Below are 72,089 nucleotides of genomic sequence, written 5' to 3'. Positions count from 1 at the left end.
ATTCTCAGGTACTAATTAAGTCTTCCGCTGTGCATTTGCTCATTTTAAGGACATTACTTGGAGTCGATCATCGCAATGGGACCAAATGTTGATGACTTCGTCCAGATGGATTAGGACGGGTCATTACAGGTGGTATCAGAGCGTTGGTCCTAGTGAACCAGGTCTTGCATTAGTGTGTCTAACTGATAGTTGTTAGGATGCATTAGCAAGTCTGGACTTCGACCTTAGTTGCATATTATAAGTATTGTTTATCATTCCTAGTGGAAAAATTTCCTTCTTAGCATTCCTAAGTTTAGACACGTCTTACTGCCTTTATTGCATAGATAATGTATAGACAGATTCATATCTTAGCGTATCTGCTAATTCATATCTTAGCGTATCTGTTACTGTAGACTTTATCTGACACGTTTCCTTAAATCCCTTCGTAAACTATGGGATCTTCTGTACTATGTGTAGGTATTCTATATAATTAGAATATCATCCGATAGTCGAAAATCATTTCATATCGAGAAATCCTTCATTCAATCGAACGAAATGGAAATCGCCACTAGTTCAAGTTCTTCGAAACCCGACAGCTATTCCGACATGGATGTTCACCTAAGCTCCGAAAGCAGCGTCACCAGAATGAGTTAACCAATCAGCCATCCCCAATTCATCTGATGGGTTCGTAGTCGACTTAACCAATGGAGACAAGAAGAAGGCGATCTTTTCCACCCACCAACCTGCACTCTCGGCGAAGAACCTGAAGCACTTACCGGTGAACCTATCCGAAACACCATTTTTAGCCTCATCTCCAGGGTAACTCATCACGATTATCTTCTATCTAAAATTCTAAACCTTATTCATCCGCTCGTTTCGACCGACAATCATCCCGGAATAATAGAAGAAGTCAACGAGCTTCGCGCACGAGTAGTGGCTTTGGAGAATATGGTGCAAAACTTAACAGCTCCATCAACATCACCGGCACCAATAGTACCACCCACATCGACACCAGTACCACCAGCAACCCAAGTTTCAACATCACATGCCTCAACATCTCATTCTGTACCTCGAGCGTAATCATCGTTCTACGTATCGTTCTATCTACTTTATCTTCGTTCTACATGGCGATTATGTAATTTCTAAAGTTTTAGAGATTATGTAATCTAGTATTATCGATAAATCAAATGAGATTAAAGTCATATTAACTCATTAAATCCATGATTACATCTGAAGAAAATATATATGTATATATGTTTTCATAAAGATTGTAATTAAAAATTCTTTCGTACAAACTATTAATGATGAAAATATTTTAACGGGTAGGTAATACCCGAGGAATATTTGGGTTTCACATTAATAAGTTACACTGTACATTCTTCAAATCCGATTCAACAGTCATTTACTATCCTACTTACATCCACCGATATACGTATCCGTTCATCGCATAATAACCCTTTTCATTCAATTTCATATTTGAATTTTGACTTATCAAAATCTAACAAGTGGCATAATGAAGAAAACATTGGACAAAATAAAATTTGTTAGAAACAAACGAATTAACTAATTGAAATTTTGTTAAGAATCCACGCTAACTGTTCCAGCTAACTGTTCCTAGCTAACTGATTACATTTTATTTATCGCAATTTAATTATCGCAATTTTATTTATCGTCATTTAATTTCTGTTATTTACTTTACGTATTTACTTTATCATCATTTAATTTCTGTTATTTACTTTACGCACTTTAAATAACGGGACACGTATACAAGGTTTCGACCTATCATATCGACCCATCTATATATATATTTCGGAACAACCATAGACACTCTATATGTGAATGTTGGAGTTGGCTATACAGGGTTGAGGTTGATTGCAAAATATATATATGGTTTGAGTTGTGATCAATACTAAGACCGGTACACGGGTCACGATACGTAATAAATAATTCGAATATTATATATTAAACTATATATGAACTATTGGACTATTGGACTCTGGGACTATCAACATTGGACAATTAAAAATGAATTAAAATATTGATTATAACATATGAAACTAAACAATTCTTCAAGTTTGCCACTTGATTTCATCTTAAACCTCATTTGTATCTTGACAATTATATTCTGCGTTCAAATCCTTCAAAATTCTTGAAACACCTCGAATTGATAACCAACGATTCAGTTATGATAACTTTGAATGCTGATGAAGCAGCAAAACTTTAGATGGTCTTAATGGCCAAAGGTTTGATGATAAAGAATGGAGTGTTGGAAACGCTCAATAGAAAATTTAGTACCGAAAAGAGGATTATGCAAAACTATGAAGGAGGCTGTGGATAAATCAACAGAACTAAAACCTGTACTTAATGAATCTAGATGATTCTGTATCTGATGAACTCTTTAGCGAATACCTTGCTCCTACTTATTCTAAACCCTTACGGACAAATTTCTTCATCATCGTCTGATCTTAAATAGTTTAAATCCTAAGATATCATCGTATCTTTCGTTATAAATATCTTCGATATTCCTGAGGATACCTTCACAGCTATTCTTGTCCGAAATTATTTATCTCTTCATGCTATCTATATTACATCATAAAAGAAACTGTTTTAGTTTCTATATTCTGTAAAAATCGAGTTTAAATTATGAATGATTTCCTAGAGAAGTGTTGGGAATTGAAGCATTAGTTAGTATAATATAATGACGTCAGGCCAACGTGGTTATATTACAGTAAGTCATGCTAAATTTCTAATGTAACGTAATGATGATTCACAGACCTTACCCTCATTATGTGCCATGTTACACGACTCTTTCATTCTACTTAATTTCTAAGCATAGCACGAAAATATTTCCTTGATATTTCTGTTCTTCCATAATTCCAACAGTTTGCTAACAAATCGTGCTATTTCATTTTCTTCCTGATTAGAAGATTTCTTTAAATTCCTTAAATTCCGAGAATCAACTGTGACTACGTCAAAAGTCAAGACGAATCTTTATTTCTCATCTTACTCTTTTGTGATAGTTTCATTCGTACTTTTTGCATGATCGAATTATCTTATCTATATTACGCAACGGTGATAAAATTCTATTTTATCAATTCATATTCGTCATGAAAACATTTTTAATGTTAGCCATGATGACCTCGATCAAATTTCGGGACGAAATTTCTTTAACGGGTAGGTACTGTCACATCCCGGAAAATTCCGGCTAATTTTGAACCAAACTCAATATACGATTTCATAATTCTGACATGATAAGTAAAGTCTATAATATTGAGTCACGAATTTTTTGAACTGTTTACATGGTCTCAGATAACCTTTGACTATTCCCGACAATTCACGAACAATTGTGTGTACATGATTATGTAAATATATATATATATATATATATATATATATATATATATATATATATATATATATATATATATATATATATATATATATATATATATATATATATATATATATATATATATATATATGAAATTAGATAAGTATAAAAGATTATATTATTATTATTGATAATATTATTATTATCAGTAAAATTAATGTTATTATAACTAATAATATTATTAGTACCATTAATAATAAAAATATTTCCTTTTTTATCATTATTAAAGTCAATGTTAGATATATTATTAATATAAATAGAAAATACATAAATATGAAAGTTGATATATATAAATTGATATATTATTATTATCATTAATATTATTGATATTATTAATAATATTAGCATAATTAGTATTATTGTTATAAATAATATTAGTGTTATATATTTCATAATAATTATTATCATTATCATTAGTAATATTATTAGTATTATTATTATATTTACATTTATTAATAAGACTAAATTATAATCTATACATATAATTATATAACAATAAGAGATATACAATTAGGAATATATATACAAATATATAAACACTGATATATACAGATTATATATATATATATATATATATATATATATATATATATATATATATATATATATATATATATATATATATATATATATATATATATATATATATATATATATATATATATATATATACGATTAAAAACATAAATGTTGTTTCAAATCACTTTCATCCCTTTAAATGATTTGTTTTCTGTCTCCAATCTAGTACAACTCATAATTCATATTGATCCAAATGCTGTTAGCCATCATTGTCCAATTTCAATATTTTCTTCTTTGATTAGAGATTATGTTGACCCTTTAAGTTTTGTTTGATTCTTCTAAACCCCACTTTTGTATTTTCTTTTTGGATTTGGAATCATGCAAACTGCATTCTATAATCTTTGATTATATATCTACTTATACATACATAGATGCAGGAATATAGATAATCACACATCTCTCTCTTTCTCTTCACACATCTCTCTTTCTCTTCGATAAATCATCACCTCTGTTCTTGAGTGAATTTTATCAAAACCACCATCGTAAATCATACACCACCCTCACCATCTCTATCTCAACCGCCAAACAAACATAACTTCTGTTAGTGTTCGACTTCTATTGTGGCTCGAATCAAACCCAATTACCTTCGAACTTTATAACCATCCTACCATTTATATTGTTGCTGTTGAGTTGATCGAAGTAACCCACCACTTTCCTCGATCCACCTCATTCACGATCACCACCCAACCACCATAACCGCCATCACCTTCTCCCTTGCTACCTCTCTCCCTCTCATCATCGCTCTCTATCACTCTCCATCCTTAAAACCAAACCCATTAAATCACCTTGCTCGACTTATTTTGTTTCTGTTTTAATCACCTCACTTGTTTCTATTATTAAACCGTGAACAACACACCACAAGCCACCAAGGAACTTCATCACCACCCATTTCAAATCGTTGAACCACCATGAGTCACCGTCGGTTGACATCACAACCACAACCAAACCACCCACAAGGCTTGCAAGTCTGCTACAACTGCAGCTACTGTGTATCCGTTTCGGTTGAAGACAAACTCAACTAAACCACCATGGTTTACTGCAAACCGAAAATAAAAGTAGAAATCACGTTATGATTTTTATTTTAAGAAAACAATATATATAAAGATGATGATGATGATGATAAAGTAAGGAAACATGAATAAAGCAAACTAGAATGTTTAATTAATTGTTATCGTACTCAAAGAAAAAGAAAGTGGAGGGATCGATACTGGAGAAAATGATGCCCTCGAAATCTAAATTGCTGCCGCCCTCGTTCAATTAATTTAACCTATACAAATATTGAATTGGGCCGTGACCCTATAATTGATTTTCTAGTGGGCCATGATTTTGGAGTTATTGGACCGAGACCCACTAATTTCCAGTTGGGCCGTATTATATTAGGCCTAAACCCAAATATAATCAGTGGATAGGAGGATGAATTGTGACATTATAATGATATCTGATGATATTGTTAAATAAATGATGATGATTAATGATGATTGTGATAAAGAAAGTAATACATGAAATGATAAAATGATGATGTTTGTGGAAGAAGTTAATTGGCGAGTTAAAAAGATTAAACACACGAAATAAAACAGAAAGAAAAGGATGGTGTTGAGGTTAAGGGTGTTGTTGTTTAGCGAGAGGTCGCGGGTTCAAGCCCCGTCTATGGCATTTATTTTTGGGAAAACCCTTTAAGGTAGTCTTCTTGATTTTAATTATTATTATTATTATTATTATTATTATTATTATTATTATTATTATTATTATTATTATTATTATTATTATTATTATTATTATTATTATTATTAATATCATATTATTATCATTATCATTATTAATATGTATTAAGTATTATTAACAAAAATATTATTTTCATTATCATTATTATTAAACTTTTCGTTATTATCATTATTATTATTATCATTATGAGTATTACTATTATTAATATTATCATTATTAAAATTTATGATTATTATTATCATTTCTATTAGATGTGTCATTATAACTAAAATTTTCAAAGTTACCATTTTATCAAAACTATCACTTTTATCAAAACTTAACATTATTAGTAAAGATATTATCTTATCCTTTATTAAAATTAACATTTTATATAAATATTATCATTAATAAAATGATTAGTAACATCATTATTATTACTACAAATAAATATTACAGATGTATTAATATAAAGTTTTAATACATAATATGATATTTCTAAACTTCATTATAGGGTATTTATAATAAATGATATATCATATACTTCAAATTTTAATATATACATAAATTGTTAAGTATCTAAAGTATATAAATGAATATAGTAAATAAATTATTAATATAAAAAGTATATTAATAATATAAATGTAAGAACTGGTTAATTGTCATCATGAGTTTTAATAGAAATACAATTGTTATAGGTTCGTGAATCCGAGACCAACCCTGCATTTGTTCAATATCGTAATATGTATTTTTACTACAAAATACAATATGGTGAGTTTCATTTGCTCCCTTTTTAATTGCTTTTGCAATATATATTTTTGGGCTGAGAACACTTGCGCTGCTTTTATAAATGTTTACAAAATAAACACAAGTACTTAAAAATATATTCTAAGTTGAGTTGTACCACTGGCATATTTCCCTGTAGCTTGGTAACTACTATTTACATGGGTATTGTAAACGCGAATCCTGTTGATAGATCTATCGGGCCTGATAACCCCAACCGGACTGGACGACCAGTATTCAACGGTTGCACAGTACTTCGTTTCGTTACTACACTTGGTACAGTGTAGGGAGATTTCATAATAAAGGGAATATGTGACGTTGATTAAATGTTAAGTATGGTTACCAAGTGCTCAACAACTTAGAATATTTTTATTGAAATGTTTATGAATATGAAATCTTGTGGTCTATTAATATATTGAAATGATTGTTATGATAAACCTATGAACTCACCAACCTTTTGGTTGACACTTTTAAGCATGTTTATTCTCAGGTACTAATTAAGTCTTCCGCTGTGCATTTGCTCATTTTAAGGACATTACTTGGAGTCGATCATCGCAATGGGATCAAATGTTGATGACTTCGTCCAGATGGATTAGGACGGGTCATTACATATCGTAATAATCATTTTCCTTTTTCAACTTCCACCGGAGGAATCTGTTTTCTTCTACTTCGCCCTTGGGGTTATAGTGTTTTTAATTCTCCCGTGTCTTTATGTTACGATAAGCATTGATATACACGGTTTGAAATTTTTGTGTGGTTATCGGGCTTTATATTCTCCCTTATATTTTGGAGTCCTTGCTTCCATCTTCTATAATCATTGTCATTCACAGTTAATGCTCTCCCTTATTTGCTGCGATTTATACCCCCTTTCTATTTTGGAGCTTCATGCTTTTGTTTTCTTTTTGCAAATAATGGTCCAGAATTCGTAGGTATGGAGTTTCGAATTATCATAATATACAAGGTAGAAAGAAAAGGTAGTAGTACGATTTTGATTGGTCAATTTACCAGAATCACTGAGAATAGAACTATCAAGAATATATTTTCTTGATATGTTCAGAAGTTAAGTAGAATGAAAGAGTTATGTAACATGGCACATGATGACGTTATGATCTGTGAATCATCACGTTCCATTAGAAACTCAGCATGACTTACTGTAATATAATCACGTTGATCAAGTGTCATTATATTATACTAACTCATGCATCAGTTCTCAACATTACTTCAATAACATTCATATTTTAAGCTCGAAAGTTTACAGAATATAGAAACTAATAGTTTCTATATGATGTAACACCGATAGCACGAAGAGATTAATGATTTCAGATAAGAATAATTATGAAAATATCTTCAGAATTATGGAGGATATTTATAATGAAAGATATGATGATATCTTGGAATTTCTAAGTTTGATGGTTGATGAAGGAAAATTTTCCGCAAGATTTTAACATGACTTCGGAGCAAGATATTCTCTAAAGATTTCAACGGATCCAGAATTACCTGGATTCTTTGAATATAGGGTATGGTCCTTGTATTTGTCCTTGGTCTCCTTCATGGTTAGCTAAATCTGTTTTCCAGTTCCAACTTTTCTGAGCTTTTCCAACATACTATTCTTTGTCATCAAACTTCTAATGATTAAGGTCATTTACGGTTGTCTACGGTTTCTGCTGCTTCATTCAGCTTTTTCAACATTCAGAGTATTGATTTGTAGACTGGGTGCTTTTCAGAATTTCAGAATGGAAGATCATAGTTATAAGAGATAAATGTTATATGGATACATATAACTGTTGATGTGGAAACATTGCGAGACTCAAAATACAGATTTACTGATTTCCGATAATTGGTATGGCAATTCTTGTTACAAGATGAGGATGAGTACATGATGAGACTTCAATAGATAAATATAGTGATTTGTCGGAGGGATTTAAACCAAGGAGCGACGAGGTTGCTGGTACATCTGCTGGTAATATGATGGAATATAAAAGGTTCTCTGGTAACAATAAAAGAGCATGCATATAAATCAAGATGATAATAAGGTTGTTTCGAATGAAAAGTCAAAGTTGACTTGCTGGAGCTGTGACAAAATTTGCTACTTTAAAAGGAATTACCAAGTTATTTTTGGTAATAAAAATACTAAAGGAATTAGCACAGATACGTGTTAAACGTTTACTCAGGTTCTAAGAGTTTTCAAGTGCATAACTATATGTATCAATCTTTTCTTACGTAGATGAAGTGTGGTTGGTTCATCCTCTCGATTGAGGTGTTTTCAAGAATTATGAAAGGTTTGAACGCATATTGTAATCGTCAAGATACAAATGAGGTTTAAGATGAAATCAAGTGGCAAACTTGAAGAAATGTTTAGTTTCATATGTTATATTCAATATTTTAATTCATTTTAATTATCCAAAGTTATTAGTCCACAGTCGATATTTTACAGTTGACAGTCCAATAATTCATATATAATTTAATATATAATATTCGAATTAATTAATACGTATCGTGACCCGTTTACATGTCTCAGACTCGATCACAACTCAAACTATATATATTATTGTAGAATCAACCTCAACCCTGTATAGAGAACTCGATCATTACTGCATATAGAGTGTCTATGGTTATTCCAAATAAAATATATAGATGTGTCGATATGATATGTCAAAACCTTGTATACGTGTCCCGATATTTAAAGTGCGTAAAAATAAATAACAGAATTTAAATGACGATAAATAAAATTGCGAGAATATAAATTGCGATAAATAAATTGCGATAAATAAAATGTAATCAGTTAGCTAGGATCAGTTAGCTAGAATTTTGTTAGCGTGAATTCTTAACAAAATTCCTCATAGTTAATTTGTTTGTTTCTAACAAATTTTATTTTGTCAAATATTTTCTTCATTATGCCACTTGTTGGATTCTGATAGGTCAAAATCCAAATATGAAATTGAATGAAAATGGTTATGCTGCGGTGAACGGATACGTATATCTGTAGATGTAAGTAGGATAGTAAATGACTGTTGAATCAAATTCAAAGAACATACAATGTAACTTATTAATGTGAAATCTGAATATTCCTCGGGTATTACCTACCCGTTAAAATATTTTCACCATTAACAATTTGTACAAAAGAATTTTTAATTGCAATCTTTATGAAAATATACTTACATATATATTTTCTTCATATGTAATATAGATTTAATGAGTTAATATTAAACTCATTTGATTTACGGTTGCAACTAGAATTGCATAATCTCTAAAAACATTAGAAATTACCTCACTTTTACGGAGTATTTCTTCAATAATATTATGAATTTATACTTTAAGTGATGTTGGTGTTCGTGGAATTCTTGTGAACTTCGCAAGATACGAATGATGTTATCTGAAAAGTTTCGAGTACATCAATGATGAAAGTGTAAAATCAAACATATATTTGAATAATAAGCTTGATTATTATGAAATGGAATTCATTAAGAGATTGTAGTTAACAATGGTTAAGTCATTGTCGAAGGATGTACATTATAGCATATTAGTAGTATGAATTAACCGAGTAGTTAAGATTCACACATAATAGCTTAGTACGGAAAGATTTATTATCGTTTAAAAATTTATATATACAAGAAATACATATAAATTCTTCAGTGGCAATGAGTTAAATATTCATAACTCGTTGATACAAGATATGTGTTATTGATTCGTAATGGTGTCCACGGAGATTCTTGAACTGGCGGAGCTTTTGATGTTATAGGTGTTGCTGATTCTGACGATGCTGATGGCACTGAATGTGCTGGTGATGTTAAAGGTACTGTTGATGCTGCTGGTAAAACAAGTGTAGCTTGTGAATCACGCATCATTCTTGTCAGGGTTTCTACCCTTCCTTCTATCATTTTGGTTCACTCATCTGATTTCTAGTTAGGGTTAGAATAGATAATCTCTAAGACTTTAGAGATTACATAATCGCTGCAGAAGGTTTCTTTAATGAATTTATGAATCAATACTTCATCGTTTGTTGTTATTAGTATTCCTTGATATCTACAGAGCGTATGACATGGGTGCTCGTGGGATAGATTGTAAAGTTGAGGTTTACAACGCGGTTGTGGTTGGAGGGGTAATGGTACTGTTGGCATTGATGATGATGGTACTGGTTATGCTGCTGGTGCTACTGCTGGTGTTTGTAATCTTTGCACCATATTCTCCAAAGCCACTACCCTAGCGCGAAGCTCGTTGACTTCTTCTATTACACCGGGGTGATTGTCGGTTCGGACGAGCGGATAAATAAAATCTAGAATTTGATGTAGTATATAATCGTGACGAGATACTATGGAAATGAGAGAGAAAATGATGTTTCGGACAGGTTCGCCGGTAAGTGCTTCAGGTTCTTCGTCAAGAGGGCAATGTGGTGGATGGAAAGGATCGCCTTCTTCTTATCTCCAATGATTGAGGAGGCTACGAACCCATCAGATGAATTGGGATTGGCTGATTGGTTGATTCATTCCGGTAACACTGCTTTCGGAGCTTGAGTGAAACTCTATGTCGGAATAGCTGTTGGAATAACTATCGGAATAGTTATCGGAATCTAAGGGACTCGAACTGGTTGAGGGACTCATCTCGTACGATTAGATGAAGGATTTTCGATAAGGAATAGATTATAGGATGTAGATTAGTACCATGCAATACATAATTTACATATGAATATATAATACTAAAATCCCATAAGTTACAGAGGAATCTACGGAAGCTGTCAGGCAAAGGTAACAATAACAGATACGCTAAGATATGAATTTATCTATACACTGTCTATGCAATAGAGGCAGTAAGACGTGTCTAGACTTTAAGGATGATAAGAAAATAATTTTCGACACTAATGATAAGCAAAACTTTTGACATGCAGACACGGTCGAAGTCCAGACTCACTAATGCATCCCAACGACTTATCAGTTAGACACACTAATGCAAGACCTGGTTCGCTAAGACCACCGCTCTGATACCAACTTTCATGACCCATCCTAATTCATCCGGACGAAGTCCATATCGATTATAAACGATTCACAACAGTTGATTACATCGCGAGGTACTTGACCTGTATATGATACATTTTACAAACATTGCATTCGTTCTTGAAAAGACAATCTTTCATTACATCGAAAGTTGACGGCATGCATACCATTTCATAATATATCTAACTATAATTGACTTAATAACAATCTTGATGAACTCAACGACTCGAATGCAACGTCTTTTAAAATATGTCATGAATGACTCCAAGTAATATCTTTAAGATGAGCAAATGCTCAGTGGAAGATTTCTTTCATACCTGAGAATAAACATGCTTTAAAGTGTCAACTAAAAGGTTGGTGAGTTCATTAGTTTAACATAAATAATCATTTCCATCATTTTAATAGACCACAAGATTTTCATTTTCATTTCTCATAAATAAACGTCCCATGCATAGAGACAAAAATATCATTCATATGGATTGAACACCTGGTAACCGACATTAACAAGATGCATATAAGAATATCCCCTATCATTCTGAGAAATCCTTCGGACATGATATAAACGAATTCGAAGTACTAAAGCATCCGGTACTTTGGTTGGGGTTCGTTAGGCCCAATAGATCTATCTTTAGGATTCGCGTCAATTAGTAGATCGGTTTACTAATTCTTAGGTTACCAAGCAAAAGGGGCATATTCGGCTTCGATCATTTAACCATATAATGTAGTTTCGATTACTTGTGTCTATTTCGTAAAACATTTAAAAAAGCGCATGTATTCTCAGTCCCAAAAATATATATAGCAAAAGCATTTAAAAAGGGAGTAATGAAACTCACCATACTGTATTTTGTAGTAAAAATACATATAACGACATTGAACAAAAGTAGGGTTGGCCTTGGATTCACGAACCTATATCATTTGTATAAATATTAATACACATAATGGAATCACATGATTTCCTTTATTAGAATGTATTAATTTTTATATTTTTAGTTATATAGGATTTATACTAAACTCCATTAAAACAAATACTTATATTATATTTTAAATTATAGGTTATATGTTTTTATGTTGTATATATATTTAAAATGATTAATATCTATATATTTAGTTATATTAATATATCTATACATATCTACTTAGTATTATATTTAAAAATCATTTGTTTGTTATATATAAGTACTTATATACGTAATGTTAATATGCTTGATATATAGGTTTATAAACTATTAATATCTTTACATTATAATTATATTTTAGATACAAAATATTTATCTGAATTGAATATAATGATAGTATTGAAAATAATAATTTACTAATAATAATAACTTTCTTGGTATTGATAATACTAATAATTATAAAAATAATGTTAATACTAATATAATAATAACTTGTATTATTCTTATATCAACAATACTAATAGTATTCCTAAATATAATCATAATATCATAGTACTAAAATGATAAATTAGTAATCATAATAATCGTAATACTTATAATAAATGATAGCTAATTCTTTTATTAGTAATAATAATATTAACTATAATATTAGTCATAATAACAATTTTTTAAATATAATAATGATAATAACAATAATAGTAATAATCATAATGGAAATGATAATAATAATAATAATAATAATAATAATAATAATAATAATAATAATAATAATAATAATAATAATAATAATAATAATAATAATTAATAATAATAATAATAATAAAAGCAATAATCATAAAAGGGCTACCTTTAAAAATAAGCTTCCTAAAAAAAACAGCCGTCCCTCGGGCTCGAACCCCCGACCTCTCGCATAACCGAATCACCCCTTAACCATTCAGGCTATCGCCTATTTTCTAATTTATAATACGTCCTAAATATACTTAATCTGTATATATCGCAGAAATATATATATATATATATATATATATATATATATATATATATATATATATATATATATATATATATATATATATATATATATATATATATATATTTATTATATACGACTATTGTTCGTGAATCGTCGGGAATAGTTAATGTCAAATGATTTCATGAAACAATTCAAAAGTTTTAAGATTCAATGTTACAGACTTTGCTTATCGTATCGAAATCATATAAAGATTAAGTTTAAATTTGGTCGGAAATCTCCGGGTCGTCACAGAAAACGCGAGAAGTTAAACCCGCGATACATTGGTCCTTTTGAAATCTTGGAATGTGTTGGACCCGTTGCCTACTGTTTGGATCTTCTGACTCAATTGAGCTCAGTTTATCCTACTTTTCACGTATCGAATTTGAAGAAGTGTCTTGCTGAACCAGAACATGTCATTCCACTAGAGAAACTTACAATTGATGACAAACTCCACTTCGTGGAAGAACCTGTAGAAATTATGGACCGTGAGGTCAAAACTTTGAAATACAACAAGATTCCGATCATCCGAGTACGATGGAATGCCAAACGAGGACCTGAGTTTACCTGGGAACGAGAGGATCAAATGATGCAGAAGTATCCTCACCTTTTCCCGACTCCTCCATCTACCTCAGCTTAAAATTTCGGGATGAAATTTTCTTTAATAGGTGGGTAATGTAACGACCCTGGATTTTCCAACGTTTTATTATTAATAATTTATTATTAATGCTTGCATTTTGATAAACATGTTCTTATACGTGTTACTTGTTACCGTATTTAACTTTTCATGGCCCGAATTGTCTTTGTGACGCACGTACTTTTCGCGAATAATATTTTAGAATATTATTTACATTCATGATTAATTTTTATTAATCATTTTAATTAACTAAGGTTACTAGTTAATTACTTGGACTTTTATTTAGATTATTGCTTAATTGGACTTGGGCTTGTGTTAATGGACTTAGAAACCCACCCTACTTATCCTAATGGATTAATTAAGAGCCCAACATTAGGTAAATGACTTATTAAACTTAATCAAGGATTAATTAGTGAAAGAATCTAGTTACTTGTATCTTTACACCTTGTTCCCATAACCATTTAACTTTATTACTACATCTAGCTAACACCTTCTCCCCATGCAAGAAAACAAGGCACTTGACTTTCCCTTTGTGGCCAATGAAACCGTCGGCCAACTTGGGTATTAGGGGGATTCAAATCTTTTTTTTTTTTGTGATACATATCTACTAGTATTCTCTTGTATACTTCATTCACTTCACACACACACAAAATACTTCCATTTTCTCTCAAGTTTTCTTTCTAATTTGTGAGTTTCTTTCAAGACTTTTCTTCTTCTTTTCTTGTCTTAAAACTGAAATATATACATATACATCATCATCATTTGCTTGTTTTGATTACTTGTTCTTTGTTGTTAATTACTTATTTGTTGTTTATCTTTGTTAAAGATCAAGTTCTATAACTTGTATCTTCATCTAATCTTGGTTACTTTCATCCTTTGTTTGTAAAGAACCAAGAACAAGAACCTAAACTTTCTAGTTTATGGTTTAACATTTAATGTTTTAAAAGATTTAAAGTCCAAGAGTTTTAATATCATACTTGTATTCATGTTTGTAAACTTAAGGTTTACTTTCTTAAAGATCAAAGCCTTGGCTTGAATCTTTAAAGTATGAACAACCATGAACTTGTTACATGTAGATTTAATTTATTTCTTCATTTTATGTACTTTAAAGTTGTGATGTTGTTAATTTGGTCAAGTATTACTAGTTAATCTTGATCTCATATTTCATGAAACTAAAAGTTAACTTTATAAGTTCAAGAACATGGAAGTATAACTTTCTAGTTATAACTTCACATACTTATGTTGGATCTAAGTTTATATAACTTATGGTCTTCTAATTTTGTTGTAAATAAGAGCTTACAAGCTTACATACATTTTTCAAGTTGAAAATCTAAGTTTCATAACTTATGGTTTCACTAAAGTGTAGATCCAAGTTTTGTAACTTAGGATCTAACTTAAGAATACTAGATCTAGACTTTCTAGTCTAGGATCTTTATTATCTAGCTAAGATCTAAGTTCTACAACTTAGGATCTTGATTATTTAGTTTACTTTTAAGTTTGTAGCTTAATATTACTTTTGTAACTCATGTTTGTGTCGGATCTAAGATCTTGATGCAACTTTGGTTCATCAAACTATATACAACTCTTAAGTGAGTTGTGCAACTTATCTTAGACTTACACTAGTGTTATGATGGTCAAACCTTGGTTAAGATGATGCAAACCCATCAACGAGTTGTACACTTGAAGCTATACGCATCAAGGATGAGAACCGTGATGAGCATCAAGCACCAAGAACCCACCAGAACACCTTTAGCTACAGTTTCTGGAACTGATCAGACTATCTGGATATTATAAAGTTGATTTTCAGTTATTTTGGTTTGAGTAGATGATTTTCCGTTTAGAACTTGTCTTAATCCGAGTTACGGTTTAGGATCTATGGCCCTCCGAACGTCACTATGTCCTTTTAACGTTGTGCTGAAAATTCTGACCTACTCGCACTTAGACCGTCTCCACGGTCAAATGAAGACGAGTTTGATTCTGGAATTTTTACAGCAACTAAAGGACTTATATGTGGAGCCATGGCCACTGGTATCACCTTATTTCAGTTTGTATAGAGGCTGTGGCGACTGATCGAAATCAGCCTTTGATTTAAACTCTTTTCTAGAATGAAACTTACTTTACACTTTTTGTTTGATGATGAATGATGATGATACTTAAGACCTAATTTACATACTTATAAACCTGTTGGGACGATTTACTGACTTATTAACTTTTGACTTAGGTTGAGGACTTTTCGGACCTACATACTTGCTTACTTTCCCGAACCAACTTTACTACTGCTTTACCACTGTGAGTTATAGCATCCCTTTTTACTTTAACTATTTTATGAACTGAGAATACATGCGCATTTTACATTTTACATACTAGGCACGAGTACTTAAACTTTATATATGTGTGGGTTATACAATGGCATAAACTTTCCCCTTAGCTCGGTAACGTTTAGTCATTAGTCTTTGAACCGGTGAACGCGAATCTTAGAAATGGATCTATAGGGTTTGACATCCCCACTCGGGCTAGTAGCGCTAGCATTTAACGGGTGTTTAATACTTCGTAAACATACGCACTCGCCAAGTGTACTATTAAGGGGTGATAAACGTTAAGTTAGTTACCAAGTGCCCACAGTTATACATATACTTTTCATACTGTTTTGAAACACTGTTAAAGCACTGAAATCTCATGGCCTACCTTACATACTGTTATACTTAAACTATAGCTCACCAACCTTTGTGTTGTAATGTTTAAGCATGTTTTTCTCAGGTGCTTAAGGTTTGCTTGCTTCCGCTGTTGTACTAGTCATGCCTTGTAGACACCCGCTGCGCTTGTTAGAGTTGTCACCGCATGAAACGTTTTATTTGCATTCAAACTATGTTACCTTTTGAAACAATGATTTGTAACGACCATTGGGTCACGTACTATTTCTAATTGCTTCTGTTCATTGAAGCATACTTTTGTTGTAAGATATTTGATGTTGGTTAAGACATCACCTTTATTCATGAATGCAAACTTCTTTGAAACCGCATATAGTATTTGACCTTGTAATGATCCTGTTGTTGATGATTCGTACACGATGGTTTTGTACGGGGCATCACAGGAGGAACCGGAAGAAGAAGAGGTTTTGGAGGAAGAAATATTGATACCTACTGTAAATTGATTAAATAAAATAAAATCCTCAACCAATGGACCAAAGTCAATAATGGTCAATGGTGTTTTCGCCAAGGAAGCAAAATATTGGGAAGATTACCAATTTTCTGATGAATCGGATCCCGATGAGGATTCCGATGATGCTATAGAAATTACCTCGACCCAATTTAATAAAGCAAAATAAAATAATAAGGGAAAAGGTATAAAAATAGAGAAACCTGATTCCAACCCCGATGAACTTTATATGTATCGGCAACGTCCGTATTTCCTAAATTATGACAATAACCCGGGAACCTCTAAACCACCAGGTTTTTCTAAACCATTGTGGAAAACGACGGCTCGTATTAGAGGAACACCATATATCCCTAGAAAATTAGGAAAACGAACCAAGTCCGAAGAAGAAGAAACCAGTGATTCAGATTAGAGGATTGTAATCATGTTGTGTATTATATGTATTGTAGTGTACTTGTACTTTTATGTTCTATGTAAAAATTGCTTGTATTATTTAGTAATTATCTTTTACGAATCTAATCCTTGTCTATTTTACAGTATAGAAACAAAATGGATGTTAAGGGTAGACAACCGAATATTTTAGAAGACCTACCAGAGGATATGATTGAGGAAATCTTATCTAGAGTCGGTCAGAATTCATCAGCACATTTAGTTATGGCAAAATTAACTTGTCAAACATTTGAAAGACTTTCCAGAAATGCCTTAGTTTATAAAAGGCTTTCCTTTGATAGGTGGGGTATATCACATTGGTGAGACCGTAAGTTACGCTGTGTTTTCTTTAAAGCGTTAAATGTGGGGAACCCAAATGCAATTTTACGCTACGGGTTAATAACCTATTTTAACTCAACATATCCCAACATAGGATTTCGTGAGTTAGAAAGAGCTTCTAACATGCAATATAAAGAAGCATGTTATACTTACGGGTTAGTGATGTTCGCTTTTTACCAAAGTGAGAAAAAGAATATCGGATTACAACTTTTAAATAAAACCTTCCCACAAGTGACGGATTCAGTTGTTGGGGTGAGAAATAAGGTTTTTAGATAATTACGGGGCTGTTGGACATTACGAAACCCTCGTCCTTTTGACGACATTACAACATGCTGCCTAGCCAATGGTCATAACGGTTACCTTCCATAAGATCAAGGATGGGAAGTCGTCTTAGTAAAACCTGAATGCATGACTTGTTTCTGGACTTATGAATTACGTTTCTTTATTTCTTTTGCTGAACAACTTGCGTATTAACTAGAATTGCCTTCATAGCTGCCGAGTAGCAAATTTATTATGTGCTATATTTCATCCTATATGTATAATAGTGGTATTGTAAATTTGTAAAATATTGTATAAAGTTTGAACTCGAAATATTATTGTAATAAGTTTTTCATATAGAATCGTAGTAGTTGAATTGTATAATAGCTGCTAAGTATGAACTTAACGGGTAGGTACTACCCGAATTAAAAGTATAAAATGCTAATATGAAGAAAAAGATTTTATAAATAAGTTCATATTATGCTATGAAATGAAAGGACCCGTTCATATACATTATAAACGATTCACAATAGTTGATTTCGTTGCGAGGTACTTGACCTCTATATAATACATTTTACAAACATTGCATTCGTTTTTAAAAGACAAACTTTCTTCACATCAAAAGATGACATGCATGCATATCATTTCATAATATATCCAACTATAATTGACTTAATAATAATCTTGATGAACTCAACGACTCGAATGCAACGTCTTTTGAAATATGTCATGAATGACTCCAAGTAGTATCTCTAAAATGAGCAAATGCACAGCGGAAGATTTCTTTCGTACCTGAGAATAAACATGCTTTAATGTAACAACCCAAACCAAACCACGAACAACCTGCGTAAATGATAAGGCTAAAAAGGAACATATATTTCATAGCAATATCCCTCCTAAATAATAGGTTTTCATATGTAATTGTATTATATTTTCATTGTAATTGTTTAAATAAATAAGTGCGAAGACAAAAGGCGAAAACGAAGATTTGGAGACGCAAACGTCCAAAAAGCTCAAATGTACAAGATACAATCCAAGTGGTTCAAATTATTGATGAGAAACGTCTAAAAATGACAAGAGTACAAGTTACAAAAAGCAAAGTACAAGATATTAAATTGTACGCAAGGACGTTCGAAAATTCGGAACCGAGACATGAACCAACTTTCAACGCTCGACGCAACGGAGCTAAAATTACAAGTTAACTATGCTCAAGAATATAATATAATATTTAAATAATTCATAATAAGAATAATAATAAATAATAAAAAGTTGTTAATTGAGCATAGTTAAGGGGTCATAAGTGAAAATTTCAAATCACCAATTGTCTATAAAATGAAATTCACGGTGTAATGAAAAGAACACCTTTCTTCATATTTCTTTCTCTCTTCTGTAATATGTAATATATATTTATATTATAATTTTAATATAAGTTAATTTTAATAATAAAGTTATGGTTTAGTTGGGTTATTTTAAGAAATGTTTTACGGGTTTTAAGTCGAAATTCTGTCCGTGTAACGCTACACGATTAATAATCACTGTAAGTTATGTTCTTCCTTTTTAAATTAATGTCTCGCAACTAAGTTATTATTATGCTTATTTAAGCCGAAGTAATCGTGATGTTTGACTAAATATTAAGACGGGGTTATTGGATTTTGTACCATAATTAAGGTTTGGGCAAAAGACCGACACTTGTGGAAATTGGACTATTGACTATTAATAGATGGGGGGTATTGTCTAATTGAGTAACAACTCATTGGAGTCTGTCGAACCTATCTTCAAATTAATTATCCTAATAATTAATAATGATTATGGTTGTCCTATTTAGTGACGTTCATATGGAATCTATTATAATCATTTAATTAATTATTCGGGTTGGGTAATTGATTATTCAAACTGATCAAGTGGGTAAATTAATATTCATATCTAATCAAAACAGGGGTGGATTACATACAGTGATAACTGGTGTAATTGTTGACATAAGTGATAACTGCGTCACAGTTTAAATCCTTAATTAGTTGGAATATTTGACTTCGGGTATAAGGGTAATTTGACGAGGACACTCGCACTTTATATTTATGACCGATGGACTATTATGGACAAAAACCAGATAGGTATCAAATAAACCATGACAAAGGACAATTAACCCGAGTAACAATTAATTAAAATCAAAACGTTAAACATCATGATTACGGAAGTTTAAATAAGCATAATCCTTTTATTTCATATTCTATCGCAATTTTATTTATCGTCATTTTATTTATCGTCATTTATATATTTTACGCACTTTAATTATTGTCATTTATCTTTACGCTTAAAAATATAAAATCGACAAACCGGTCATTAAACGGTAAAAAACCCCCTTTTATAATAATATTACTACTTATATATATATATATATATATATATATATATATATATATATATATATATATATATATATATATATATATATATATATATATATATATAGTTTTATAAAAATATAGTACGTAATCACTAGCTCCCTGTGGAACGAACCGGACTTACTAAAAACTACACTACTCTACGATTAGGTACACTGCCTATAGTGTTGTAGCAAGGTTTAGGTATATCCCATCCGTAAATTAATAAAACTTGTGTCATATTTTGTAGTATTTTGTATTAAAAATAATACTATTTCGTACCCTCACGCTACATCATCAAGTTTTTGGCGCCGCTGCCGGGGAGCGCTAAAACGCTATATTTTTAATTTATATCTGTAAAAATATAGTTATAAAAAAAAAGTAATTTCGGGGACACTTTTTGTGTTTTCACGGGGTATTTAAGTTTTTTTTTTTAGTTTTTGATTGATTAAAAATATATTAATTTAAATATAATAATTTAATAAATATAATAATATTGAAATAAAATATAATAATATAATAATATTTTAGAATCAAATTTGATACGTAAAAGTTTTAAAAGTTTTAAAAAGTCGTATTTATTAAATATTTCAGGGGTATATTATGTAACTTGCAATTAATAATTTATATCATGTCGCTTTTATGTGAATAGTAAATTAATTAATTTTTTTTCATTTACTATTCATGAATAGTAAATGAGTTAAAAAAAGTTTTGAAAAAAAATAATAATAATAAAAAATTATTAATTCCTTTAAAAAAAATTTGTGTAAAAAAAAATAGTTTTTTTAAAGAAAAAAATTCGTTTTAAAAAAAAAATGTAAAAAAAATCGTTTTTTTTAAAGAAAAAAATTTTAAAAAAAAAGTTTTAAAAAAAATATATAAAAAAAAAAATTTTTTTTTTAAATTTTTAAAATCCTTAAAAACGAAATATAAAAAAAAATTAAAAAAAAAGTTTTTTTTATTACCTTTAGAATTTTAGACTCTAGTTACAATTTTTAGTATTAAGTTTAGTTTTGCCATAGTTATTTTTATTTCTAGAATTTTTAGGTTTGCCGTAAAATCCCTTAAGTGCTTATTCCTTAGACTAAGATTTATGTGCTTTAGAATTTCGCGATGCCGTTTTTCGCGCTACTTTCTTATTTTTATTTTTCGACGCCTATTTTTCGACATTTTATTTTTCGACCTTTTTCGACGCGCAATCTTTTTCTTTCTTATTTCTCGCTATTCTAGTTTTAGGACATAGATTTTTATTCTACTTCTTATCTAAATTTCTTAAAATTACGAAAATTTATTTTAAGTGGTTAAATTGATAGACATCAAAATTTTCTGGTTCGTAGTAATAGTTGAATTGTACGTGGACCGGGTTATTGGAGCCAAACAGTCCTCAATTATATTGAGACCAAATGAATCATGCCCCTCTGCTGCATCTTTTGGCTATTCGAAACGTGGACAAAATCAGAAAAGTCTATTAATTGGACAACTTATATAAGTTTTTCTATTTTTATAACTAATAGGATATTCTGTGAATGCACCGAGCAAAACGTTCACCACCTTTCATACATTCACTACCTGTAACTCGATCAAGACATCTAGCCAATATTATCGCCGTTGATTTTTCTTTAGAATCATCATCTAGACGACCAAGTACTCCAACTCAAATTTTCGATAATCCAATTTTTAAACCCTAAATATAAAGGCTCTCACAACCAAGAACCCGGAGGATATTCAAGGACAATTCCAAGATCCTGAACCACTAATCATTCCTCCTGAACCACAAACCGTTAAATCAGAATCTTCTAGTGATTCGTATTCAACAAATTCAATTATGGAAGTAACGGAACCTCTAAGTATGGAAGATCGAATGAGAGCCACACGCACGGGCCAAGGTCACGCCATTATTAAGCCAGAAATTAATGCGCCAGATTATGAAATCAAAGGACAAATCCTACACATGGTAAATAATCAGTGCCAATATAGTGGTGCGCCGAAGGAAGATCCAAACGAACATCTTCGTACGTTTAATAGGATCTTTACACTATTCAAAATCCGAGAAGTTGAGGATGAACAGATCTATCTCATGTTGTTTCCCTGGACTTTAAAGGGAGAAGCCAAAGATTGGTTAGAATCGTTACCTGAAGGGGCGATTGACACATGGGATGTTTTAGTTGAGAAATTTCTTAAAAGATTCTTTCCGGCATCTAAATCCGTGAGACTTCAAGGAGAAATTGTTACGTTCACACAAAAGTCAAATGAAACTCTATATGAGGCGTGGACAAGATTTGGAAAGTTGTTGAGAGGATGTCCTCAACACGGTTTAGACACTTATCAAATAGTACAAATATTCTACCAAGGTGTCAACGTTGCTACACGAAAAGACATCGACATAACAGCTGGTGGTTCCATTATGAAGAAAACCGCAACTGAAGCTTACAAAATTATTGATAACACAGCCTCCCACTCTCATGAGTGGCACCAAGAGAAAGATATATATCGTTCATCTAAAGCGGCTAGAGCCGATTCTAGCCATAACTTTGATTCCGTTTTCGCAAAAATAGATGCTTTCGAGAGACGAATGGAAAAGATGAATAACGATATTCACGCAATACGAATCAGTTGTGAGCAATGCGGTGGACCACACTTAATGAAAGACTGTCACATTGAACAAACGATGGAACAACGTGAGAATGTTGTCTACATGAACCAAAGGCTGGAAAATAGTTATCAGAATAATTATCAACCGCCAAGGCCAAACTTCAATCGAAATCAAAACATTCTTTACAATCCAAAAGGACCCGACAATAACTCGTATAACCAACAAGGTCCGAATAACCAACCAACTCAAAACAACACTTTCAATCAACAAAGACCTGGCTTGTATAAACCACAACAACAAACCGAAGAGAAAAAGTCAAATCTGGAAGAAGTGGTATTTAAGCTAGTTGAATCTCAAACACAATTTATTGAAACTCAAACTCAAACGAATGAGAGGTTTGATCAGTCATTTAGAACTCAACAAGCTTCTATTTTGAATCTAGAAAAACAAGTAGGTACTCTTGTTAGATTGATGAGTGAAAGGAAACAAGGAAAGCTACCGAGTAATACTGAAGTAAATCCTCGGAATGAAAATGTTAATATGGTTTCAACAAATTCTGAAAAACCAGCATCAGAAGATGGGGAGGTTTTAGATGTAAGTAACAATGAAGAAGTTACACCACCACCACCACCCGAGTATGTAAAGCCAGTGGTGGCACCATACAGACCACCCATTCCGTTTCCAAGAAAAGGAGTTGAGTATGAGCAAGTAATAGGTAATAAAGTTTGTGATACCTCTGGAAAGAAGAAGAAGAAGAATAAAAAAGTGCAAGAAACAAAAACAGTAGAAGTAAACCCGGTGAAGACAGTTCCACCAAATCATCCACCTAGGGTAGGTGATCCGGGTGAATTTATTGTTCCTTGTCTACATAGTGATTGTGTCATGTATGATGCACTAGCAGATTTAGGTGCGAGTGTAAGTATTATGCCTCTTTCATTATATAAGAGATTAGGTGTAGGTGAGTTAACTCCAACGGATATGAATGTTCGACTCCTTGATCAAACCATTAAGCACCCAGTTGGAATTGCTGACAACCTACCCGTTCAAGTAGGTAATTTAACCTTTCTAGTCGAATTCATTGTCATTGACATAGAAGAGGACTCAAACGTTCCTCTAATTTTAGGTCGACCATTCTTAGCGTCCACCGGGGCGTTATTTGATGTAAGAAAGGATAGAATGACACTTAGTAATGATGAGAAATCGATCACCTTTATGATTCGAAAGTCTAAATATCCACAAACCAAAACAGTTGAACCGACAAAAACGATTGGTAAGAACCATGTTGTTTTACCAACTCCAACGGTAATGCTTAACAATAATAGAACGCCTAAGTGTGGGGAAAATGAAGTAACACCTAATGATGACTTGATAATAAAGAACCCCATAGTTGATACGAAATTAAATGACCCCGTTATTAACAGTTCAATGAAGAAACTTTTTAAACGGGTTATTGATGCTAAAAGTAAGGGGAACTTTAAGTTATATAACCGGTTAGTATCCAATCTATCGCCTAAAGAAAAGGCGAAGCTAGTTGAATTTGTGGATATTACGGAAAAAGCTGGTCACTGGCTTAAAGCAAAAGTCACAGATATGCAAGTTGATTATGGTCCAAGAGAAATTGACGATGAAGTTAATCACAATTTCGACACCACATCTACCTAAGTGTGAGGAGATTCAAATATTCTAAAAAGAAAATGCTGTTTGGAGTTAGTTGTTCTGTTCTCGTGTAGTTCCGAGAATGGAATCTGATTGGTCTTTTCCACTAGCAGACACTAAACAACTAGTTTTCTCCCCCCATTCTGAATTTTTTTGTTTTTTAGGTTTTATATGAAATTAATATGTTTTCTTTTTAAGTTTTGTGTGAATTTAAAAACAAAAATTTACTTTATTTCATTAAGTTGAAAAAAAATGATTTCTAAAATTCGTCGTGAGTTGAAGACTAGGTCGTTGAGCCGAAATTACTTTACCCGAGGGCGGGGCGAAAAATTTTGTCATCATTATTTTTAATTTTATTGATTTAAAGTATGCAAAAAAAAAATTTTGATTTTATAAATATTTGAACGTGGGGTAATATACCCAACTTTAAAAATATGTATATATGTTTGTATTTTATCATGTAAACAACAGGGTAAAACAACGCACTTTCAAAGACTAACATTAAGTTCAGCAAAAGCTACTGATTTTGACGACAAGATGCAAAACAACAAATGTGATATAATAAATGAAGGAATGAACGATGAGGCGCGCCATCTATCATTCGACGAGCTTTGTAATTACAAACTGGGTATTTTTAATCACTTTCCTACACTAATCACCCTCATGAATTTATAATTATAGTCTGATTTCATGCAAATGAGGGCATTGCATGATCTCAAGTGTGGGGAAGGGTTATAAATTCTCTCGGGTTTATACTTGGCTTATTTTCTAAATATTATGAAAATTTTAAAATTTTTTAACTAAATGAATTCAAAATCATGTTTATACATATTTATGAATGATAAAACTAGGTGTTAATGCCGAAATTATTGTTACCTCGGAAAGGACATAAATTGAGAAACAACTAAAACGCTTGAATTTATTTATTAAGATATAAAAAGACGCATGAAAAAAGCCAAGTGTGAGGAGAATGTACCAAGTTATTCAATTAAAAACTATCTATCACATGTTTTTGTAAAGTTATTGCAGGTGCTTTTACTTTGGACTAAATTAACTGGTTTACCCGATTTACTGTAAGAAAGATGGATCTACACGATGAATCAATTCCATCATTAAAAGGAAGTAAAGTCTTCCGAAAAAGAAACGCGCTTCTTGATTTAGGTCATGAAGTTGTCGTCCAGACCAGCTGTAGGTTGACAACAAATCTAGAAAAGTCATCTCTAAAATCAGCAGGAAATCCACGGACCTCAGCATCAAACAGGGTCACTATGTGGTCAGATTTATCCTAACCATGAGAAGGATTTATCTCGCACAATGGGGGGCACCGTGCAAATTAGCTTGATAAGACTAATGAATCAAATCCCCAGAAAGGATAATCTCATTAAAGATCAAAAATCAGCTTTTAAGACTGATATTACTCAATCCTAGAGATTGACCTTAAAGATTGAGAATTACAAACTCATGGAATTCAATGATATCTAAACTCGAGCTTGAACGAGAAAATATTTTGATCAAAAATAAAACCGATTTGTTTTCTGAAAACCTATTTTCAATGCGTTCATTACCATTGAACGTAAAATCCTGAGAATTCATCAGAATTCATTAGGTCACCTGAACCAAATCGGGTGTCAACCTTAAAAAACGGTGGTTGCATAGCATGGTCGGAGACAGGACCTTGTGCCAGACCGAAAAATCATAGGATGATCTTTACTATTGCTCCTACAAAGGATAGTACTAGCATCTGACACGTTTTAAGACCATAATCATATGCATGTCATTAGACATTGCCTTAAAAGTTTCTTGTTCATCGCTTTCCTTTACAACCGGAAGGTAGTTTACCGAAAGGTAATATACGGAACAAGTAAACTGGACGTGTTGCTTTCCCAATACAAGGTTAGCAAGTGAGTAACAAAAAACCACAAGTGTTGAGCTAAAATTTTCAATTCTGAAACCCACACAACCCACAAAAATATTTTGCAAACACCGGTGAAGGGTTATTCCGGAAAACTTATCTAGGGTAAAAGCTAGATTAAATTTTCAAAAAGATCAAATGTTTTCATAAAGATCCAATTTCCTTAAGGATCTACATTTTCATAGTCATGTGGGACTGTAAACCACCTTTCAAATGTGCACTTTGCTTTGGAAACCGAAAGTAAATCGGCTATTTGATTGCAAGTGTCGTTGACCTAAACCCGAGGCAACTGTGGATGACACACCCACCTTTAGCCATGGTTCTATCGTTACTATCATTGTTTATACCACCATATCAAAATCACTGTTGTACAAAGTGTGATGAATAAAAAAGTGATTCATGTATGTTTTTATTTCAAGTTCTGTATTGCTTGAGGACAAGCAACGCTCAAGTGTGGGGATATTTGATAAGGCTAAAAAGGAACATATATTTCATAGCAATATCCCTCCTAAATAATAGGTTTTCATATGTAATTGTATTATATTTTCATTGTAATTGTTTAAATAAATAAGTGCGAAGACAAAAGGCGAAAACGAAGATTTGGAGACGCAAACGTCCAAAAAGCTCAAATGTACAAGATACAATCCAAGTGGTTCAAATTATTGATGAGAAACGTCTAAAAATGACAAGAGTACAAGTTACAAAACACAAAGTACAAGATATTAAATTGTACGCAAGGACGTTCGAAAATTCAGAACCGAGACATGAACCAACTTTCAACGCTCGACGCAACGGAGCTAAAATTACAAGTTAACTATGCTCAAGAATATAATATAATATTTAAATAATTCATAATAAGAATAATAATAAATAATAAAAATTTGTTAATTGAGCATAGTTAAGGGGTCATAAGTGAAAATTTCAAATCACCAATTGTCTATAAAATGAAATTCACGGTGTAATGAAAAGAACACCTTTCTTCATATTTCTTTCTCTCTTCTGTAATATGTAATATATATTTATATTATAATTTTAATATAAGTTAATTTTAATAATAAAGTTATGGTTTAGTTGGGTTATTGTAAGAAATGTTTTACGGGTTTTAAGTCGAAATTCTGTCCGTGTAACGCTACACGATTAATAATCACTGTAAGTTATGTTCTTCCTTTTTAAATTAATGTCTCGTAACTAAGTTATTATTATGCTTATTTAAGCCGAAGTAATCGTGATGTTTGACTAAATATTAAGACGGGGTTATTGGATTTTGTACCATAATTAAGGTTTGGGCAAAAGACCGACACTTGTGGAAATTGGACTATTGACTATTAATAGATGGGGGGTATTGTCTATTTGAGTGACAACTCATTGGAGTCTGTCGAACCTATCTTCAAATTAATTATCCTAATAATTAATAATGATTATGGTTGTCCTATTTAGTGACGTTCATATGGAATCTATTATAATCATTTAATTAATTATTCGGGTTGGGTAATTGATTATTCAAACTGATCAAGTGGGTAAATTAATATTCATATCTAATCAAAACAGGGGTGGATTACATACAGTGATAACTGGTGTAATTGTTGACAGAAGTGATAACTGCGTCACAGTTTAAATCCTTAATTAGTTGGAATATTTGACTTCGGGTATAAGGGTAATTTGACGAGGACACTCGCACTTTATATTTATGACCGATGGACTATTATGGACAAAAACCAGATAGGTATCAAATAAACCATGACAAAGGACAATTAACCCGAGTAACAATTAATTAAAATCAAAACGTTAAACATCATGATTATGAAAGTTTAAATAAGCATAATTCTTTTATTTCATATTCTATCGCAATTTTATTTATTGTTATTTTATTTATCGTCATTTATATATTTTACGCACTTTAATTATTGTCATTTATCTTTACGCTTAAAAATATAAAATCGACAAACCGGTCATTAAACGGTAAAAAACCCCCTTTTATAATAATATTACTACTTATATATATATATATATATATATATATATATATATATATATATATATATATATATATATATATATATATATATATATATATATATATATATATAGTTTTATAAAAATATAGTACGTAATCACTAGCTCCCTGTGGAACGAACCGGACTTACCAAAAACTACACTACTCTACGATTAGGTACACTGCCTATAGTGTTGTAGCAAGGTTTAGGTATATCCCATCCGTAAATTAATAAAACTTGTGTCATATTTTGTAGTATTTTGTATTAAAAATAATACTATTTCGTACCCTCACGCTACATCATCAGTAAAAATATCAAATAATTTTTTTTTTGCTGGAACAGCATATGGCGCGACGCGCCATATGGCCGCGCGGCGCGCCAAACTGGTCTGTCCAAAAAGTCATGAAACGCGAAAAAGATCGGCCACTTCCCGACATAGTTAGACAAAACGCTTTTAACAACATATTAAATCATGTAAAACTAACACAATTCAAACATAAAATAAGTTTTACAAAGCGGGGCCCACTTCGGGCGTTTTACGAGTTTAATACCAAATATGAGTTTCGACCATCAAAAGTTTAAGTACCAAACTACACTACGAGCATGGTGTTTGGGATTAAACTACCCAAGTCTCGGTCAAACTCCAAAAGCTAAATCCCAAAAGCGTTCTCTAACAACGACGGGATCTTTAATCCGAGATGATGCCCTTACCCTTGTCCACAACCGAACCTATAAAAACGTAAACAACGAGAGGGTAAGCTAACGCTTAGTGAATGCAATAATTATACACATACATATATAATATACCTACTTGCAAATCACTTACTCAAACACCGCATACATGCTAGCAATACAATTAGCTTATAATCTCGAATACAAGCTAGAAATCTCTAATACCGCAAGCTAGCATAGCAACGCATATAATATAATTCAAATAATATATTATGCTTACACTTACAACACAAGTAACCATGGTTAACCAATCGTACAAGGGAATGGCGCTCGCGAAAACGCCATCGGTGTTCATAACATCCGTTAGGGTACTTAACACCTCGTATCACTAACCCCTAGGGTGGCACCTTAACATCTCGGCACTTCACCCCGAGTGGCATCTTAACACCTCGATGCTTCACTCATTATTTTACGGAGTGGTGTCTTAACACCTCGACAATACACCCCTAGGTGGCATCTTAACACCTCGATGCTTCACCCCGAGTGGAATCTTAACACCTCGATGCTTCACTCATCACGTGAAACGTGGTGTCTTAGCACCTCGACACTTCACATCTCACGCTACAACAAATAGATACATTATATACCTACACATATAATTATTCCACTCACCTCAAAATCTCTTGTGAAAAGATACCCGAGCTTGCAAAACCTCAATGTAACGTACCTATCACATTATACATATTATCAATCACAAACTCAAGTTGGTCAACCAATTCTTTCACCATTCTAAAGCCATTTTGACCCAAAGTGCAATTTCAACCCATTTGCACCCTTAACCCTAATTTTGGGTCAACTCATACCAAAACCCTAACAATAGCCAAGATAGGTTTAAAACATATTTCAAAACAAGATTTAGGCATTAATCACAAACATTAACTAACTTAGGTCCACTTTGACCCATTTGACCAATTTAAGGTCTACACACCCATTTCGGGTCATCCACTAACCCACTTAACACCCCTTTTCATATATATATAAGTGTGCTAGTAATTCGACTAATCAATTTAAGCTCATAAACATAAATTAATACTTTGAAAACCCTAGTTAGTCAACTTTGAGTCTACATGACCCAATTTCACCCAAAACCCCTAATTCACTAACAAATGGGTTTTATGTGCAACACTACCCAAACCCTAACCCTTAATACAATTAAAGTAAGAAATTAGGTTTTATAACTTACCAACACAATCACTACATAGCTAGCGACTAGATGAATGACTTTAGAACTCTCACTAAGACCCATTTCAACCTCCTTCTTCCTTTAATGGACCTCTCTCACTCTAGAACTTCTTCTCTCTCTAGGATTTAATGGAAAGTGATAAGGTAGATGGAAATGGAGTAAATGAGGCTCCAACAACTGATCCCAAGCCTTAAAGTCGGGTCCCATGTGAATTTACCAAAAAGCCCTTAAAATATCTAATTTAAAAGCAAGTGGTGGGCTGTCAGCCCGTAATGGCGCGGCGCGACATAATTCTGCGCGGTGCGCAGATAGCCTGGGCAGAATCCTTTTCTCTTTTTAAAATATACAAAGAAACCCCACAATTCATTCAACCTAATTACACATATGTACAATGAAATATTTGGGTCTTACAACTCTCCCCCACTTATTTGGAGCCCGTCCTCGCGATCCAAGCGCATGACAAGAAGGAAGATAAACCAACACGAACTCTTCGGGCTCCCAAGTAAGCTCGGAACCTTTACTCCGATGCCATTGAACTTTAAAAGTCCTCACTTCTTTATTTCTCAACCTTTTGACCTTCTCATCGAGTATGGCAATCGGCTCCTCAATATATTCTAACTTGTTGTTTAGCTCAATTTCGTCTAATGGTACCCAAGATGAATCATCCGCAAGACACTTACGGAGATGGGAGACGTGGAAAGTATTATGAATCCCCGCAAGCTCTTCAGGTAATTCCAAACAATACGCGACTTCACCAACACGAGCTAAAACCTTAAATGGCCCAATAAACCGAGGAGCTAACTTTCCCTGTTTTCGTAATCGAATAATACCTTTCCATGGCGAGACCTTAAGCATCACCATGTCACCTTCTTGAAATTCGATCGTTCGTCTATGTTTATCGGCATACGACTTTTGTCTATCTTGAGCCTTCTTCAAGTGATCCCGAATAATATCAATCTTGTTATTCATCTCCAAAACCAAATCGGTACTCCCGATCTCTCTTTGACCAATTTCACCCCAACAAATCGGAGTTCGGCATCTCCGCCCATAAAGCATCTCGTAAGGTGGCATCCCGATACTAGTATGATAACTATTATTGTACGAGAATTCCACCAAAGGTAAGTGCTCATCCCAACTACCACTGAAATCAATAATACACACCCGTAACATATCCTCCAAAGTTTGATTCGTACGTTCAGTTTGACCGTCCATTTGAGGATGATACGCCGTGCTCAATTTCAATTGTGTACCCATATCTTCGTGAAACTTTTCCCAAAACCGAGATGTAAAACGGGTATCTCGATCCGAAATAATAGATATAGGAACACCGTGTCGAGAGACGACTTCCTTGATGAACAACTTAGCCAAAGTCTCCGACGATATCGCTTCCTTAATGGGAAGAAACAAAGCACTTTTCGTCAATCGATCAACTATCACCCAAATTGAATCAAATTGGGTCCTCGCCGTTTTAGGTAACTTTGTGATGAAATCCATGGTAACGTGCTCCCATTTCCATTTCGGGATTTCTAACGGTTGTAACTTACCATACGGCTTTTGGTACTCGGCCTTAACTTGCAAACACGTGACGCATTGCTCAACATACTTCACAACATCACATTTCATGCCCGGCCACCAATAATCATTTCTTAAATCTAGATACATTTTCGTCGCGCCCGGATGAATGGAATACTTTGACTTATGTGCTTCATCAAGTAGCACTTGTCGATAATCACCCATCTTAGACACCCACACTCTTCCTTGAAAAGACAACAAACCATGCGAACCCATAGTAATGAATTCCGATTGCCCCACAATTCGTTCCGCATGCTTGTTGTGAACGTAAGCCTCTATTTGAGTCACACCAAGTTTTTCAAGAAAATTGTTTGTAATAATCATACGTAACAATCCCAATCGTATAGCCGGGTGATGACTCTTTCGACTTAACGCATCCGCGACCACATTCGCCTTGCCCGGATGATAAAGTATTTCACAATCATAATCTTTCACCACGTCCATCCACCTACGTTGACGATAATTTAAATCTCGTTGATTAAAGAGATATTTCAAACTCTTATGATCCGAATAAATCGTACACTTGACAACATACAAGTAATGGCGCTAAATTTTCAACGCATGCACAACCGCCGCCAACTCAAGATCATGAGTCGGATATCTCGTTTCGTGTTCCTTTAGTTGTCGAGAGGCATAAGCGATGACTTTACCTCTTTGCATTAGAACACACCCGAGCCCATTTAACGAAGCATCACAATAAACTGTCATGTCTTCCACTCCTTCCGGCAACACTAACACCGGAGCTTGACACAACTTCTCTTTTAACAATTGAAAAGCAATTTCTTGCTCGTTCTCCCAAGTAAATCTCGCGTTCTTCCTCGTCAATTTCGTCAATGAAGAAGCAATCTTAGAAAAGTCTTGGATAAACCGACGATAATAACCGGACAATCCGAGAAAACTTCGGACTTCCGTAGGCGTAGTCGGTTGTCTCCAACTCTTCACCGTCTCTAACTTCCCCGGATCTACTTGAATGCCGTCTTTGTTCACAATGTGGCCAAAGAATTGAACCTCCCTTAGCCAAAATTCACATTTGGAGAACTTAGCATACAACTTCTCCTTTCGTAACGTCTTCAATACTTCACGCAAATGACGTTCATGTTCGTTCATACTCTTCGAATAAACAAGCATATCGTCGATGAACACAATTACCGACTTGTCCAACATAGGTTGGCACACTCAGTGCATAAGGTCCATGAATGCCGCCGGTGCATTCGTAAGACCAAAAGGCATAACTACGAATTCAAAATGCCCATAACGCGTTCGAAAAGCAGTTTTCTCGATGTCTTCCTCACGGACCCGCATTTGGTGATAGCCGAATCGTAGGTCGATTTTAGAGAAATACGTTGCACCTTGGAGTTGGTCAAACAAATCATCAATCCGAGGTAATGGATAACGATTCTTGATCGTCACTTTATTTAACTCCCGATAATCGATGCACATCCGCATACTACCATCCTTCTTATTTACGAATAAAATCGGAGCGCCCCATGGCGAAGCACTCGGTCGAATAAAACCCTTCTCAAGTAACTCTTGGGTTTGATTTAACAACTCTTGCATTTTCGTCGGCGCTAAACGATAAGGAGTTTTAGCAATGGGAGTAGTTCCCGGAACCAACTCAATGCGAAATTCAACTTGTCTTTCCGCCGGAACACCTGGTAACTCGTCCGGAAAAGCGTCTTCGAATTCACTAACCACCGGAATTTCACGAATATGTGGTGACTCATCACGAGTATCAACAACATGGGCAAGAAAGGCCATGCCACCACTATCGAGGAGACGACGTGCCCGTGCAAAAGTGCATATCGGCACAAGTCTTCTACGCTTATCACCGTGAATAATTAACTCTCCCTCACTTGGGGTCTTCATACGAATAAATTTTTTATGGCATGCAATATCGGCTCTATTATGATCGAGTCAATCCATACCCACAACAATATCAAAATCGCCCAAGGTCATCGGAATGAGATCTATCTTAAAGTTTTCGGCACCAAACACAACATCACAATTTTTACACACATCAAATACTAGCACCGTCTTGCCGTCCGCTATTTCGACTTCTACCGCGACTTAACTTAGCTAATGGTCTATTAAGTTTAGGCACAAATTCAGGAGACACAAACGACAAATTTGAACCACTATCGAAAAGAATCCTTGCCGGATTAGAATTAACCATGAAAGTACCTGAGACAACTTCGTTCGATTGTTTGGCTTCATCATTGGTCATCAAATAGTTGCGACCCCTAGCCGTACTTGCCGCCTTCTCTAATCGCTTCACATTATCGTTTTGCAAATCGGGACACTCCGGCTTCTTATGCCCTTCTTTTCCGCAATTAAAACAAGTGACCTTGTTTCCGAAAGATGGTTTAGGACATTCACGAGCCATATGACCCGGTTGCCCACAATTGTAGCACGCATAAGAAAAAACCCCGGAAGCGCCCTTCTTCACGCTATTAACACTCTCGGAACCCTTCTTGTTCTTGTTCTTCTTGTTTGAAAAGTTAGAATGACTAGAACCTTCAAACTTTCTTTTGAAAAACGTGAAATAGCTTTTTCTTGGAACATCCGGCTCAAAACCCCGGGCCAATTCAAATAACTCATCAAAAGACTTAGCCATACCCCAACTAGTCTTGCCCTTGAACTCATCATTCAAGGTACGGTAGAAATCTTTCATTAGCTTGTGATCATCACCCACATATTCCGAACAAAAACGAGTTTTTGCCAAAAAGGTAGACTTGAGTGTGACCAAGCCCATTGAACCTTGTTGCAAATGGTGCAACTCATCCCGGATTCTATCAAGATCGGAAGAAGTTTGGTATTCTTTGAAGAATTCCTTCTTAAACTCCTCCCATGTCAAGTTCATGCATTGCTCTTCACCATATAAGTTGATTTTGTCGTCCCACCACAATTTGGCTTCTTCCCTCAACATACTAGAACCATACCTCGCCTTCCTTTCGGGAGGACACTCCGTGGTAAGAAAAGCCCCCTCGATATCGGAAATCCAATACGTGCTTTTCAACGGATCTCGCACCCCATTAAACATCGGAGGTTGAGTATCCTTGAAATTTTTGTAGTGGAAGTCCCGCCTTCCACCCCCACCATTACCTTCACCCCATTCGCCTCGAGGATAAATGTTTCTAGCCTCTAAAGCCTCCTCTATTGCGGCTTTCATTCGATCATTGATCATTTCGGTCACTTGTCCATCGACCGACTCTTAGAAGACCTTTCAAACGTCGTTAAGAAAATCCCTATTTAGCCTTTTAAAGATGGCCTCAACCTTAGCCTGAGTTCAACGTCCTCACTCGTACCTCCGTCATTGGTGTCGTGTCCATTTCTCATCTTCATTCTATAAAACGAAGTAAATTAAGCAACAAAATGAAAGGACTTAACCCATATGTATATACATATACACCACACTACCCCATCTTGCTCAACAATCGTCGTACATCGCTTGTTTGACACGATTTTAACCCGTAACAATGGTAGCTAATCATTGTTACGCGAGCACATAGCATTAACTCACTAGTACCACGTGTATCTCGCTTGACGATTTCAAATACCACACAAAACAATAGCGCATGATTAGTTCACATAAACCTATGTACTAACCAAAACCCGATCCAACCCAAAGTCCTACAAGTCCCGCATAACGCGCATACAAAAAGTCTATGTCTAGGCGCCTATCTCAAGTCACCTAAATCCCTTAGACCATGCTCTGATACCACTTGTAACAACCCAAACCAAACCACGAACAACCTGCGTAAAAATATCAAATAATTTTTTTTTACTGGAACAGCATATGGCGCGGCGCGCCATATGGCCGCGCGGCGCGCCAAACTGGCCTGTCCAAAAAGTCATGAAACGTGAAAAAGATCGGCCACTTCCCGACATAGTTAGACAAGACGCTTTTAACAACATATTAAATCATGTAAAACTAACACAATTCAAACATAAAATAAGTTTTACAAAGCGGGGCCTACTTCGGCCGTTTTACAAGTTTAATACCAAATATGAGTTTCGACCATCAAAAGTTTAAGTACCAAACTACACTACGAGCATGGTGTTTGGGATTAAACTACCCAAGTCTCGGTCAAACTCCAAAAGCTAAATCCCAAAAGCGTTCTCTAACAACGACGGGATCTTTAATCCGAGATGATGCCCTTACCCTTGTCCACAACCGAACCTATAAAAAGCTAAACAACAAGAGGGTAAGCTAACGCTTAGTGAATGCAATAATTATACACATACATATATAATATACCTACTTGCAAATCACTTACTCAAACACCGCATATATGCTAGCAACACAATTAGCTTATAATCTCGAATACAAGCTAGAAATCTCCAATACCACAAGCTAGCATAGCAACGCATATAATATAATTCGAATAATATATTATGCTTACACTTACAACACAAATCACCATGGTTAACCAATCGTACAAGGGAATGACGCTCGCGAAAACGCCATCGGTGTTCATAACATCCGTTAGGGTACTTAACACCTCGTATCACTAACCCCTAGGGTGGCACCTTAACACCTCGGCACTTCACCCCGAGTGGCATCTTAACACCTCGATGCTTCACTCATTATTTTACGGAGTGGTGTCTTAACACCTCGACACTACACCCCTAGGTGGCATCTTAACACCTCGATGCTTCACCCCGAGTGGCATCTTAACACCTCGATGATTCACTCATCACGTGAAACGTGGTGTCTAGTACCTCGACACTTCACATCTCACACTACAACAAATAGATACATTATATACCTACACATATAATTATTCCACTCACCTCAAAATCTCTTGTGAAAAGATACCCGAGCTTGCAAAACCTCAATGTAACGTACCTATCACATTATACATATTATTAATCACAAAATCAAGTTGGTCAACCAATTCTTTCACCATTCTAAAGCCATTTTGACCCAAAGTGCAATTTCAACCCATTTGCACCCTTAACCCTAATTTTGGGTCAACTCATACCAAAACCCTAACATTAGCCAAGATAGGTTTAAAACACATTTCAAAACAAGATTTAGGCATTAATCACAAACATTAACTAACTTAGGTCCACTTTGACCCATTTGACCAATTTAAGGTCTACACACCCATTTCGGGTTATCCACTAACCCACTTAACACCCATTTTCATATATATATATATAAGTGTGCTAGTAATTCGACTAATCAATTTAAGCTCATAAACATAAATTAATACTTTGAAAACCCTAGTTAGTCAACTTTGAGTCTACATGACCCAATTTCACCCAAAACCCCTAATTCACTAACAAATGGGTTTTATGTGCAACACTACCCAAACCCTAACCCTTAATACAATTAAAGTAATAAATTAGGTTTTATAACTAACCAACACAATCACCACGTAGCTAGCGACTAGATGAACGACTTTAGAACTCGCACTAAGACCCGATTCAACCTCCTTCTTCCTTTAATGGAGCTCTCTCACTCTAGAACTTCCTCTCTCTCTAGGATTTAATGGAAAGTGATAAGGTAGATGGAAATGGAGTAAATGAGACTCCAACAACTGATCCCAAGTCTTAAAGTCGGGTCCCATGTAAATTTACCAAAAAGCCCTTAAAATATCTAATTTAAAAGCAAGTGGTGGGCTGTCAGCCCGTAATGGCGCGGCACGCCATAATTCTGCGCGGCACGCAGATAGCCTGGGCATAATCCTTTTCTCTTTTTAAAATATACAAAGAAACCCCACAATTCATTCAACCTAATTACACATATGTACAATGAAATATTTGGGTCTTACATTTAAAGTGTCAACTAAAAGGTTGGTGAGTTCATTAGTTTATCATAATCGATCATTTCCATAATTTTAATAGACCACAAGAATTTCATTTCCAGTTCTCATAAATATACGTCCCATGCATAGAGACAAAAATATCATTCATATGGTGAACACCTGGTAACCGACATTAACAAGATGCATATAAGAATATCCCCTATCATTCCGGGAAATCCTTCGGACATGATAAAAACGAATTAGAAGTACTAAAGCATCCGGTACTTTGGATGGGGTTCGTTAGGCCCAATAGATCTATCTTTAGGATTCGTGTCAATTAGTAGATCGGTTTACTAATTCTTAGGCTACCAAACAAAAGGGGCATATTCGGCTTCGATCATTCACCCATATAATGTAGTTTCAATTACTTGTGTCTATTTCGTAAAACATTTATAAAAGCGGCACATGTATTCTCAGTCCCAAAAATATATATTGCAAAAGCATTTAAAAAGGGAGTAATGAAACTCACCTAATGTATTTTGTAGTAAAAATACATATATGACTATATTGAACAATGCAGGGTTGGCCTCGGATTCACGAACCTATATTCAATTATGTATATTAATACATATAATAGAAATCGAACAAATTTATATCTTATTAGTGATTTCAATTGTTATTTTAATTCATGAGTTTTATTAATAACTTAATTAATTATATTTATTAATATTTATCATGTAAATATTACTATAGTTATGTTACATGTAACAATTATATTTTATATAAATAATATTTGTTGTAATAATAAATGATAATACCAATGGTAATATTAGTAATACAAACGATGATAATAATAATAATAATAATAATGTTAAAAATAATAATTTTAATGTTAAAATAATATTGATTTTAATAATAATAATAATAATAATAATAATAATAATAATAATAATAATAATAATAATAATAATAATAATAATAATAATAATAATAATAATAATAATAATAATAATAATAATGGTAAAAGTATTACTACCTCAAAGGAGTAGCCCTTATAAATAATCCCCAAGTCCGGGTTTGAACCCGCGACGTCCCGATAACCTCCTAGTCATTTGATCCGTTTTGTTCCTCTGTTTTATTACCGAAATATGACCTTATATCCCATATCATTATCATATAAGCCCATGACTATTCTGACCCAACAGATAAATGGAATTCTCTCGGCCCAATACCTAAACTAAAAGTAATTCGGCCCACGTGATTTGTAAGCCCAATGGAAAATCAAAAGGTCTCGGCTATCTTGTATCATAATCATCATCGTGATTATCCGTATCAATGAACATTGTCATCATTCAGTTATCCTTTAACGTCATCTATTACCATAATTCGTTTATCGTGAACATCTTCAACATAAAATCATAGTGTCACGATTAAAAGATTATCTTAATTACTATTCCTCGTCATCATCTTATCGTCATAAACGTAATCATATTTGTAATCTCAATTACAATCATAATCATATCAAAATCATCATCATCAAAACATCAACGATTAATCATCATTATCCTAATTATTGTACTCGCTATTGTAACTTGATCATCTACTTCGCTTAACAACATCTTAATATCATAAGAACGACATCAACAAAATGATGATCGTATCATCATTATTACTTCTGATGCAATATTGGGACAGTGCAATATCGGTACAACAATTGTCCAAAACTGAGATATGGGCCAAGATAGAATTTAAACTATAACCGTCCAATAATGAGTAATCCATAATGCCATCTCATTTACAAGATGTTGCCTGAACCACGATCGTTCTTCCTCTATCCCTAGCCGTGTCAAAAATAGATATACCCTCCCAATAAAGTAGGCGATGGTTTGATTATTAACAATCAGCATCCCAGCAACCATCCTGTACCCATTTTAAATTCGTTGTACATACTATCCTATTGCCATCCCTAATAACTTTACAGCATAAAAATGCTACCTTCAATCTCAACTACTCTTATTGTCGACCACCACAAAGATATAAAACAAGCAAAAGTTGCCCACTAAAATTCTAAGTGTTCGATCAAATCCATTATGTGGCCCCAAACAAAAAATAATACGGTCTAATTATCATTCCCATCCTAGTCACTATACCCCTAACATTATTATATAAAAATCTCCATCATGTATCATTGTTATTGATTAAAAACCGAATAATGAGGAGCATGCGTGATTAAAATAACCTATATAGGCTGTTGGTCTCAAACAAAGAAAAAGTACTCAATAGGATATATTGGTTAATAGTTGGGTTGTGTTTGCAAGGGTATAGAAAAAGAAAAACAAACGCAGCTAAGTATTTGTGGTTTCGAGTTGTTAAAACAGAAACAGTAGCCTACAAGCACTTTAAAAGGTTCAATTGTTTTATGAGTTGTGGAGTTTTATGGCGATTGTCATTTGATTAGAAACAAGAACAAGTTATTGCTCAGTAGCAATATAATAATCTTGTTCGAAACAAAGAAGAAACTGGACCGTAGTAGTTCGCGTATGGTTTTGTGATGATTGCAAATAGGAACCCGTTGGAGTAGTTTGATTATGGTTTTCGCAGGAGAAGCACACAGATATAGAAACAGGCAACGAAAAATTTGGAGGGTGGTGATTAAATGATGGCTCACAATTGTTTACCGCTGAGGTCATGATCAAACAAAGAGATGAAGTAATGGTTGTGTTAACGGTTGTGTTGATTTGGTCAATCAAAACAGAAACATGTAGTAATCGATGAGTCTTCCATGTGGCTTGTGGTTACGAACTGTAACAATAAATAGACTGGTTAGAGTAGCAACGACTAGTAGGTTTGTTTTGATGATGTGTTGGTGGGTCAATGATGAGAATCAAAGATAATACAAGATGTCTCATTCTTGCTTGATGATGAACAGAAAAATAGACAAAAACGATGGTGGTTTGGTGACTTACAATGAATGATGAGATTCAAGAGGTTCCATGGTTGTGGTTGTAGAAACATAAAATATTTAGTGAAAAAGAGAATGAGAGAGTGTGAATGAGTGAGGTGGTTCTCTAATTCTCAATCAGACAAATTAGAACAGAAATTTGATAAAGATACAAATATAATCAAATCAATTTGTTATCTGATTTGTACTGGTTTTTGTTTGTTCCTGATTAATCGAATTTCGGTCGTACCAATTGTAGACATCCAAACAAAATGAGATACTGTTTGATAGTTATGTGTAACTAATTTGAATCCAAAAGAATCGTAATAGTAGTTTATATAATTATTATTAATAATTAATAATTATAATTATGTTAATAATAACCTAAATACAATTAATAATAATAATAATAATAATAAGAACACTAATCATAAAAATGATAATAACAATTAAATTGTGTTATTTTTTTTTAATAGTTGTAATAATGATAATAATGGTAATTTATAATAATAATAATTCTTAATAATATTAGTAGTAATATTCTTATAACAATTTAAATGTATTAAATTTCATATCTATATATTATGTATAGTAATATTAATAATACTAATATTAATGTTATTATTAATATTAATATTTATAATGAAAGTAATAATATAATAATTATATTTTAAATTTGTAATTTAATATTTTAATAATACATCTATTTATGCAATATTTAATAATATGTGTAAAATACACATAGTATTTATATCTCTTATATATATATATATATATATATATATATATATATATATATATATATATATATATCAGTATCATAATACTTCTTTATAGGGATCATACATTTATATATAGCTTTAATCATATTATTATCTTTTATATTACCTTATACTCTTAATTCCAATAATTAAATTTTATTATTTCCATTTATTATATATATACTTACTTCTATAATATATATATATATATATATATATATATATATATATATATATATATATATATATATATATATATATATATAACAAATAATGGTTCGTAAATCGTCGAGAATAGTCATAGGTCAATTTGAATATATGAAAATAGTTCAAAAAAATTTGAAACTTGACATTACAGACTTTGCTTATCGTGTCGAAATCATACAAAGATTAAGTTTAAATTTGGTCGAAAATTTCCGGGTCGTCACAGAACCTACCCGTTAAAGAAATTTCATCCCGAAATTTGATTGAGATGGTCATTGCTAACAAGAAATATGTTTTTATGACGCATATGAGTTGGAAGTTAGAGTTTTCTCACCATTGAGTAATAAGGATAAAATAATTCGATTATTCGAAGACTACGAGTGTAGCTATCACAAAAGAGTGTAATGAATAAATGTAGATTCGTCTTTACCTGTGATATAGTCACGGTTGATTTTCGGAATCCCAAGGATTTAGAGAAAATTCTTGTAATAAGACTTGGTTCTTCGATAATTAAGAAAATTTAGGATCCTCTTTGGTTATATGCGATAATCTGTCTCGATTGTTCTGTCTGATATTTCACTATAAATCCTCCCTCTTCATTTCCTTTTTATTTTGGAGTTCCATCCTTTTGTTTTCTCTCTGTAAGTAATGGTCCAGAATTCATAGGTATTGAGTTTCGAATGAACATGAATAATGTTCTAAGAAAGAAATTGTAACAGCACGATCTTGATTTGTCAAATTACCAGAATCACTGAGAATAGAACTATCAAAAATATACTTTCTTGATATGTTCAGAAATTAAGCAGAATGAAAGAGTTATGTAACATGGCACACGATGACGTTATGATCTGTGAATCATCACGTTCCATTAGAAACTCAGCATGACTTACTGTAATATAATCATGTTGATCAAGTGTCATTATATTATACTAACTCATGCTTCAGCCCCCAACACTACTTCAAACCATTCATTTTTTTTAAATTCGAAGATTTACAGAATATAGAAGCCAAAACAGTTTGCTTTTATGAGATAACACAGATAGCGCGAAGAGATAATTAATATCGGACGAGAATATTTATGAAGATATCTTCAGAAATATTGAGGATATTAATAAAGAAAGATTCGATGATATCTTAATATTTCATAATCAAATTGTGATGAAGAAATTCATTCACGATGATTTAGAGCGGTTAAGGAGTAAGGTATTCGCTAGAGATTTCATCAGAAATATAATCATTTGGATTCTTTGAAGGCAGGCTTAGTCATTGTGATTTGTCCACAGCCTCCTTCATGGTTTGCTTAATCCGTTTTTTTTTTCAGTTCTAACTTTTCTGAGCTTTGCCAACCCACTTATTCTTTATCTTTATACCTTCGACTATTTAGGTCGTGTACATTTTTTGCTGCTGTATTCAGCTTTTTCAGAATTTGAAGTATTGATTTGTAGACTGGGTGCTTTTCAGAAAATACAGAATGGAAGATCATAATTCTAAGAGATAAATGTTATATGTATACATATAACTATTGATGTAGAAACGCTGTGAGATTCAAAATACTGATTGCTGACTTTTCCCGGTACTTGGTATAGTAATTCTCATTACAAGATGTTGATGAGCACATGATAGGGTTTCAATAAAGATAATGATTTTTCGGAAAGTCCAAGATTAATGAAGTTGCTGGTAAGTTTATTGTTAATGTGGTTGGATATAAACTATTCTTCAGTAACAATGACGAAGGGAAAACTTATATATCGAGGTTATAATAAGGCTAATTCGAATGAAAAGTCGAAATTAACTTGCTGGAGCTGTGACAAAATTAGCTACTTTAGAAAGAGATTGCAAAGTTATTTCTGGTAATAACAACGCCAAGGAGCTAGCACAGATACGTGTTAAACGATTTACTCAGGTTCTGAGTGTTTTCAGGTGCATAACTATATGCATCAATCTTTTCTTCCGTAGATGAAGTGTGGTTGGCTCATCCTCTCGATTGAGGTGTTTTCAAGAATCATGAAAGGTTTGAATGCAGATTGTAATCGTCAAGATACAAGTGAGGTTTAAGATGAAATCAAGTGGCAAACTTGAAGAATTGTTTAGTTTCATATGTTATAATCAATATTTTAATTCATTTTAATTGTCTAATGTTGGTAGTCCTCAGTTGATAGTCCACAGTTAGCAATATATAATATTCGAATTAATTAATATGTATCGTGACCCGTGTACATGTCTCAGACTCGATCACAACTCAAACTATATATATTATTGTAGAATCAACCTCAACCCTGTATAGCTAACTCCAGCATTACTGCATATAGAGTGTCTATGGTTATTCCAAATAATATATATAGATGCGTCGATATGATATGTCAAAACCTTGTATACATGTCCTGATATTTAAAGTGCGTAAAATAAATAACAGAAATTAAATGACGATAAATAAAATTGCAAGAATTAAAATTGCGATAAATAAAATGCGATAAATAAATTGCGATAAATAAAAAGTAATACGGAATTAACAGTTAGCTAGGAACAGTTAGCTAGGATTTTGTTAGCGTGGATTCTTAACAAAATTTCGTATAGTTAATTTGTTTGTTTCTAACAAATTTTATTTTGTCAAATGTTTTCTTCATTATGCCACTTGGTGGATTCTAATAAGTCAAAATCCAATTATGAAATTGAATGAAAATGGTTACCCTGTGATGAACGGATTCGTATAGCTGTGGGTGTAAGTAGGATAGTAAATGACTATTGAATCAGATTCAAAGAATGTACAGTGTAACTTACTAATGTGAAAACTAAATATTCCTCGGGTATTACCTACCCGTTAAAATATTTTCACCATTAACAGTTTGTACGAAAGAATTTTTAATTACAATCTTTATGAAAATATATATACATATATATTTTCTTCAGACGTAGTCATGGATTTAATGAGTTAATATGATATTAAACTCATTTGATTTACCGTTAGAACAAGAATATATAATCTCTAGAACATTAGAGATTACATAATCGTCATGTCGAACGAAGATAAATGATGTAGAACATCACGTAAAACGATGATTATACTTCGAGGTATAGAATGAGATGTTGAGGCATGGATTGTTGATGGTACTGGTGATGTTACTGATGATACTGTTGGTGTCGGTGATGTTGCTGAAGCTGGTAAATTTTGCACCATATTCTCCAAATTGATTAATCGAGCGCGAAGTTTGTTGACTTATTACTCCGGGATGATTGTCTGTAAGAACGGGTGAATGAATAAAGTTTAGAATCTGATTTATGATATAGTCGTGGTGAGATATTCGGGAAATGAGGGTGAAAATGGTGTTACGGACAGGTTCGCCGGTAAGTGCTTCAGGTTCTTCATCAAGAGGTGAATTCGGTTAGTGGAAGGGATCACCTTCTTCTTGTCTTTATTAATTAAGTCGCCTACGAACTCAGCCCCTAATTCATCCAGAAGTGATGATGGCTGATTGGTTGATCCATTCCGGTCACACTGCTTTCGGAGCTCGAGTGAATATCCATGTCGGAATAGCTATCGGAATCTGAGGGACTCGAACTGGTTGAGGGATTCATCTCGTACGATCAGATGAAGGATTTTCGATAAGAAATAGATTATAGGATGTAGATTAGTACCCTGAAATACATAATTTACATATGCATATATAATGCTAAAATCCCATAAATTACGGAGGAATCTACGGAAGCTGTCAGGCAAAGGTAACAATAACAGATACGCTAAGATATGAATTTATCTATACACTGTCTATGCAATAGAGGCAGTAAGACGTGTCTAGACTTTAAGGATGATAAGCAAATAATTTTTGACACTAAATGATAAGCAAAACTTTTGACATGCAGACACGGTCGAAGTCCAGACTCCTTAATGCATCCTAATAACTACTAGTTAGACACACTAATGCAAGACCTGGTTGGTTAAGACCACCGCTCTGATACCAACTGAAAGGACTCGTTCATATACATTATAAACGATTCATAATAGTTGATTTCGTTGCGAGGTACTTGACCTCTATATGATACATTTTACAAACATTGCATTCGTTTTTAAAAGACAAACTTTCTTCACATCAAAAGTTGATAGGCATGCATATCATTTCATAATATATCCAACTATAATTGACTTAATAATAATCTTGATGAACTCAACGACTCGAATGCAACATCTTTTGAAATATGTCATGAATGACTTCAAGTAGTATCTCTAAAATGAGCAAATGCACAGCGGAAGATTTCTTTCGTACCTGAGAATAAACATGCTTTAAAGTGTCAACCAAAAGGTTGGTGAGTTCATTAGTTTATCATAATCGATCATTTCCATAATTTTAATAGACCACAAGAATTTCATTTCCAGTTCTCATAAATATACGTCCCATGCATAGAGACAAAAATATCATTCATATGGTGAACACCTGGTAACCGACATTAACAAGATGCACATAAGAATATCCCCTATCATTCCAGGAAATCCTTCAGACATAATAAAAACGAATTCGAAGTACTAAAGCATCCGGTACTTTGGATGGGGTTCGTTAGGCCCAATAGATCTATCTTTAGGATTCGCGTCAGTTAGTAGATCGGTTTACTAATTCTTAGGCTACCAAGCAAAAGGGGCATATTCGGATTCGATCATTCACCCATATAATGTAGTTTCAATTACTTGTGTCTATTTCGTAAAACATTTATAAAAGCATCGCATGTATTCTCAGTCCCAAAAATATATATTGCAAAAGCATTTAAAAAGGGAGTAATGAAACTCACCTAATGTATTTTGCAATAAAAATACATATATGACTATATTGAACAATGTAGGGTTGGCCTCAGATTCACGAACCTATATTCAATTATGTATATTAATACATATAATGGAAATCGAACAAATTTATATCTTATTAGTGATTTCAATTGTTATTTTAATTCATGAGTTTTATTAATAACTTAATTAATTATATTTATTAATATTTATCATGTAAATATTACTATAGTTATGTTACATGTAACAATTATATTTTATATAAATAATATTTGTTGTAATAATAAATGATAATACCAATGGTAATATTAGTAATACAAATGATGATAATAATAATAATGTTAAAAATCATAATTTTAATGTTAAAATAATATTGATTTTAATAATAATAATAATAATAATAATAATAATAATAATAATAATAATAATAATAATAATAATAATAATAATAATAATAATAATAATAATAATAATAATAATAATAATAATAATAATAATAATAATAATAATAATAATAATAATGGTAAAAGTATTACTACCTCAAAGGAGTAGCGCTTATAAATAATGCCCAAGTCTGGGTTTGAACCCGCGACGTCCCGCTAACCCGATAACCTCCTAGTCATTTGATCCGTTTTGTTCCTCTGTTTTATTACCGAAATATGACCTTATATCCCATATCATTATCATATAAGCCCATGACTATTCTGACCCAACAGATAAATGGAATTCTCTCGGCCCAATACCTAAACTAAAAGTAATTCGGCCCACGTGATTTGTAAGCCCAATGGAAAATCAAAAGGTCTCGGCTATCTTGTATCATAATCATCATCGTGATTATCCGTATCAATGAACATTGTCATCATTCAGTTATCCTTTAACATCATCTATTACCATAATTCGTTTATCGTGAACATCTTCAACATAAAATCATAGTGTCACGATTAAAAGATTATCTTAATTACTATTCCTCGTCATCATCTTATCGTCATAAATGTAATCATATTTGTAATCTCAATTACAATCATAATCATATCAAAATCATCATCATCAAAACATCAACGGTTAATCATCATTATCCTAATTATTGTACTCGCTATTGTAACTTGATCATCTACTTCGCTTAACAACATCTTAATATCATAAGAACGACATCAACAAAATGATGATCGTATCATCATTATTACTTCTGATGCAATATTGGGACAGTGCAATATCGGTACAACAATTGTCCAAAACTGAGATATGGGCCAAGATAGAATTTAAACTATAACCGTCCAATAATGAGTAATCCATAATGCCATCTCATTTACAAGATGTTGCCTGAACCACGATCGTTCTTCCTCTATCCCTAGCCGTGTCAAAAATAGATATACCCTCCCAATAAAGTTGGCGATGGTTTGATTATTAACAATCAGTATCCCAGCAACCATCCTGTACCCGTTTTAAATTCGTTGTACATACTATCCTATCGCCATCCCTAATAACTTTACAGCATAAAAATGCAACCTTCAATCTCAACTACTCTTATTGTCGACCACCACAAAGATATAAAACAAGCAAAAGTTGCCCACTAAAATTCTAAGTGTTCGATCAAATCCATTAAGTGGCCCCAAACAAAAAATAATACGATCTAATTATCATTCCTATCCTAGTCACTATACCACTAACATTATTATATAACAATCTCCATCATGTATCATTGTTATTGATTAAAAGCCGAATAATGAGGAGCATGCGTGATTAAAATAACCTATATAGGCTGTTGGTCTCAAACAAAGAAAAAGTACTCAATAGGATATATTGGTTAATAGTTGGGTTGTGTTTGCAAGGGTATAGAAAAAGAACAACAAACGCAGGTAAGTATTTGTGGTTTCGAGTTGTTAAAACAGAAACAGTTGCCTACAAGCACTTTAAAAGGTTTGATTGTTTAATGAGTTGTGGAGTTTTATGGCTATTGTCATTTGATTAGAAACAAGAACAAGTTATTACTCATCAGCAATATGATAATCTTGTTCGAAACAAAGAAGAAACTGGACCATAGTAGTTCACGTATGGTTTTGTGATGATTGCAAATAGGAACCCATTGGAGTAGTTTGATTATGGTTTTCGCAGGAGAAGCACACAGATATAGCAACATGCAACGAAAAATTTGGAGGGTGGTGATTAAATGATGGCTCACAATTGTTTACCGCTGAGGTCACGATCAAACAAAGAGATGAAGTAATGGTTGTGTTAACGGTTGTGTTGATTTGGTCAATCGAAACAGAAACATGTAGTAATCGATGAGTCTTCCATGTGGCTTGTGGTTACGAACTGTAACAATAAATAGATTGGTTAGAGTAGTAACGACCAGTAGGTTTGTTTTGATGATGTGTTGGTGGGTCTATGATGAGAATCAAAGATAATACAAGGTGTCTCATTCTTGCTTGATGATGAACAGAAAAACAGACAAAAACGATGGTGGTTTGGTGACTTACAATGAATGATGAGATACAAGAGGTTCCATGGTAGTGGTTGTAGAAACATAAAATATTTAGTGAAAAAGAGAATGAGAGAGTGTGAATGAGTGAGGTGGTTCTCTAATTCTCAATCAGACAAATTAGAACAGAAATTTGATAAAGATACAAATATAATCGAATCAATTTGTTATCTGATTTGTACTGGTTTTTGTTTGTTCCTGATTAATCGAATTTCGGTCGTACCAATTGTAGACATCCAAACAAAATGAGATACTGTTTGATAGTTATGTGTAACTAATTTGAATCCAAAAGAATCGTAATAGTAGTTTATATAATTATTATTAATAATTAATAATTATAATTATGTTAATAATAACCTAAATACAATTAATAATAATAATAATAATAATAATAATAATAATAATAATAATAATAAGAACACTAATCATAAAAATGATAATAACAATTAAATTGTGTTATTTTTTTTTTAATAGTTGTAATAATGATAATAATGGTAATTTATAATAATAATAATTCTTAATAATATTAGTAGTGATATTCTTATAACAATTTAAATGTATTAAATTTCATATCTATATATTATGTATAGTAATATTAATAATACTAATATTAATGTTAATATTAATATTAATATTTATAATGAAAGTAATAATATAATAATTATATTTTAAATTTGTAATTTAATATTTTAATAATACATCTAATTATGCAATATCTAATAATATGTGTAAAATACACATAGTATTTATATCTCTTGTATATATATATATATATATATATATATATATATATATATATATATATATAAGTATCATAATACTTCTTTATAGGGATCATACATTTATATATAGCTTTAATCATATTATTATCTTGTATATTACCTTATACTCTTAATTCCAATAATTAAATTTTATTATTTCCATTTATTATATATATACTTACTTCTATAATATATATATATATATATATATATATATATATATATATATATATATATATATATATATATATATATATATATATATATATATATATATATATATATATATATATATATATATATATATATTAACAAATAATGGTTCGTGAATCATCGAGAATAGTCATATGTCAATTTGAATATATGAAAATAGTTCAAAAAAATTTGAAACTCGACATTACAGACTTTGCTTATCGTATCGAAATCATACAAACATTAAGTTTAAATTTGGTCAGAAATTTCCAGTTTGTCACATGAAATACTATTGACTGCTCTTAAATTCTATATGATTAACTCAATTCTTTTGGCTATTTTTGAAGGAAATGACACCGGCGACTCGTCAGAACTTGAACATGAGTGAGGAAGACTTCCATGTTTTCCTTGCTGTGGACATAGCCGCAGTGCAGGCTGCGATGCAAAATAACAATAACTCTGGATCTAACAGTGGAACTAATTCCGCAAGAAATCGTGTAGGATGCTCCTACAAAGAATTCACTGCCTGCAAACCTTTAGAATTTAATGGAACCGAGGGTCCAATCGGATTGAAACGGTGGACCGAGAAGGTTGAATCAGTGTTTGCCATAAGTGAGTGTACTGAAGAGGACAAAGTTAAGTACGCTACGCATACCTTCACAGGTACGGCGTTAACATGGTGGAATACCTATCTCGAGCAGGTAGGACAAGATGCTGCTTACGCACTACCATGGTCAGCATTCAAGCAATTGATGAACGAGCAGTATCGTCCCAGAAACGAGGTCAATAAGCTCAAGGTAGAGCTTAGAGGATTACGAACGCAAGGTTTCGATATCACCACGTACGAACGACGATTCATAGAATTGTGCCTATTGTGTCCCAGAACATTCGAAGACGAAGAAGAGAAGATCGACGCATTTGTAAAAGGGTTACCGGAAAGAATTCAAGAAGATGTGAGTTCACACGAGCCCACCTCCATACAAAAGGCAAGTCGAATGGCTCAAAAATTAGTGAACCAGATCGAAGGAAGGATTAAAGAGCAGACGACCGAAGAGGCTAACATGAAACAAGTCAAGAGAAAGTGGGAAGAAACCAATGACAAGAGTCACCAACACAACAACAACAATCACAACCACAATCGCAATAACTATCCCAATAACCGCAACATCAATCGTAACAACAACTTCAACAAACGTCCCAACAATAACTACAATAACTGTCCCAACAACAATAACAACAACAACAATAATAGCAACAATAACAATCCCAACAACAATCTCAATAACAGCAATGGCAACAAAAACCAAAAACAGTCATGCCAAAGATGTGAAGAGCATCACCTGGGGTTCTGCACGACATTTTGCAACAGGTGTAAAAGAAATGTTCATAGCGCGAAGAAGTACGAAATTTACGGACCAATGCATAACAGAACTAAAGGAACAAATAATGTCAGAACCAATAACACCGCCATAGTTTGTTTTGGATGTGGAAAATCGGGCCACTTTAGTAGAAATTTCCCGAATCAGGGGAATACTAATGGACAGGGCCACGGAAGATTTTTCAATATTAATACGGCAGAAGCGCAGGAAGACCCGGAGCTTGTTACGGGTACTTTTCTCATTGACAATAAATCTGCTTATGTTTTATTTGATTCGGGTGCGGATAGAAGCTATATGAGTGAGATTTTTATACTAAACTAACTTGTTCACCGATGCCCTTGGATAATAAATTTTTACTCGAATTAGCAAATGGTAAATTAATTACAACAGATAATATATGTCGGAATCGAGAAATTAAACTGGTTAGCGAAACATTTAAGATTGAATTGATACCAGTAGAGTTAGAGAGTTTTGATGTAATAATCGGTATGGACTGGTTGAAAGAAGTAACAGCAGAGATCATTTGTTACAAAAATGCAATTCGCATTATACGAGAAAAAGGAAAACCCTTAATGGTGTACGGAGAAAAGAGCAACGCGAAGTTAAATCTTATTAGTAACCTGAAGGCACAAAAACTAATAAGAAAAGGTTGCTATGCTGTGCTAGCACACGTCGAGAAAGTCAATTCCGAAGAAAAAAACATCAATGATGTTCCCGTCGCAAAAGAATTTCTCAATGTATTTCCGAAAGAATTACCGGGACTACCTCCACACCGATCCGTTGAATTTCAAATAGATCTTGTACCGGGAGCTGCACCAATAGCTCGTGCTCCATACAGACTCCCACCTAGCGAAATGAAGGAACTTCAGAGCGAATTACAAGAACTTTTAGAGCGTGGTTTCATTCGACCAAGCACATCACCGTGGGGAACTCCTGTTTTATTTGTCAAGAAGAAGGATGGTACATTTAGGTTTTGTATCGACTACCGAGAGTTGAACAAACTTACCATCAAGAACCGCTACCCACTACCGAGAATCGACGACTTATTTGATCAACTACAAGGCTCGTCGGTTTATTCGAAGATTGATTTACGTTCTAGGTATCATCAAATGCGGGTGAAGGAGGATGATATTCCAAAGACTGCTTTTAGGACTCATTACGGTCATTACGAGTTTATGGTTATGCCATTTGGGTTGACTAACGCACCAGCTGTGTTCATGGACCTCATAAACCGAGTGTGTGGACCATACCTTGACAAGTTTGTCATTGTTTTCATCGATGACATACTTATTTACTCAAAGAATGACCAAGAGCACGAAGAACATTTGAGAAAAGTGCTAGAGTTGTTAAGGAAAGAAAAAATGTACGGTAAGTTTTCCAAAGTGTGCATTTTAGTTGGAAGAAGTTCAATTCCTCGGTCACATAGTGAACAAAGAAGGTATTCAGGTGGATCCAGCAAAGATTGAAACCGTTGAAAAATGAGAAACCCTGAAAACTCCGAAGCATATAAGCCAATTTTTAGGACTAGCTGAGTACTACAGAAGATTCATCCAAGATTTTTCCAGAATAGCAAAACCCATGACTGCATTAACGCATAAAGGGAGAAAATTTGAATGGAAGGATGAACAAGAGAAAGCATTTCAATTGTTAAAGAAAAAGTTAACTACGGCACCTATATTATCATTACCTGAAGGGAATGACGATTTTGTGATATATTGTGACGCTTCAAAGCAAGGTCTCGATTGTGTATTAATGCAACGAACGAAGGTAATTGCTTATGCGTCTAGACAATTGAAGATTCACGAGCAGAATTATACGACGCATGATTTGGAATTAGGCGCGGTTGTTTTTGCATTAAAGTCTTGGAGGCACTACTTATATGGGGTCAAAAGTATTATATATACCGACCACAAAAGTCTTCAACGCATATTTAATTAGAAACAACTGAACATGAGGCAGCGCAAGTGGATTGAATTATTGAATGATTACGACTTTGAGATTCGTTACCACCCAGGGAAGGCGAATGTGGTAGCCGACACTTTGAGCAGAAAGGACAGAGAACTCATTTGAGTAAAAGCTATGAATATAATGATTCACAATAACCTTACTACTCAAATAAAGGAGGCGCAACAAAGAGTTTTAAAAGAGGGAAATTTAAAGGATGAAATACCCAAAGGATCGGAGAAGCATCTTAATATTCGGGAAGACGGAACCCGGTATAGGGCTGAAAGAATTTGGGTGGCAAAATTTGGAGATATGAGAGAAATGGTACTTAGAGAAGCTCATAAAACCAGATACTCAATACACCCTGGAACGGGGAAGATGTACAAGGATCTCAAAAAACATTTTTGGTGGCCGGGTATGAAAGCCGATGTTGCTAAATATGTAGGAGAAAGTTTGACGTGTTCTAAGGTCAAAGCGGAGCATCAGAAACCATCAGGTCTACTTCAACAATCCGAAATCCCGGAATGGAAATGGGAAAACATTACCATGGATTTCATCACTAAATTGCCAAGGACTGCCAGTGGTTTTGATACTATTTGGGTAATAGTTGATCGCCTCACCAAATCAGCACACTTCCTGCCAATAAGAGAAGATGACAAGACGGAGAAGTTAACACGATTGTATTTGAAGGAAGTCGTCTCCAGACATGGAATACCAATCTCTATTATCTCTGATAGAGATGGCAGATTTATTTCAAGATTCTGGCAGACATTACAGCAAGCATTAGTAACTCGTCTAGACATGAGTACTGCTTATCATCCACAAACTGATGGGCAGAGCAAAAGGACAATACAAACGCTTGAAGACATGCTACGAGCATGTGTTATTGATTTCGAAAACAGTTGGGATCGACACCTTCCGTTAGCAGAATTTTCCTACAACAATAGCTACCATTCAAGCATTGAGATGGCGCCGTTTGAAGCACTCTATGGTAGAAAGTGCAGGTCTCCAATTTGTTGGAGTGAAGTGGGGGATAGACAGATTACGGGTCCGGAGATAATACAAGAAACTACCGAGAAGATCATCCAAATTTAACAACGGTAGAAAATCGCCCAAAGTAGACAAAAGAGCTACGCTGACATTAAAAGAAAAGATATAGAATTTGAAATTGGAGAGATGGTCATGCTTAAAGTTGCACCTTGGAAAGGCGTTGTTCGATTTGGTAAACGGTGGAAATTAAACCCAAGGTATATTGGACCATTCAAGGTTATTGATCGCGTCGGACCAGTAGCTTACCGACTTGAGTTACCTCAACAACTCGCGGCTGTACATAACACTTTTCACGTCTCAAATTTGAAGAAATGTTTTGCTAAAGAAGATCTCACTATTCCGTTAGACGAAATCCAAATCAATGAAAAACTTCAATTTATCGAAGAACCCGTCGAAATAATGGATCGTGAGGTTAAAAGACTTAAGCAAAACAAAATACCAATTATTAAGGTTCGATGGCATGCTCATAGAGGACCCAAGTTCACTTGGGAACGAGAAGATTAGATGAAGAAGAAATACCCGCACTTATTTCCAGAAGATACGACAACACCTCCAACTGCTTAAAATTTCGGGACGAAATTTATTTAACGGGTAGGTACTGTAGTGACCCGAACTTTTCCATATTATATATTAAATGAAATTGTTATTTACATGATTAAGTGTTTCCAACATATTAAGAAATCAAATCTGTTAAGACTTGATTAATTAAAATAGGTTTCATATAGACAATTGACCACCTAAGTTGACCGGTGATTCACGAACGTTAAAACTTGTAAAGACTATATGATGACATATATATGGTTATATATATAGTTAACATGATATTATGATAGGTAAGTATCTCATTAGGTATTTTAACAATGTTTTATATACATAAAAAATGAGACTATTGAATTAAGAAACTCGAAAACGGTATATATAACGATTATCGTTATAACAGCGTCTTATTAAGTACATATGAATCATATTAAGATATTGATACACTTGGTTAATTATGTTAAATGATAAGTAAATATATCATTAAGTGTATTAACAATGAACTACATATGTAAAAATAAGACTACTAACTTAATGATTTCGAAACGAGACATATATGTAACGATTATCGTTGTAACGACATTTAACTGTATATATATCATACTAAAATATATTATATATCATAATATCATGATAATGTAAAAATTTAACATCTCTTTAGATATAATAAACAATGGGTTAACAACATTTAACAAGACCGTTAACCTAAAGGTTTCAAAACAACATATACATGTAACGACTAACGATGACTTAACGACTCAGTTAAAATGTATTTTCATGTAGTGTTTTAATATGTATTCATACAATTTTGAAAGACTTCAAGACACTTATCAAAGTACTTCTACTTAACAAAAATGCTTACAATTACATCCTCATTCATTTTCATCAACAATTCTACTCGTATGCACTCGTATTTGTACTCGTACAATACACAGCTTCTAAATGTATTTACTATTGGTATATACACTCCAATGATCAGCTCTTAGCAGCCCATGTGAGTCACCTAACCATGTGGGAACCATCATTTAACATCTAGTATGAAATATCTCATAAAATAACAAACTAATGGAGCCTATATGACACATCCATTTTCACGTGAATGAGCAAGTCCACAAACACATTCATTTTCAATTTTTCTTGAATCAAATTACTCTCTCTCAAGTGTTCTTACTTTGTTCTAAGTGTTTTTCATCATCTTCAACAAAATCTAGCTCAATCTAGTTCATAAATCCATACATAAACCAAGTTATTAAACAACTACTCAAGAACACACCAACAACACTTCCAAGTTTGCTAGCTTACTTCCAATCTTGCAAATCCACTTTAAGTGATCATCTAACCTCAAGAAATCTTTCTTATTTACAGTAAGATATCTTTCTAATATAAGGTAATACTCATATTCAAACTTTGATTCAATTTCTATAACTTTAACAATCTTATTTCGAGTGAAAATCTTACTTGAACTTGTTTTCGTGTCATGATTTTGCTTCAAGAACTTTCAAGCCATCCAAGGATCCTTTGAAGCTAGATCTATTTTTCTCATTTTTAGTAGGTTTATCCACAAAACTTGAGGTAGTAATGATGTTCATAACATCATTCGATTCATATATATAAAGCTACCTTATTCGAAGGTTTAAACTTGTAATCACTAGAACATAATTTAGTTAATTCTAAACTTGTTCGCAAACAAAAGTTAATCCTTCTAACTTGACTTTTAAAATAAACTAAACACATGTTCTATATCTATATGATATGCTAACTTAATGATTTAAAACTTGAAAACACGAAAAACACCGTAAAACCGCATATACGCCGTCGTAGTAACACCGCGGGCTGTTTTGGGTTAGTTAATTAAAAACTATGATAAACTTTGATTTAAAAGTTTTTCTTCTGGGAAAATGATTTTTCTTATGAACATGAAACTATATCCAAAAATCATGGTTAAACTCAAAGTGGAAGTATGTTTTTCGAAATGGTCATCTAGACGTCGTTCTTTCGACTGAAATGACTACCTTTACAAAAACAACTTGTAACCTGTATTTCCGACTATAAACTTATACTTTTTATATTTAGATTCATAAACTTAAGATCAATATGAAACCATATCAACTTGAAACACTCAAAATGGATTTAAAACGAAGAAGTTATGGGTAAAACAAGATTGGATATATTTGCTTGTTGTAACTACGTGAAAATTAGTAACAAATCTATTTTAATCATATCCTAGCTAACTCATATTGTATTATACATGTATTCTAATATATTATGTAATCTTGAGATACCATAGACACGAATACAATGTTTTGACATATCATATCGACCCATCTATATATATATTTCGGAACAACCATAGACACTCTATATGCAGTAATGTTGGAGTTAGCTATACAGGGTTGAGGTTGATTCCAAAATATTATATACTTTGATTTGTGATCTAGCCTAAGGCTTGTATACACGAGGTCGTGGATTGATTCGAGATAATATATATTGCTTTATTTCTGTACATCTAACTGTGGACAACTAGTTGTAGGTTACTAACGAGGACGGCTGACTTAATAAACTTAAAACAGTAAAACGTATTAAAATGTTGTAAATATATTTTGAACATACTTTGATATATATGTACATATTTTTTATAGGTTCGTGAATCGACCAGTGGCCAAGTCTTACTTCCCGGCGAAGTAAATCTGTGAAATTGAGTTTCATTTGCTCCCTTTTTAAATGCTTTTGCAATATATATTTTTGGGACTGAGAATACATGCGCTGCTTTTATAAATGTTTTACGAAATAGACACAAGTAATAGAAACTACATTATATGGTTGAATGATTGAAGCCGAATATGCCCCTTTTGCTTGGTAGCCTAAGAATTAGTAAACCAGTCTACTAATTGACGCGAATCCTAAAGATAGATCTATTGGGCCTAACAAACCCCATCCGTTGTAGCGGATGCTTTAGTACTTCGATGTTGTTTTATCATGTCCGATGGATGTCCCGGAATGATAGGGGATATTCTTATATGCATCTTGTTAATGTCGGTTACCAGGTGTTCAAACCATATGAATGATTTTTATCTTTATGTATGGGATGTATATTGAAATATGAAATCTTGTGGTCTATTATTACGATTTGATAAATATATAGGTTAAACCTATAACTCACCAACATTTTTGTTGACGTTTAAAGCATGTTTATTCTCATGTGATTATTAAGAGCTCCCGCTATTGCATGCTAATATATGAACAAGATTTGGAGTCAGTATGCTTGTATAATATTGTTTAAAACTGCATTCGAAATTTACTTTGTTGTAATAAATTAATATTGTAAACCAATATGTATTGGTAGTGTGTAAGTGTGATATTTTAGATTATCATTTCTGATAATCTATGTGGTGTCCTTTTAACCTTGTCGATAAAATAAAGGTTATGGTTTGTTTTAAAAACGAATGCAGTCTTTGAAAAACGTCTCATATAGAGGTCAAAACCTCGCAACGAAATCAATTAATATGGAACGTTTATAATCAATATGAACGGAACATTTCACGGGAAACTACTAATTTATAATTATTTTATTCTAACAACTCGAAACAAGATTTGTTTGGTTATATAGATGCAGATTATTTATCTGATCCACATAAAGCTAAATCTCAAACTGGATATGAATTCCTAAATGGAGGCACTCAATATCATGGCGTTCTCAAAAACAAACACTTGTTGCAACATCATCAAATCATGCCAAAGTGATTGCATTACATGAAACCACTCCGTAATGTTTTTGGTTGAGATCAATGACACAACTCATTACTGATACTTGTGGACTAGAACGCGATAAAAGTCCAACAACTATCTATGAAGAAAATGCAGCTTGCATAGCACAGATGAAAGAAGCGTATATCAAAAGTGGCTGAACAAAACACATACCTCATAGATTCTTCTCATACACTCAAGATCTCATCAAGGACAACCAGATTGAAATGAGATATGTTCAATCCAGCAAAACTCTGCCGATCTTTTAACCAAAGTACTTTCAACTACTGTTTTCAGAACACACGTTCATAATATTGGCATGAGACAAGTTCAAAAGATGTGACGACTCAACGATGTCTACTTGAGGGGGAGTCAACTCTATGCTGCACTCTTTTTCCCTTGGCTAAAGTTTTTATCCCACTGGGTTTTTCTTTAGCAATGTTTTTAACGAGGCAGTACTAGTTGATATGTAACGAAACAAAATTATCATCCAAGGGGGAGTGTTATGATTCACATTATTCAATGTCTTGTATACAAAAGAAAGTAACTCAATATTTAAGTTATGTGGTATCGGGTACTAAACGGGAAAATACCAGTACCGTACTAAAAGTACCGCATTCAAAATTTTTGAATATATGGGTACTGAATACCGTACTGATTGTAACGGTACGGTACTGGTTCGGTACGGTACCGTATCAGAAATTCGGGTACCAATGCTCATCCCTAAAATGTCTAACTTGTATAAACAAATATGATAAGATGTATAACTGAGAGCCGGAATTGATACCTTTCATCAGTATGGAGGGCAAGGCAGTCTACAAACAGTTGCACTCAGCCATTGCAGCATCCTTCAGCATAGAAGCAAAGGCTATTTCATTGTCCTTCTCCGACAGCTGATGGTGGAGATCCTCCACCAAATCTTCAGAAGTCTTTAACTTCTGCTCAAGGTCCTCAAAAACAGCCTTTTGTGCTGTATCAGCCTCATCTTCCTGGGCAAGACTATAAAAAACAGCGTCATTGAACGCCACAAGTGCCCGAGCACGAGCAACCTTTGCCTTATCCCAGGGAAGCGCAACAAAAACTTGCAGAACTACAGGAGAGGATCCCTTCTCCAAAGCATCCTTACAACCATCATAGTTAAGCTCTAGCTGAGAGAAGGCCTGAACAAGATCATCGGCAATGGACAGGTCAAATGCAGCATCATCAAGCTGCTAAAAAGTAAAACCGTGACCACCCTCCTCATCATCCTCAATCACAACCATGTCCTGAGACACCTCCACTCCTTCACCAGCAGAAGAACCCACTGGAGCTACAAAAAATATAATAAAAACATTAGTCACTATGCAATATCTATCATGACAGACAACATTACAAGCAAAACCACTACCAATACCTTTGAGTTTCTTGGTCCTCAATTGGGGAAGCTCTTTGATCTTCCTCGTCACGGCCGACTGATCCCCAGGAACAGTCAGTTTAGAAACGTTCAGGTCAGAACCATCACAAGCGTTGCGTTCCAAGTCCTGAGGAACAAGTTCCGGCTAAGCTCCCGGATTGATAACAACCTTGTCAAACTCCAGTAGATCAAGGTCTCCAAACATTATAGCATTGTTGAACTCCATCACTGCTAAAACAAACACATACAGTTAACACAAAATAATAAGGAAACTGATATGACCGAAACGGTCAGTTTTATTTATGCGGTGTCGTTAGGCCGCAAGGCGTCAGAATCAGCTATCGAGAGATGAGAGCAATAGTTTTAAATTTATATCTATTGGGCCTAAATCGTACTACTCCTTATTATGGTGAGTAAGGGAAGTATGACCTAGCGTCGTATTTTTAAGATATCAGTAGAATCGAACCTATAACTAAAGCTTAAGATAATCCTAAAGTGAAGGAGTAGTGGTTTGTTACCTAATTTTTGGTTTTTCTAGTTTATAAGATAAAATAAAGTAAATGCCATAAAATTTGTAATTCATATAAGGTTAAAGCAAGTGCATACTACGGTTTTGTCAGTTACTTTGCCTAGATTATGGAATGCTGGCTCATGAATAGGTAGTGACCTTGTTTACATTACACCGGTCCTAACGCCCTTGTCATAAGACATGTCACTGGGTAATACGTTAGACTTGAAGATTCTGAATAGACAACAATGTCCCTTACCCCCGACGTCTGTGCAGTCTGACTACAGGCATACTGTAAAGACCCGACTTTTTCGACTTGCTTTTGTGCTTTGTGTTTTCGCGAAACTGCGTATTTGTGCGTACTGAGCTATATTATACTTTGGGAACTCCCTACATGTTGATTACTTTCATTTATATGTTAAAATGTATCATTAAGTACGTAGGATACTTAACTTAATCCCCGGAAGCCTTTATGACCGTTAGTGTTACTTGACGTTTTTAACGAACTGCGTATTGCGTACACGTTTAACTTTTGTCGTAATCAGAATATTATGTCTACGAAATACTAATTGTTATTTTATAATAACAATTACTTGAGTTTTTGGATGCCTAATTACGCTTAGTAATTTACTAGAGCACACTAGTTAGTCTTGTTGGACTTTCTACCTTGTTGGACCTTAGCCCACCCTACACTAGCTAGTGGACTATTTAATTAGCCCAATTATAAATAACTAGTGACTCATTAATAAGTAAGACAAATGCCCATTTATTAGAGGGAACATACTAGCATTTTTGTCAAGTATTATCCTTAATGTTGCATGGAATCCTAACATAAGCACCAACTTTAGACAACCATTAACCAAAAAGTGAAAAAGGTGTCCCCCTTGTCCCCTTGGAAACCTACAGCCATCACCACCCACCTACACCCTCACCACCTATAAATACAAGTCTTACTTCACCCATTTCACACTTGATTTCATTTGTAATTTACACACACTTACTCTCTCTAATTCTCTCTTTAGTTCTTCTCTCTCTAAAAAGTGTAAGTATTTGATTTTTCTTCTTCTTCTCCCTTCATCACCCACGACATCATCATCATCATGTATGGATCTAGCCTTTAGCTTTTGATCTTGTTATATCTTAAAGATTCAAACTTGGATTGGAATCCTTCAAGATCATGGAAGATTCAAGCTTTCTAGCTATGAATCTTCACCTATTTTGTAGATCTAAATCTTTTAGCTTTAATCTTGTTATTTTGTTATAAAGATTCAAACTTGTGTTTGTAATCTTCATGTATCTTAAAGATCCAAGCTTTATGCTTCAAGAACTTCAAGAACACTAAAGATCCAAGCTTTTTAGCTTAGGGTTTCATTATTGTGTTAAAGATCTTAGCTTTTTAGCTTATGGTCTCATTACTTTCATTATTTTGTTAAAGATCTTAGCTTTCTAGCTTATGGTCTCATTAATCTTGTAAAGATTCAAGCTTTCTAGCTTTGTAATCTCATAACTTGTGTGAAAAGGATCCAAGCTCTCTAGCTTAGGGTCTCATTACTTTATTTGATTAAGATTGTGTTCATACTTGTTTGATTGAAGTAAAGTTTGTAGCTTTAGTTGTAAATAGAACTTGTATTTGTGTTTAGACTAAGGATATGATGTAACCTTGGTTCATCATCCATCTAAGACTCTTAAATGAGTTGTGTTCTTACTTGGTCTTAACATATTGTGTGTTGATGGTTGAATCTTGGTCAAAGTGATGCTAACCCATCAATGAGTTGTACACCTGAAGCTACAAGCATCAAGGATGAGAACATGAGCATCAAGCACCAAGAACCCCACCGGAGCACTTGTTTACTGTTTGTCGGGATCTGATCAGATTCCTAGAATTCTGTAAAATTGATTTTCAATTAGTTCGTTTCAATTAGATGACTTTTTGTTTAGGCCTCGTTTTAATTCGATATACGGTTTAGGATTTATGGCCTTCTGAAAGTCACTACGCCTTTGTAACGTTGTGCTGAAATTTCTGACCTACTCGCACTTAAACCGTCGCCACGGTCAAACGAAGACGATTTAGGTTCTGAAAGTTGGTCAAGGGTTAGAGGACTCACATACGGAGCCATAGCCACTGACTACGCGTCTTTTCGATTTTTATAGAAGTCGTAACAGCTGTCCGAAATCATCCTTTTGTTTCGATCTCTATTCTTGTTAAACTTACCTTAGTGTTGATAAATGATGATGATAATGATGATATCGATGATGACACTTAAACTTAATTTATTCACTTTTAAACGTATTGGGACAACATACTGACTTAGTGACCATTGACTTAGGTTGACGACGTTTCGGACCGACTTACTACCTGCATACGTTTCATATCGACTTTTACTGCTTATTCACTGTGAGTTATAGCTTCCCTTTTTACTTATACTATTTTTGGGACTGAGAATACATGCGCTTTTTATGTTTTACTTACTTGACACGAGAACTTAAACTTAACATATGTGTGGGTTATATAACGGCATAAACATTCCCCTTAGCACGGTAACGTTTAATCATTGGTTTTGAACCGGTGAACGCGAATATTAGATATGGATCCATAGGGTTTGAAATCCCCACTCGGGCTAGTCGAGCTAGCATTTAACGGGTGTTTAATACTTCGAGGACATATGCACTCGCCAAGTGTACTTTTAGGGGGTATTACTATTACGTTAAGTTAGTTACCGGGTGCCCACGGATAAGCATATACTTTTCATACTGTTTTGAATACGATAACTCGTGGTCTACATTACTTTACTGATTACAAACTATAGCTCACCAACATTCGTGTTGACTTTTAAGCGTGTATTTCTCAGGTGCTTAGATGATATTGCTTCCGCTGTTAGACTTGCTGTCTTGGTTTTATAGACTTGCTGTGTTAGATTTCCGCTGCATTACTTAGAGATGTCTCAATCATGAAACTTTTATCCTGCATTCGTAACTTATGTTATTTTCAAATAATGACTTTGTAACTACCTTTGTGTCACGTTATCTTTTGTAAACGCTATCTTTTTATGAATGCAAAACTGGTTTTCAAACAGCATGTAGTATTTGACCATGTAAAGATCCTGTTGTTGGCGAATCGTACACGATGGTTTTGACCAATGGGGCGTCACATTTGGTATCAGAGCATCGGTTATAGGGAATTAGGTCGCATTAGTGAGTCTTGACCGAGCCAAGTAGGATTCACTGATATGACTAATCTACAACTTGCTTGTTTAACTGTTTCTGCAGAACTTACTACATGCTACTGCTTACTTTTACTACTATGTGTACTTGTTGTATGCTACTGCTTATTCTCGCTACTGCATGCTACTATCTGTTTTCGATTGCATGATACTTTTGTAGGATTTTCTTAATATTGCCATGATATGTACTGCTAGGATGTTGTAGTGCCTAATTACGTGCTTGCTATATGTCTTACTGACATGGAAAAAGTTATTTTTCCTTGTTCAGATGACAGACATGCTGCCCATGACCTTTGACTTTGAGAGTGACTCAGAGACGACTGTTGACTCGCCTACGATTGTTGCTGATTCACCGATACCCTTCGACGACTCTGGCGATTCACCTTCTAGTGGACTCGTGCTTGACCTTATGGACGTCTCAGATGGAGACGAGGATCCAGAGGAGATTCCAGCATCACTCAGCCCTAGACTCCCGGAGCCACAGCACCATCCCGGTGGTACTGTGATTCCTGGGGGGAAATGGAGACGGTCCTTTCTGTAACGAGCATGGACATTGGGCTAGACGCCTTGCTGATGGACGTGTCGTGAAGATCCCACCTAGCAGATATCGACTTATGACCACCGGCCGGGCAGATCCACCTTCAGATGATTCAGATGATTCATCATCTGATGACTCCCGCGAGGAGGATTCCGAGGAAGATTCCAAGGATGATTTCGAGGAGGACCCTGAGGAGGAGCCCGTGCAGCCGCCCTCTACCCCGCCGAAGAAGCGGTATCATTTCGATGGTACCGTTATCCCTGGGATTAACAGAGGAAGACCGTTCGTGGATGCACATGGACAGTTGGGTAGGGTCACAGCGCGTAAGAGGGTCGTACCGTATCCCGCCGATCCATTCGTGTGTAAGATTACCCGCACTGTGCCGCCTACACCTGCACCACCTGCACCATCTGCACCATCTGCACCGCTTGCCCCACCAGCATCCCCTGTCATCGAGGAACTGACAAGGGAAGTGCATGTCCTCCGTGCTCGGGTAACTGAGCTAGAGGATCAGATGTCCCACCTGATGGACATCATTTACCCTCCATCACCATAGGGCTATTGTATTAGATTTCATTATGTAATCTAGTTGGTAGTTTCATGTTTTACTCACGTATTGTACGAACCTTATGCGGATGTATGCAACTTTCTTATTAATGAATAGAACTTAACGTTGTTTAAATTTTGTACGGTGTTCTATTTACGCTACTGTATGATGAGCTTGTGGTATCTATATCTGGTTGCTTTACTTAATTAATTGTGTGGTGTTGATTCCATACTGGGTGCATTATGCTATAATATCATTGAACGCTGGATTTTGACTTGAGTCGAAACTTTTTTTCAGAGGAACAATGGCAAACGGAAGAGTCCCAAGGGAAATGCCCACAACGGCACAGATTGAGGAAATGATAGTTGCTCGAGTAGCCACAGCTATGGCGAATGCCAACCCTGCTCCAGCTCCACCGGTCAACCTAGCTATTCAGAACGGGTGTACCTATAAGGAATTCCAAAGCTGCAAGCCCCACAATTTCAGTGGTACTGAAGGGCCAGTTAGGCTGACGAGATAGTTTGAGAAGTTGGAAGCTGTGTTCCATGTGAGCAACTGCTCGGAAGTGAACAAAACTAAGTACGCCTCCTGTACTCTGTCGGACGGTGCTTTAACCTGGTGGAACACGCTTGCTCAGGGTAAAGGAATTGACGAGGCTTATGATACCCCGTGGGAGGAATTCAAAGGGGCTATGATCGAGGAATACTGCCCCAGAACGGAGATTCAGAAAATGGAAGCTGAGTTTTGGGAGCTGAAGGTTGTGACAACCGACCTTGATGGCTATAACCGAAGGTATTTAGAGTTAGCATTGATGTGCCCCATGATGGTTACCCCTGAATTTAAGCGAATGGAACGATACTTGTGGGGACTTCCCAAGACCATTCAGGGAAATGTTACCTCTTCGAATCCAGCAGATGTCCCGGAAGCTATGCGCATGGCACACATCCTGATGAACCAGATCGTACGCAAGGAACTAGAGAAAGCGAAATCAGAATCATGAGCTAGTTATGATAAGCGTAAGTGGGAAGACAACAAAGGGAAGGTCTTTGATCGGAACCCAGCTAAGAGGCATGAGGGTTTTAAGGGAAACAACGACTGGAGGAACCCCAACCCGAACCCTAGCTCGAACCCTAACTACAAGGGCAGTCTCCCGCAGTGTAAGAGATGCTACAAGCATCATACAGGGTACTGCAACGTGGTCTGTGAAAAGTGTAAGAGGACTAGGCACATCGGCAAGGACTGCAAGATCACCACCCTAGCTGTGAAGACAAACCCTACTGGACCAAGAAAGTGTTTTGAGTGCGGTCAACAGGGCCACTTCAAGAATGAGTGCCCGAACAAGAAGAAGGATGCCGGACCAGCACGTGGGAGTGTTTTCAACATGAACGCCAGGGATGCCCGTGAGGATCCTGACTTGGTCATAGGTACATTCACTATCAATAACCTATTAGCTTCTGTTCTGTTTGATACAGGTGCCGATAGGAGTTATGTAGATAGACACTTTTGCTCTAAGATAGATTGGTCGTTAGTGCCTTTGGAGGAGAGTATGCTTGTTGAGGTAGCCAATGGAAAACATGAGAATGTTGACCAAATTGGCCGAGGAGGTATTATCAACCTATCCGGAGTGGATTTTGAGATTGATCTAATACCCATCAAGTTGGGAAGTTTTGATGTGATTGTCGGTATGGACTGGTTGTCCAAGGTAAGAGCCGAAGTTATCTGTGGTGAGAAGATTCTTCGTATACCTCGCGAAGATGGTGAGCCTCTGATTGTTTACGGAGATAGATGTAATCCTAAGTTGAACCTTATTAGTTGCTTGAAGGCACAAAAGGTTATGAAGAAGGGACGCTTTGCTATTCTAGCACATGTGAAGAAGCTAGAAGTTGAAGAGAAGTGTGTGGATGATGTACGAATTGTGAACGAATTTCCCGACGTCTTTCCAGAGGAGTTGCCTGGATTACCACCACCGAGATCAGTAGTGAAATGTCCCGTTCTTATTGATTAAAAACGTTCCATATTAATTGATTTCGTTGCGAGGTTTTGACCTCTATATGAGACATTTTTCAAAGACTGCATTCATTTTTAAAACAAACCATAACCTTTATTTCATAGATAAAGGTTTTAAAAAGCTTTACGTAGATTATCAAATAATGATAATCTAAAATATCCTGTTTACACACGACCATTACATAATGGTTTACAATACAAATATGTTACAACAAAATAAGTTTCTTGAATGCAGTTTTTACACAATATCATACAAGCATGGACTCCAAATCTCGTCCTTATTTAACTATGCGACAGCGGAAGCTCTTAATAATCACCTGAGAATAAACATGCTTAAAACGTCAACAAAAATGTTGGTGAGTTATAGGTTTAACCTATATATATCAAATCATAATAATAGACCACAAGATTTCATATTTCAATACACATCCCATACATAGAGATAAAAATCATTCATATGGTGAACACCTGGCAACCGACATTAACAAGATGCATATATAAGAATATCCCCATCATTCCGGGACACCCTTCGGATATGATATAAATTTCGAAGTACTAAAGCATCCGGTACTTTGGATGGGGCTTGTTGGGCCCGATAGATCTATCTTTAGGATTCGCGTCAATTAGGGTGTCTGTTCCCTAATTCTTAGATTACCAGACTTAATAAAAAGGGGCATATTCGATTTCGATAATTCAACCATAGAATGTAGTTTCACGTACTTGTGTCTATTTTGTAAATCATTTATAAAACCTGCATGTATTCTCATCCCAAAAATATTAGATTTTAAAAGTGGGACTATAACTCACCTTCACAGATTTTTACTTCGTCGGGAAGTAAGACTTGGCCACTGGTTTATTCACGAACCTATAACAATATATACATATATATCAAAGTATGTTCAAAATATATTTACAACACTTTTAATATATTTTGATGTTTTAAGTTTATTAAGTCAGCTGTGCTCGTTAGTAACCTACAACTAGTTGTCCACAGTTAGATGTACAGAAATAAATCGATAAATATTATCTTGAATCAATCCACTACCCAGTGTATACGTATCTCAGTATTGATCACAACTCAAACTATATATATTTTGGAATCAACCTCAACCCTGTATAGCTAACTCCAACATTCACATATAGAGTGTCTATGGTTGTTCCAAAATATATATAGATGTGTCGACATGATAGGTCGAAACATTGTATACGTGTCTATGGTATCTCAAGATTACATAATATACAATACAAGTTGATTAAGTTATGGTTGGAATAGATTTGTTACCAATTTTCACGTAGCTAAAATGAGAAAAATTATCCAATCTTGTTTTACCCATAACTTCTTCATTTTAAATCCGTTTTGAGTGAATCAAATTGCTATGGTTTCATATTGAACTCTATTTTATGAATCTAAACAGAAAAAGTATAGGTTTATAGTCGGAAAAATAAGTTACAAGTCGTTTTTGTAAAGGTAGTCATTTCAGTCGAAAGAACGACGTCTAGATGACCATTTTAGAAAACATACTTCCACTTTGAGTTTAACCATAATTTTTGGATATAGTTTCATGTTCATAATAACAATCATTTTCTCAGAATAACAACTTTTAAATCAAAGTTTATCATAGTTTTTAATTAACTAACCCAAAACAGCCCGCGGTGTTACTACGACGGCGTAAATCCGGTTTTACGGTGTTTTTCGTGTTTCCAGGTTTTAAATCATTAAATTAGCATATCATATAGATATAGAACATGTGTTTAGTTGATTTTAAAAGTCAAGTTATAAGGATTAACTTTTATTTGCGAACAAGTTTAGAATTAACTAAACTATGTTCTAGTGATTACAAGTTTAAACCTTCGAATAAGATAGCTTTATATGTATGAATCGAATGATGTTATGAACATCATTACTACCTTAAGTTCCTTGGATAAACCTACTGGAAAAGAGAAAAGTGGATCTAGCTTCAATGGATCCTTGGATGGCTCGAAGTTCTTGAAGCAGAATCATGACACGAAAACAAGTTCAAGTAAGATCATCACTTGAAATAAGATTGTTATAGTTATAGAAATTGAACCAAAGTTTGAATATGATTATTACCTTGTATTAGAATGATAACCTACTATAAGAAACAAAGATTTCTTGAGGTTGGATGATCACCTTACAAGATTGGAAGTGAGCTAGCAAACTTGAAAGTATTCTTGATTTTATGAAACTAGAACTTTTGGAATTTATGAAGAACACTTAGAACTTGAAGATAGAACTTGAGAGAGATCAATTAGATGAAGAAAATTAAAGAATGAAAGTGTTTGTAGGTGTTTTTGGTCGTTGGTGTATGGATTAGATATAAAGGATATGTAATTTTGTTTTCATGTAAATAAGTCATGAATGATTACTCATATTTTTGTAATTTTGTGAGATATTTCATGCTAGTTGCCAAATGATGGTTCCCACATGTGTTAGGTGACTCACATGGGCTGCTAAGAGCTGATCATTGGAGTGTATATACCAATAGTACATACATCTAAAAGCTGTGTATTGTACGAGTACGAATACGGGTGCATACGAGTAGAATTATTGATGAAACTGAACGAGGATGTAATTGTAAGCATTTTTGTTAAGTAGAAGTATTTTGATAAGTGTATTGAAGTCTTCCAAAAGTGTATAAATACATATTAAAACACTACATGTATATACATTTTAACTGAGTCGTTAAGTCATCGTTAGTCGTTACATGTAAATGTTGTTTTGAAACCTTTAGGTTAACGATCTTGTTAAATGTTGTTAAACCAATGTTTATAATATCAAAAGAGATTTTAAATTATTATATTATCATGATATTATGATGTACGAATATCTCTTAATATGATATATATACATTAAATGTCGTTACAACGATAATCGTTACATATATGTCTCGTTTCAAAATCATTAAGTTAGTAGTCTTGTTTTTACATATGTAGTTCATTGTTAATATACTTAATGATATTTTTACTTATCATAATATCATGTTAACTATATATATAACCATATATATGTCATCATATAGTTTTTACAAGTTTTAACGTTCGTGAATCACCGGTCAACTTGGGTGGTCAATTGTCTATATGAAACCTATTTCAATTAATCAAGTCTTAACAAGTTTAATTGCTTAACATGTTGGAAACATTTAATCATGTAAATATCAATCTCAATTAATATATATAAACATGGAAAAGTTCGGGTCACTACAGTACCTACCCGTTAAATAAATTTCGTCCCGAAATTTTAAGCTGTTGAAGGTGTTGACGAATCTTCTGGAAATAGATGCGGGTATTTCTTCTTCATCGGATCTTCACGCTCCCAGGTGAACTCAGGTCCTCTACGAGCATTCCATCGAACCTTGACAATTGGTATCTTGTTTTGCTTAAGTCTTTTAACCTCACGATCCATTATTTCGACGGGTTCTTCGATGAATTGAAGTTTTTCGTTGATTTGGATTTCATCTAACGGAATAGTGAGATCTTCTTTAGCAAAACATTTCTTCAAATTCGAGACGTGGAAAGTGTTATGTACAGCCGCGAGTTGTTGAGGTAACTCAAGTCGGTAAGCTACCGGTCCGACACGATCAATAATCTTGAATGGTCCAATATACCTTGGATTTAATTTCCCTCGTTTACCAAATCGAACAACGCCTTTCCAAGGTGCAACTTTGACCATCTCTCCAATTTCAAATTCTATATGTTTTCTTTTAATGTCAGCGTAGCTCTTTTGTCGACTTTGGGCAGTTTTCAACCGTTGTTGAATTTGGATGATCTTCTCGGTAGTTTCTTGTATAATCTCCGGACCCGTAATCTGTCTATCCCCCACTTTACTCCAACAAATCGGAGACCTGCACTTTCTACCATAAAGTGCTTCAAACGGCGCCATCTCAATGCTTGAATGGTAGCTGTTGTTGTAGGAAAATTCTGCTAACGGTAGATGTCGATCCCAACTGTTTCCGAAATCAATAACACATGCTTGTAGCATGTCTTCAAGCGTTTGTATCGTCCTTTCGCTCTGCCCATCAGTTTGTGGATGATAGGCAGTACTCATGTCTAGACGAGTTCCTAATGCTTGCTGTAATGTCTGCCAGAATCTTGAAATAAATCTGCCATCCCTATCAGAGATAATAGAGATTGGTATTCCATGTCTGGAGATGACTTCCTTCAAATACAGTCGTGCTAACTTCTCCATCTTGTCATCTTCTCTTATTGGCAGGAAGTGTGCTGATTTGGTGAGACGATCAACTATTACCCAAATAGTATCAAAACCACTTGCAGTCCTTGGCAATTTAGTGATGAAATCCATGGTAATGTTTTCCCATTTCCATTCCGGGATTTCGGGTTGTTGAAGTAGACCTGATGGTTTATGATGCTCAACTTTGACCTTAGAACACGTCAAACATTCTCCTACGTATTTAGCAACATCGGCTTTTATACCTGGCCACCAAAAATGTTTCTTAAGATCCTTGTACATCTTCCCCGTTCCAGGATGTATTGAGTATCTGGTTTTATGAGCTTCTCTAAGTACCATTTCTCTCATATCTCCAAATTTTGGTACCCAAATCCTTTCAGCCCTATACCGGGTTCCGTCTTCCCGAATATTAAGATGCTTCTCCGATCCTTTGGGTATTTCATCCTTTAAATTTCCTTCTTTTAAAACTCCTTGTTGGGCCTCCTTTATTTGAGTAGTAAGGTTATTATGAATCATTATATTCATAGATTTTACTCGAATGGGTTCTCTGTCCTTCCTGCTCAAGGCATCGGCTACCACATTTGCCTTCCCCGGGTGGTAACGAATCTCAAAGTCGTAATCATTCAATAATTCAATCCACCTACGCTGCCTCATATTCAGTTGTTTCTGGTTAAATATGTGTTGAAGACTTTTGTGGTCGGTATATATAATACTTTTGACCCTATATAAGTAGTGCCTCCAAGTCTTTAATGCAAAAACAACCGCGCCTAATTCCAAATCATGCGTCGTATAATTTTGTTCGTGAATCTTCAATTGTCTAGACGCATAAGCAATCACCTTCGTTCGTTGCATTAATACACAACCAAGACCTTGCTTTGATGCATCACAATAAATCACAAAATCATCATTCCCTTCAGGCAATGACAATATAGGTGCCGTAGTTAGCTTTTTCTTCAATAACTGAAATGCTTTCTCTTGTTCATCATTCCATTC

Source organism: Rutidosis leptorrhynchoides, chromosome 5, assembly GCF_046630445.1.
Source record: "Rutidosis leptorrhynchoides isolate AG116_Rl617_1_P2 chromosome 5, CSIRO_AGI_Rlap_v1, whole genome shotgun sequence".
Lineage (NCBI taxonomy): Eukaryota > Viridiplantae > Streptophyta > Magnoliopsida > Asterales > Asteraceae > Rutidosis > Rutidosis leptorrhynchoides.
The sequence above is the reverse complement of the archived record's forward strand: the minus strand, read 5'-3'. Positions refer to the sequence as shown.